At 48.9% G+C, this 69,805-nt stretch overlaps 4 protein-coding genes across 5 annotated transcripts in view; 1 reads left to right on the top strand and 3 right to left on the bottom strand.

Moving 5' to 3' along the window:
• TRIM41 (tripartite motif containing 41) overlaps positions 1–7,431 on the top strand; it is a gene marked incomplete at both ends in the record, with an annotated part of 8,508 nt that extends 1,077 nt beyond the window's left edge. The window contains 5 exons of the mRNA XM_079701834.1: positions 3,407–3,502; positions 5,257–5,487; positions 6,058–6,080; positions 6,278–6,405; positions 6,827–7,431. Coding sequence (XP_079557960.1) covers positions 3,407–3,502; positions 5,257–5,487; positions 6,058–6,080; positions 6,278–6,405; positions 6,827–7,431 — 1,083 coding nt within the window. The remainder of the gene's footprint in view (positions 1–3,406; positions 3,503–5,256; positions 5,488–6,057; positions 6,081–6,277; positions 6,406–6,826) is intronic.
• Positions 7,432–9,283: 1,852 nt separating this feature from the next.
• Positions 9,284–14,043, bottom strand: RACK1 (receptor for activated C kinase 1). 2 transcript variants are annotated; one of them, XM_079702276.1, is made up of 8 exons: positions 13,848–14,043; positions 12,667–12,838; positions 11,985–12,132; positions 11,653–11,748; positions 11,129–11,239; positions 10,359–10,499; positions 9,738–9,848; positions 9,284–9,394 (listed from the first exon to the last, which is right to left on the bottom strand). In XM_079702276.1, the coding sequence occupies exons 1-8, from the start codon at positions 13,954–13,956 to the stop codon at positions 9,329–9,331; spliced, it is 954 nt and encodes a 317-aa protein (XP_079558402.1). In that variant the 5' UTR covers positions 13,957–14,043; the 3' UTR covers positions 9,284–9,328. The 2 variants fall into 2 exon arrangements, with proteins under 2 accessions (XP_079558402.1, XP_079558403.1); XM_079702277.1 differs by lacking the exon at positions 10,359–10,499.
• Positions 14,044–23,599: 9,556 nt separating this feature from the next.
• On the bottom strand, positions 23,600–27,401 carry TRIM52 (tripartite motif containing 52; the record flags this gene model as incomplete). Its single annotated transcript, XM_079702434.1, has 2 exons — positions 26,572–27,401; positions 23,600–23,650 (listed from the first exon to the last, which is right to left on the bottom strand). The coding sequence occupies exons 1-2, from the start codon at positions 27,355–27,357 to the stop codon at positions 23,600–23,602; spliced, it is 837 nt and encodes a 278-aa protein (XP_079558560.1). The 5' UTR covers positions 27,358–27,401.
• Positions 27,402–36,564: 9,163 nt separating this feature from the next.
• Positions 36,565–48,147, bottom strand: LOC307052455 (H-2 class I histocompatibility antigen, Q10 alpha chain-like; the record flags this gene model as incomplete). Its single annotated transcript, XM_079703380.1, has 7 exons — positions 48,084–48,147; positions 41,605–41,865; positions 40,108–40,383; positions 37,691–37,960; positions 37,238–37,333; positions 36,877–36,912; positions 36,565–36,629 (listed from the first exon to the last, which is right to left on the bottom strand). Exons 1-7 carry the CDS (start codon positions 48,130–48,132, stop codon positions 36,565–36,567), a joined length of 1,053 nt encoding a protein of 350 aa, XP_079559506.1. The 5' UTR covers positions 48,133–48,147.
• Between the last annotated feature and the right edge of the window lie 21,658 nt (positions 48,148–69,805).

Raw genomic sequence — 69,805 nt, forward strand, 5'->3', positions numbered from 1 at the left:
TTCTGGGGAAAAGCCACTGCTCTTTTACACTTCCACTGTCCCTAAGTAATAGGAATGCAAGTGACAAGCCCCTAGGGCTTTACTACCAGTCTCATTTAACTCTGGGTGACTCTTAAATGTATCCTTGACTAAAACCCCTAGCAATGGAAAGAACTTGGGGCTCAAATAAGAAGGGGCTCTGAGGGGCAGGAATGTAGTATTGACTACTCGTATCAGACCCACACGCTCCTCACTGGCTTTCTAAGGCGTTCCCCACCCACTCCAAGGTACGGCTTGGTTCTCTACGTGGATCTGCATCACTCTGGTGTCGCGGCCAGGGCTTCTTACCTTTCCTGGGAATTCAGAAAAAAGGGAGAGGTTTTTAAGTCAGAAGACCTGGCTTTTAGTCTCTGAATGTCTTTGAACTTTAATTTCTTAGTATGTACCCCAGCACTGTACTAAGCACTTTTCATGGACTGTCTCATTTAAAACTGAAAACAATCCTGTGAGTTTGATATGGTTTGTATTCCTGTTTCACAGATTGGGAAACAGAGATTTAAGTAATATACACAGGGCCCCACAGCTACTAGTAACTGATGGACTTGGTTATGACCACCCCCAGCCCTGGCCTATACCGTTAACAGCGTCGGCGCCGTTTGGATGTCTGCTGTTTGTTTGACTTTTCTGACATGTGACTTTTCTTCTTGGAGTCTGATTCTAGTTTAGTTAATATCTTGCCTCCTACTTCTGATCTTGATTCTTTGGACACAGATAAAGGAGATTTGTGTGTGAGACAGCCAGTAGAAATAACATTATTTAGCAAAGGCCCAGATGGGTTTGTAGCAGTGCAACCAGGAGGAGAGGGTAGCTGCTTCTACGTAGTCTGCACAGAGCTTTTTTGTTTTATGACTTGCGTTTTCACACCTTCCCCTGATTCCTACAGTAACGTTATTTAGGTATTATTATCATTACCCCAGTTTTACAGTGAGATGTCTAGAGCTTCTCAGCTGTGAGTGATACATACAGCTAACACAAACCTACACCCCTCATGACAAGTAACTACTCCTTGCACACAGTGATTGTCAAACGTGGCTGATTGTTCCAATTATTAGTGGAGGTTTTCAGAAGTACAGTGCGCCCTACCATTAGAGATTCTGAATCAGTGACAGGGAGAATATCTTTAGAAAGCCCAAGCTAGTATGGGAATCACTGAACTGGTAATACCACCTGCCTTTTAGGCCCTACATTATTAGGGGAGATTGTGAGCTCCTTTTGTCCTTCCATTTTGTATCCCCTCAGTTTCTAGTTAATTGTACTCATCATACAATGTGCAGTCACTTTGTTAACTGGATCCCAGGGCGGAATATCCATGAGCATTCCACCCCTTCTCCACCCTCCCCTTGCAGAACTCTTCTGAAGAGCTTCTGAAACTGGATTTTAATTTGTGTTAGCCATAGCTGTTGAATGCCAGGCCAGTAGAGCTGTGCAATTTGGAGAGGCCACATAGACACAAATAATCTGATCAGCAAATGCAAATACATAAGTTTCATTATGTCAAACTAATTTGAGTGACTCCCTTTCTAACTTACAGGGTATTTTACAGGCAGGTAGTTACTTTTCAGATATGTACACTAACTAGCATTAGTTTGGCACACTGTTGTTTTGTAGAGAGATCTCCTTATTGAATAGGTAATAATGCACAAATGATGTATAAATAAAGCTTCAAAAAAGTTAAACGTTCTTGAAACTTTCTCTTAAATGGTACTCGATTTGAATTTGTGTGTATGAATTTTTTGTCAACAATTTAGGAAAAATATTAAATGAGAAATTTATGCATCATGAATTCTGACTTAATAGAGTTGAAATTATTGTGGAGAAAAGTAGATAGTAATAGCAAAAGGCAAAATTTTGTGTAGTTTATGTTATGTTTATGTTATGGATTGATTGTAATTTTATTATGATTTTTTTCTTCGACCAGTTAACCTGTGCAACGACTACCTTTTGTGCTCTGGGACACTCACCTCTTTAGATCAAGGGTCATTATCAGGCTGTCATTGGCAGCTTAGGCTTGGGTAGGGAATTCTAGATAACATTTAGTACTGATCTTTTGCTCCATGCCAGACACTGTGCTAAGCATAGTGTCTGTGAGGTAGATTCTGTTATTCCCAGTTCCCTTTTTGAGATGCGGAAACTGGAAGCATGGCTTGTCTCGGGCTGCATTCAGGTTCAGATCAGAGTCTAGGCTTGAGCTCTTCTATGCTGTATTACCCCTCAAGGAAAAGGAGAAGGCATAGAAGGCAGAAGGAGTAGATGGCATAAAAAAGGAAAGAGCACAAGAGTCGGGCTTATCTCATCCATTCTAGTCTAACAGCCCTTTAAAGCAAAAGATTCTGCTACAGATGATTAGAACACAGAGCTCAAGAGCATATTTGCTGAGAGAGTTAAAACTTTAGGAGGAGAGGGTATTTGTTTTCCATTTAGCAAGTAACTGAGTAGGAGAGAAAGCCAGTGGACAGAGAGAAGCGCAGAAATTACAATAAGTAAAGCGGGGTTCCTGCTGCCATGAGCCTGTGTGTCCTGGGGGCAGCACACTTGTAAATGATTGCAGTGCAGGGGAGTATTGTAAAGGCGTATTCATGTTCCTTGGGATCACAGAGGAAGTTGGGGACCATCAGGGGCATGGTCAGGTAGCTGGGTTTTAAAGGAAGAATGCCTTGGGCTAAGTGTAGAAGGGCAGCCCCAGGCAGAGGGAACAGCATGGATAAAGGTATGGAATTATGCTCAGGAAAAGACAAGTTTTATGTGACTAAAAATAAGAGTCTATGTTGAGGGGGTGTAGGAGGGGAGGCTAGAAATGAAGGAGCAATGAGAGCCTCATATTTTGCAAGTCATGGAGAACTGTTGAAAGATTTTTAGCACAGGCGTAAAATCATCAGAAGAGTATTTAGAGATGAAAATTATGAGGAAGATTGCTTATTAGGGTCAAGCCAGGTTTACTCCAACTCTGAGTGTGGGGCTATGTAGTCATCAGGATCCTATCTTTATTTTTAATTTTTGTTTTATTTTTTTTACTTTTTGGCTGCGCTGCATGGTATGCAGGATCTTAGTTCCCTGACCAGGGATCGAACCTTCGCTCCCTGCAGTGGAAGCGTGGAATCTTAACTGCTGGACCGCCTGGGAAGTCCCAGGATCCTACCTTCAGAGCACACCCAGGGCTTTGTACATGAGAGCAGGTGGAGGGTTGGAGGCCTTTGTCATCATCTGAAGAGAAGAAAGGGGAGGAAGGGAGTGTGATGCTCCTTTGATACCTGTGATGGTGATCAGGCATTGAGCCCCAACCCCAAATGGGAGAATGGGGTATGTGGGCTCTGAGAACAGGTGCCTCTCGCATCCCAGGCCTCTAATCTTCCTTTCCCCGTTTCCTTAGGCCAAACTGCAGGGGCATGTGGAACCACTGAGGAAGCACTTGGAGGCTGTGCAGAAGATGAAGGCCAAGGAGGAGAGGCGGGTGACAGAGTTGAAGGTGAGTAAATGTCCTTGACAGGGCTCTGTGGTCAGAGCAGGGAAGATGGGCTCTCACAAGGGGTGACTAGACCTGCTGAAGAGGGGCAGCCGAGGCCTGGGAGAGAGGTAGACACCTTCCCAGGGTTGTGAGGAGAGAGGGGCCTTAGTGGATCAAGAGGCATGTTTGTTCCTAGGTTCCAAAATGGAGTGAAACAGGTTTAGCTTGGAGAGGGTTGGTGCCTGGCCCAAGGCTGCAGAGCAGGTTTACCACCCCAGACACCCAACCCAAGAGCTGCTGCTCCATACTGCTGTGCCCACCACACCAGATAACACAGAGGGCAGAAGAGGGCAAGGCAAAATTCAGATATCAGCTATCAGAGAAGCTCCAGGTTCCAGGATAGGTGGCAAATGGTGGGCAAAGCAGCCCTGAGCATGAGGGGAGGAATGTTCGCACTGCAGAGACCTAATATCTTCTAGTCCGGTGTTTCTCAGCCTTTTTTTTTATTATTGCTCACCCCTCCCCAAGGAGTATTTTTAGATATTTTCCCCCTAATTCCCACCCCTTACCTCTGCCTCTTTTTGTAAGGCCAGGAGGCACTGGAATAGCCTGGCACTGAGCTTTGGAGACCAAGCCAGGGCATCCTTCCTGTCTGTCCTCTTCCCCCATCCCTCCAATGCCTGCCACCCTGAGAGGGTGGCTGAGCCTTGCCACTTCCAGGGCCCGTGCTCATTCATTGCCACCTACACATTAGGGACTCTGTTGCTGGCAATTGGTAGGCACTGAGTGGTGAAATCTGAGTCTGGGAGTTGGGGAGTTATCTTGCTTCTAGCCAGCTGCCCAAGTTGAGACTTTTGGGCTCCTGGAGTGCAGAGGTGTCAGGATCTGAGTTTCACTGGGACAGAGAGTGAAACTGACTATTTCCTTCACCCACTTGGCCAGCCAGGACTTTCCTCCCCACTCTGGCCTGTTACTCTTTTTCCTAAGAATGTCTCCAGCTTATATCTGGGCGAAAAGTGCGCCCATCATCTGGGATTGTCCAGCCCAGGCAGATGGGGTGGGAATGGGCAGAGGTTTTCTCTCATTATATATCGAAGTTACCTACATAATAATATCCTTGATTTTGCCTCTTGGCCCATAAAGTGTAAAATATTATCTGACCCTTTACAGAAGAAGTTTGCTGACTCCTGATCTAGAAGGATTGGGTGACTTTCCCAAGGTCATTAGTGGTATAGCCAGGACCCTAATTTCATATCTTGATTCCTGAATTTTTTATTCATTTCAAAAACTTCTTACCAGCACCTACTCTGTGGTCGGCACTGTGCCAGGGTCCGAGGACCCTGTGGCAACAGCGCTTACAGAGAAGTGGGTGAAGACAATGTTAAAAGATACTCCACTGTAAATACAACATTTCAAATTGAGATATATGCCATGAGGAGATACAATGATATTTATGAGGGTGGTCCTGATTTAGATCTGGAAGAGAGATACTTCTCTTAGGACTGTTTAAGCTTAGACCTGAAGAACGAGTCAAGTTAGGTAGCCAGGGTGGAGATAAGTGTTGCAGGCATTGGTTGGTGAGTTTGGGACTAGTGTGCCAGGAGCATGTAAGTGGTGCCTGCTAAAGCCAGGAGATGGGGAAGGGGACAGGGCCCTTTTTCCATTCAGAATGTAGGGCTCCTTTGCCTTGGATTGAGGGGCAACAGTTGCAAAATTGGAGGTTTATGTTTCTGTGTGTTGAGGTGGTATCCACCATCCCCTTTGCATCATCCCAGAGCCAGATGAAGTCAGAGCTGGCAGCTGTGGCCTCAGAATTTGGGCGGCTGACACGGTTTCTGGCCGAAGAGCAGGCAGGGCTAGAGCGGCGCCTCCGAGAGATGCACGAAGCTCAGCTGGGGCGCGCGGGAGCAGCGGCCAGCCGCCTCTCGGAGCAGGCTGCCCAGCTGAGCCGCCTGCTGGCTGAGGCCCAGGAGCGGAGCCAGCAGGGGGGCCTGCGGCTGCTCCAGGTGAGCGATGGCCCCTTCCCTGTCCACCCTCCAGAACCCTGTGTCTGCTCTGTCAGGCGGTGCTTACCAAACACCTGTCCAGAGCTGCCTCTCTTCTCATTGGGAGGAACCCACAATGATTTAACCTGAAGACCAGAAAGTTTTGGAGGCTGCAGAGTAGTTGATGCCAAATGTGGTGTGTGTGTTGATTATACGCAATGAAAAGAACGAAGATTCCGTTCGTAGAAGGAGGGTTTTAAGAGTTGAGGAAAGAATTTTTGACAGTGACATCCTGAAAAATATGACCAAGTTGTATTGTGAAAATCCTTTTACTGGGGTTGACAATTCTATTTGGCCCACAGCAGGATGAGTTAAATTAGGCATACTGAGGCACAGGGGTGGTCGAGATGGATGCATGTTTACTGAGGGCCTTGTTTACTGAGGGCCTTGTGTCCTTTTTCTCACTCCCTTGTTCAAGTTCAGTTCTTTCTCTGGCTGGAATCAGATGGGGAGAAGGGAGCCATCCCTGTGCAGCTGACTCTCTCTTTGTCTCTTTCTCCCTCTCCCTCTTTTTGTTTCTGTTATTCCCAGGACATCAAGGAGACTTTCAATAGGTGTGTTCCCACCCTTTATCCTTTGTGACCCAGTGGCATCTGGTTCCCCATCCCTGCCTCTCTTGGATATCCTGCTCCTCTCCTTCCTTCCCCAGGACCCGAGTTTCTGCCTCCTGGACCCTCTCCTTCCCCTCAGCTTCTGCTCTTCCCTCTGGGAATATCATGGTCCCACCCCCTGCCCGGTCCCCTTCCTCCAGGTGTGAAGAGGTACAGCTGCAGCCCCCAGAGGTCTGGTCCCCTGACCCGTGTCAACCCCATAGCCATGACTTCCTGACAGACGCCATCGTGAGGAAAATGAGCCGGATGTTCTGTCAGGCTGCCCGAGGTAGGGAGGTCATCTGTTTGACCTTCCTTTGCCTTTTTCTTCACATACCTGAGATTGGGTTCTGAGGGAAGTTGGGCCCTGGGGGAATAGTGGGTGCTGAGATACAGGATACAGGGAGGCCAACTGGGGGGGCTTCAAGCCAAGAGTAGCTTTTGTCCTAGCCCAGGTAGGTGTTGGGGAATAAGAGCTGGGGCCAGCGGGAAAACCTGTCTGGTGTCCTGAAAACAGAGTGGGGAAAGAAGGGGAGCCCCTAGGAACTCGAGCCTGGACTCTAGGTTGGGGTGGGGAGCTGAGGACAGCTGGATGGTGGGGAGGGAGAGAGGTGAAGGGAAGGGCAGCAGGAAAGGCCAAACCTTGGAGTGAGCTGCCAATGGGGAACAGTCGTTCCAGCCTTGGCGTATTTGTCCTCCCTCCTCCCAAGTGGACCTGACGCTGGACCCTGACACGGCTCACCCGGCCCTGATGCTGTCCCCTGACCGCCGGGGGGTCCGCCTGGCAGAGCGGCGGCAGGAGGTTGCTGACCATTCCAAGCGCTTCTCGGCAGACTGCTGCGTGCTGGGGGCCCAGGGCTTCCGCTCTGGCCGGCACTACTGGGAGGTAGAGGTGGGTGGGCGGCGGGGTTGGGCAGTGGGTGCTGCCCGTGAATCAACCCATCATAAGGAGAAGGTGGGCTCTGGGGGGTCCTCTGTGGGCAGCAGTGATGCCAGCTCCTCCTCTCGCCATCACCACCGCCGCCGCCGGCTCCACCTGCCCCAGCAGCCCCTGCTCCAGCGGGAAGTGTGGTGTGTGGGCACCAATGGCAAACGCTACCAGGCACAGAGCTCAACGGAGCAGACACTGCTGAGCCCAAGTGAGAAACCAAGGCGCTTTGGTGTGTACCTGGACTATGAGGCCGGGCGCCTGGGCTTCTACAATGCAGAGACTCTGGCTCACGTGCACACCTTTTCGGCTGCCTTCCTGGGCGAGCGTGTCTTCCCTTTCTTCCGGGTGCTCTCCAAGGGTACCCGTATCAAGCTCTGCCCTTGATCAACCTGCCACCCGCAGGGGCCCCTCTGGTTAGCACTGGGGGGGCGGGTGGTGGTGGAAAGTAGCCCATAAGTTTGGGAGCTCAAAGGCTCCTCTATTTGTGACTGCGTTGCTTCCTGCTCCTCCTTGACCCCAGGCCCCTGCTTCTTCCTCTAGGAGCCTAATGAATGCCCCCAGCCTCCAGCTCAGTCTTCTCATCTACTAAGTCTGTCCAACAGGTCTGCATGGGTCCCTGATGAAAACAGTTGCCTGGTCTTCTCTCCCTCCCTCTGCCCAGGGATCTGAGTTTTTGAGTAGGGCATGAGGGGAGATTGTAATCTCATTAACTTCCCTTTCCCCGTCCCTGTTCAACTTTCATGTCAGTTCTGAGACTGGAGGATTTGGGCAAGACTCATGACAGCCCTCATTTCCAATTCCATGTTCCGATGTAAATTTTAGCTAAGGGATTTGGAAGCTTTTTGGGGGGAGGCAGGCTGAGAAAAGGGTAGACCTGGATAATAAACAGTCTACTCTCTGGGGGAAGTACGAAGGATTCTAATTTTTCTTCCATCCCCAATTTCTACCTCCATAGACTGGCCAGAATTTAGCTTCAGTGAGAGATCTGGAATGGCCGACATGATCGCAACTCCAAACGTCACATCACCCAATAAATTATTCCTCCCCCCCACCGCCTTCCTTTTTTTCAGCACTTAATCTAGGAGCAAAGCTCCTCCCCTCCCCAAACCCTCAGGTCTTTTCACTGCCAGGCTCCTTTCCCTTTTGTTCAGTGGAGTTCCTTTTGTCAGGTTTCCAGCCTCTCTTCTTGTGCTTAGTTCCATTTGGTGAGCCCTGGAGGGGAGCCTGGGGACAGGGATTTGAATCCCTGGGAGGAGAGCCTTGGGCAGAATCTATTTTTCTAGTAACCCTTTGCCTTCTGTCACTTATCAGCCTTTGTCCTCTGCTTTGATGGCTGGGGTCAGTTTATGCTCCTGGGGGAAAGGGAAGATGGGTTGTGTTGCGGAAATAAAAAGTTTATTTGCTGCTTTTGTGGAGTCCACTCCTTTAGAAAAGTACAAAGTAAGGAGATGCCACCAAATGGAGGACAGATTAATTGTACCTTCCCTATCAGGTGTGATTCTGTTTCAACAGACTGAGGTATAAATCTTACCCCCCCTCCATTTGAATACCCTGCCTAGCCTGTTACTGGCAGGCCCCTCAGAATACCTACTTGAAGATCATTTGCCACTTCTTTTCTACCACTGCTATGAGACTTTATACCATACCATGGCCCTCAAGCCCAAGACTCAGGCACACTACATCTCCAAAGTCTTTTTATATGTCATTGTATCTAGTTGAAGTCCCACTAAATTGAAGTCAAAGAAAAGATGCATTGCCATTATGAGTTGGAGGGTATATGTAAGAGACCTCAATATGCTGCACATTTGTCATTTAGGTGCCACTTGAGGAAAAGCCATCTCTGTGATTAACACCTCTAGACCATCCCACACTATTTTAAATCTTCAATTATGGAAGGAGTGCAAAGGAGTCATTACGCAGCAGCTCTTCTGGTGAGTTGCCCTGCCTTAAAGCAGGGGTCCCCAACCTCTGGCGAGTGGCGGGCGAGCAAGGAAGCTTTGGTCTGCTGCTCCCCATTGCTCACATTACCGCCCAAACCAACCTCTCCCCAAACCCCGGTCCATGGAAAAAGTGCCTTCCATGAAACAAGTCCCTACTGTCAAAAAGGTTGGGGAGCGCTGCCTTAAAGGATTAAAACAAGGAAAGCAAAAAACCTTTTTAACCAGAGCCCCACAATCTGATGCAGACTGCACAAACCTGATGAGTTTCAGGAAGTTTTCAGATAAGACACTCACTATAAAAGAAAACCAGTTTTTTTAATTTTTAAAGCTCTCCCATGTTTTTAGCGGGTGCCGATGGTCACCTGCCACACTCGCACCAGGTTGTCTGTGTAGCCAGCAAACAGAGTCTGCAAGGGAGAGATGACAGATTAAGTCAGAGCCATGGAATTCTACAGTCCTGCTACTGCAACAAAGATGGCCCTTCTTTTTAATCACCCACTACTATTCACGGGTAGTTCTGTATTCCTAGAGGAAGCAACAGCTGGCAGTAAGCACTCACAGGTTTGTAAACTGGTGAAGTTAACCAAGGTCTTAATTGAAGACAGATAACCACTGCCCCATAGACCACAATCTTCCTACGACAATAAGCAATCATTTTACTTATGTCAAAGACACTGGTTTTGTAAATGGCTGACGAGCAGAAAGTGAGAAAGGTTAAAAGCCGAATCACCTGAGGACAGACCCACTTACCTGGCCATCAGCCGACCAGGCCAGAGAGGTACACTGAGGCGGCTCTGCCTTGCTGCTGGTACTGATAACTTCTTGCTTCAGTTCATCTACAATGATTTTGCCCTCCAAGTCCTGGGGAAGGGGTAAACCCAGGGTGAGGATACTCAGCACTTCAATGCCACTCTCAAAAGCCTCTCTGATCTGTAATTCAGTAGTTCTCAAAAGAGAATGATGTTTTTGCCCCCTTGGGGACAGTTGGCAATGCCGACAGGCATTTTTGTTTGCCACTAGTTTGCTACAGGTATCTTGTAGGAAGCAGCGGCTTGGGAGGCTGTTACACGTCCTAAAGTGCACAAGGCTGCCTCTTCCAACAATGGATTACCCAAAGTGTCAATTGTGCTGAGGCTGAGTAAATTGCTACACTTGGTGGTCGTCCTTTTTCAGTAGGCAAAGATCTCCCACCACTGCAAATGCCAATCCCAAGAAGTTTTACTCATTCTTTTCAGGTATCCACTGGCAGTGTGATGGTTCAGTTGTTCAGGAAGTTCAAATCCCACCAGTGAGCCACATGACACGTTAGGAAATAACATTGCCGGGGCTTGCAGAGCCAGGTATCTGGCCTCAACTGCAGCCCACACTCACCCAGATCTTGATGCTAGGGCCTGTAGCAGCACAGAGCCAGTAGCGGTTGGGACTGAAGCACAGGGCATTGATGATGTCCCCACCATCTAGCGTGTAAAGGTGCTTGCCTTCATTGAGGTCCCACAACATGGCCTGGCCATCCTGGGTGGACAAAGCACGAGTCAGGGCAATGTGACTTCTTCCGGATGTTAATCCCACCCACCTTGTCTCAAGATTTTTTTTTTTTTTGCGGTACGCGGGCCTCTCACTGTTGTGGCCTCTCCCGTTGCGGAGCACAGGCTCCGGACGCGCAGGCTCAGTGGCCATGGCTCACGGGCCCAGCCGCTCCGCGGCATGTGGGATCTTCCTGGACCGGGGCACGAACCCGTGTCCCCTGCATCAGCAGGCGGACTCTCAACCACTGCGCCACCAGGGAAGCCCTCTGCCTTAATTCCTAACTGCTTATCACAGTACGCTGACCTCCTCTCAAGTATCAGCATTTATCTCTGTATGCTTTTCCTTTAATACATGACACCTCACTAACCCTATGAAGAGTCTCTGACAACTTCAAAATGCATCACTATAAGCTCCAAAAACACAGGATCCTAATCTCATCAGCAGCTTTAAGAAACCAGCTTCACAGAAAACGATCTCTTTTAAAGAGCATACCGTATCTACGTCATTCTCAGAATATTCTTCAGAAACATTTACTCTTAAACTGCTATCTCACTATCTTAGGTATTCTAAGACACTGTCCCCCACTGAGTAGGAGACTCCTGGCCTCTGAATACCTTGCCTCCAGAAGCACAGAGGGATCCATCTGGAGAGACGGTCACAGTGTTCAGGTAGCCTGTGTGGCCAATGTGATTGGTCTTCAGCTTACAGTTTGCCAAGTTCCATACCTGAAATTGTGGGTCACAGGTGAAGAACCTGGCCTGGGGATCCATCAGGGTCAAGAGGGCTCAGCTCAAATAAAAGGCATGGCACCGTGCTTAAAAGTATTCCTGGATAGGATAGCCAATTTCCATTCTATCAGTAACAAAAAAGGGTCAAAGAATCTGTCTTGACCACGTAAGGACAGTGAGGATTAAAACTGGGGGGAAAAAAAAAAGCTTTCTGTGTTGCCATCTTACAAGGGACTCTGGGTTCCCAATTAGCTACTTCAGACCAAATGTCAAAATTTAATGGCCTGTAATGAGAAAATATCAAGAAGAAAATGGTCAGTTGAGGAACAAAGCTTTCAGAGTGACCAACTGGGAGGCAGTGGGAATACATTCTGGTTGGTAAAGGCCTTACACCCTGGGTCCAAGCTCACCTTGACCAGCTTGTCCCAGCCACAGGAGACAATAATGGGATTGCTGCTGTTGGGCGAGAAGCGGACGCAAGACACCCACTCTGAGTGGCTCTCATCCTGCAAAGGATGGAAAGGAAATAAGGAGAAACTGTCTTGTCCCATGAAACTGTAGACCCCCACCCCTCCCCTCAGTTATGTGGGATGTTGACAGTCGTGTATTCATACCTTCAGAACCCAAACCTTTAAGATTGACAGAACCCCAGATGAGGCTTGAAATCACCATATAAAGGCACCATTAAGAAGGGTGGGAGAAAGTGTTCAACATGTGCTCCCTACACGTGCCTTCACTTTACCTGGACAGTATATTTGCATACACCCAGAGTATTCCATAGCTTGATGGTTTTATCTCGGGAGCCAGAGACAATTTGCCGGTTGTCAGAAGAGAAGGCCACACTCAGCACATCCTTGGTATGGCCTACAAATCGGCGCGTGGTGGTACCCCTGAGAGGAAGGACGTGGTTACTCTCTAGACCGACTTTGCAAACATTCTTACACAGTCAGACTGTTTCCCTGGCCTGGTTCCTCTCCCAATGGAGCGGCATCACTCACACAACCCTGGACATGGCTTTGATAACAGCAGGCCCTTGGCCAAGAATATGCCGGAGAATCCCTTCAGAATTGCAGGACATGTCCTCACTCCCATGTGGGGATTGGCTGACAATGTCACCTCTCATCACCAGGATCCTCCGTTATGCCTGACCATCCAAAGACCGAGCTCCCAGCACACAACACGGTCAAACTTTGCCTGCTCCCAAGTGCAATATCTGATAAAACTGCTCAGCCAGACCACTCCTCAGCAATTCTGTATAACATTAAAAACAAGGAGGGTGGCCAAACAACCACAACTATCTTCTCCAGGTATTCTCTCCTTATAATTCCCACAACGAACCCAATCACCCCTGGGAAACCACTTCCAGATATTATCTACCTCATTTCTACCCAGCTTTCCCCCAGTGCCCCAGAGCAGCTACTTGCGTTGTGAGATCCCAGAGGCGAAGGGTTCCATCCCAGGAGCCTGAGAGGGCAAACTGGCCATCTGAGGAGATGACCACGTCACTAACAAAGTGGGAGTGACCCCGAAGAGCACGCTGTGGGATACCGTAGTTGGTCTCATCTCTGGTCAGCTTCCACATGATGATGGTCTTGTCTAAGGGCAGGTAAAACAAAAGAAAACCCAGTGAGAAACCCCACAGGCCACCCTCTGACCTACTGGATAATGCCTCAAGGTGACTGGTGGGCTCACAAGATAAATTAAGGGCATTTAGGGGGTAGGGGAACTACAGGCTATGAGTGCAGTTACTAGCCAAATCCAAGTGACTCTCTATTCAAGAGTCAAGTAGAGCTAACTGGTACCCTGAGAATTTAACTCAGGTGTGTGGAACTTCACCAGGTTAGGGATGCCCCTTTTGGAGATTCAGACCAATTCAACGTCTATTTTAAGTATTTTCTGAGGTCTAATGCATGAACACAGCAGCCTGGGTGTGGGAAGACTAGCTGTGGGACTCCAGAGATACTGCTGAGGGCTGCAAGAAGTGCTGGAATCAGAAGTCACTTTAGGCGCTACAGGACTGCATGCTTTCCCTGCAACGTGTTCCACTCAACAAGCTTTCCTATTAAGTGCCAGACGTGATCCTAGCCTTAGATGATCCATTTTTAAATAGCGTGGGCGCAAACGCAAGGCACAAGAAGTCTCCAAAGGCAACCAGGTACACAGTGAATAAGAAAAACCCAGAGCAGAATGGGCAGACCCGGGTTAGCCGTGAGACTGGTGTCACGAGGTTCTCCGTGGAGTCCCCCCACTTCCCACCGAGTAGACGGCCGGACGGCAGCTCAGAAACAGCCTCTGGGTTTCAGCATGGGCACTCAGATGGCATGTTGGGTTCATCACCGCGCCGCCCGACCCGTAGGCTCCTGGGCACACAGCCACACACGCGGGTTAGGGGGCCAGAGATTTTTTAAAAGCCCCCAACCGTGCAACCCTCCCGGCAGCCATCCGTGTTTCGGAGTCTGCAAAGTGGGGACGCCTCATGGGTTTAGCCGTGCTGACACCTAGGCAGGGGTCAACTCACACTCCACCTCGCGGCCCACGGGTCCAGTCATGCGACGCGCGCAACGCCCCCTACCCCTCAATCCTCTACCTGGCACCTCAGCCGTACCTCGAGAGGCGGACAGTATCATGTCCGGGAACTGGGGAGTGGTAGCGATCTGGGTCACCCAGCCGTTGTGGCCCTTGAGGGTGCCACGAAGGGTCATCTGTTCAGTCATGACGGCGACGGGTGCGGGTGTCGCCGCAGCGACAAGGATGGAACTGGATTGCTCAGAGAGACGACCCACAAACACACGTCCCCTCCGCGGCCCTGCGGAGAAAAAGAGCGAGCAACTCCACGCCGGAACCGGAAATATCCGCCCTCTCGAGCAAAATGGCGCCCTCCTATAATTCACTTCTGCTCAAGATGGTGGAGCCGTGTAGTGCACGGTGGGATGTAAAATAAGAAGACCTCATGGTCTCCTCCGCCGCGCAACATAATTTGGCAACACCTTACAAATACATTCCGAAACCAACACGCCCGAATATTTAAAAAAGGCGCCTCACGGTTGGGGCATGAGGTCTAAAAAGCGGAAGAGAGAAAGTGCACGCCCCATTCCCGTAAGGATCGCCTAGCGTCTTCACTGTCCCTACGTGGCTCAGCGCGAACCCCGCCCTTTCCGCTTGGTGGCTTGGAGGGCAGCGGAGAGGGAGCGTAATTTCGTGGGCGCAACTGTGAGTAACGGTGGGCAATGTGAAAAATACGGTATTAAATTTTAAAAATAAACTGTGCTCAGGTGAACTATTAAACCCTAACAGATTTCCTTGCGCGCGGGGGGCAACTCTTCCCTCAAGAGATTGATGTTCTGATGGTTTTGGTTGAGGAACTCCATGCCCGGAAAGATTGAGTCCACCCAGGGCTAAGGCAGGAATGGGTTACGGAGCGGAAAACCGGGGATGGAGGAAAAAATCAGTCTGTGGGCTGCTGGACAGTAGCCCGCTCCCGCCTAGGCAAGAGCGCGGAGAGCTCTCGCAGAAACTGAAAAGCCCCAAGAGGAAGGACCTCCGGGTTCTGACTTCTCCGTACTCAGGCCAGACCACTCACAGAAAGGTGAGGGGTTTGCGGGTTCAGGCGTGCCCAAATATTTCATTCCTGTTTGTAACATATATTAACTTTATTTTCTCATCTGTGAAATAAGAGTGGGAATAATAGTACCTACCTCTCATGGTGTGGAGAGTAAATGGGTTAAGATAGGTAAAACGCCCAGAAAAATGCCTGGCAGAGTAAATGCACGCAACTTAGTGAGAACCTCTTGGGTACCAGACCCTATTTTAGGTCTTGGGAATACAGCTGTGAACAAGATAAAACGTACCTGTTTCTTTGTTGTTTTTTGAGTTTACATCCGATGGGATGGGGAGAAGAGAGCTCGAGGGGGAGATTTTAGCAAAGACAGGAAGATGTGGGAGAAAGCCCTGAGAATTTATGGGGGGGGATAATGTTCCAATCGGAGGGAAGAGTCAGTGCAAAAGTACAGAGCTGGAGCGTTGGAGGCTGTGGGGACCAAAACAATGAGATGGATGGAGGTGGAAGGCAATTGACTTGAGGGCCTCGCAGTCTGGGGGAAGGACCTTGGAAAGCCGTGCTAGAACGCCTGCCTTTGGGAAAAAAGGCGAGGGGCAATGGCAAAGCTGCTGTGGGTTATGGCCACTCAAGTGTGCGAAGAAGGCCAGAATCCGTCGCTTGAGGGCAGCTACTCTCCTGGTCCCTTGCGGACGCCTGCCTTCCTCCGCAGCCACGCTGGGCTCCTCCATCGCCTAACGACTGTCCTTTAAGGCTTCCAGGCTTGTACATCACCTGCCTCCATGGCGCCCCCACCTGGCTATCCTGTCGCTTTTCCAACACTGAACTCTACCCCCACCCACGTGTTCTGTTTCTCTTATGGTCGTGGTAGACCCTTGCGTTTACTCACTCCAGTATCCAGCTCGCTGCCCACGACTCCCGCCGTGCCTGCGCCCCACTGGGCGCTCAGCACAGTGGAGAGGTGAGCGATTCTTGGTCATCTCAGTGTGGAATGTGGAATGTTGCCCAGCATCTCCTCTCTGCCCTCGAGAACACTGGCTCCTCCACCTCCTACCTCCACTCTCCAAAGACGCCATCACTCAATCACATTATTACATTTTTTCCCCTCGAGAAACCTCATTCGGCTCTATGTTTCTTGAACTTCGCCCGGGGTGCCCCTGTGGAATCCGCATCCCTGAGGTAGGACACCAGGAGACTAGGTTTAAAAGGAGCCAGCCAGGTCCTTCACGTCGGCTCAAAGATGGGACCTTTCTGTAACACTAGGCTCTTTTCCAGAAGCCTCCCAGATAAGCCCTGCCCTCCCGGGTTCCCCAGCCCACCTCTGCCCAGGCCCTCCCAAGTCCTCCTTGCCCTGCCTCTGGGCTGAGACCCTTGAAGGTGCCTTTCCCGACCCGCAGGCCTCCCCCCACACTTGTCTCTACTCTTGAGACATTCTCGCAGTGCTGCCTCCTGTGGGGCCAAGGCGGGAATTCAGGTTTTGCCCTGGAGCCCACCAGGACTAAGCCAGTGGAGGAGAGAGAAATGGGATGTAGTGGAATTTCCTGTCGACCAGAGACCCTGCAGGATTCAGGCTTTCCACTTCAGAGTTTTCCTCCAACCACCACCTGGCCTATCCTTTCTTGGAGGGTAGGCCAGCAGGCCATAATGCCACTGAAAGACAACCTTTAGCGGAAGGAGGCCTTGCCCCAACCCTGGGGACGCTGGGAACCTCTGGCAGTAGCTCCGGCGGGGGGGTGGGGGGAGTGGAGCAGCCTTTCCTGCCCAACCCCTGCTGCAGTTGAGCCCCATCCATGCCCGCTTCCCTCAACGGCATCCGTGGCTCCCTTTGGGCATCCAGGTCCTCACCTGGCCCGGTTAGGGTCCACCTGGTCTCCTCACCCCTCTCAAGTAGGAATCTGTAGGTTCACTCTCGGTTAGCAAAGGGAGCCTGGCCCCTTCCAGCAGAGTGATGTCCCTCCGCTGCTGGATAGTTTGAGAATCAGCTGTGCCTTTCACAACGAAGTCTACTAACTACCCTAGCCAGGTTGGGCCGGGCCTCCAGGCCTCTTCCTTCTCACCCAGGGCCTCTTTTCTCCAACCTCAGGGAGGTGGAAGCCTGCTCTCACCTGCCCTTTGGGGAAGATTCAGCTCTCCTCCAAGCCATCTTCCCTCTTCTCCAGGCCGCCCACGCCCTATAGGCAGAACTGGTCCTGGCCCTGAGTTTAGTGTTGTCTCACCCACTTATCATCTGAGCCCCTGGGCTGCCCCATCCTTCCCGTCCCGACGGGCACCACCTCCATTCCACACAAGGTAAGAATCCCACGGAAGAAATTGGAGAGGCTCTTCTAAGGAAGTCTGTCTCACTATTCCTTTTCTGAAGGGAGCCCCCAGGACCCACACAGCTGGAAAGAGCCCCTTAGGCTTCTTGCCAGAGGCCCATGATCTCCAGGAGCAGAGGCCTCCATCCCCTCCTGCCAGCATTCAAGAGGTGAGAGAGGTCTTCCCTTGAATGCTGAGGTGAGGGCTTCTGTAGGTGCCGGGTAAGGGACTAAGGGAAAGGTGTGTGGCCAGGACCAGAGGGCCTGCTGACTGCCAGCCCTGGGCAGGCGGTTTCCCTTCATTTTACTGTCCTTCTGCGGATTCAGTGTGGTTGGCTCTGGCATGCCCCATACTCTGTTGCTGTGACTACCTTGGCCCCCCCTTGCTCCTCCAACTCATCAGTTCTCTCCCACACAGAACACATATTGTTCTGCCTGGAAGGCCCACCGTGTCTAACCCCCTTTTCTTAGTTAAATCTAAGCTTCCTTCAGGTCTCAGCTCCGGCTGCCACATCTGGGAGGCCCTCTGTGACCCTCAGATGTAGGTCAGGCTCCTCTATTTCATGCTGTCATAGTAGTGGTGCAGTGTTTGTTGGGTCTCATTTAAATTGTGCCACCGTCTCCTCTTGAGTGCCCTAAGGACAGGGACTAGGCTGTTTCTGCTCACATGTTGCATTCCCAGCACCTGGTAGAGGGTTTGGTATGAGGAAGATTCTAATCTTGGTGGCCAGCCTCACAGGCTGAGTAGTTAGGGGCAAGTAGTTAAAGGGAGGGCGCTCCAGGCAGAGGGATCAGCTTGGGGGACGAGGTGTGCAAGTGGTTTGCATGCTCAAGTTTGGGAGTGATGGTTTCAAGAAGGAAAGTAGAGTGAAATCCAAGGTGGGCAGGGAACCCTACTGCTTTTGTCCTGAAGCCCAGGACAGTCTCTTTAGGATTATCTCATCCCTCTCCTGCCTAGCCTTGACTTTACTGAAAGGCATCTGTAGTCAGAGTGAAGGCTAGGTTGGAGGAGTAAGACTAGAAACAAGTAGAGTTCAGAAGCTGGACAGGAGGGTCTCCTAGAGGATCATGAGAGTCTTACAAAGGAAAGGACAGAGGACTTAACCAAAGGCCTTATGAGTGAGGGGTTGACCATCTCTTCCAATCCATCTCTACCCTGCTTCCTTTACTCCAGGGTCTAGAGTCGGGTTCTGAATACAGAAGCTATTTAATGATTGAGGCCTAAAGAATTAAGTTCAAAAAGGCTGGAGACAAGGAAATGTGAGACTGTAATTATAGGTTCTGTCCCATTCTTCCTAGTAAGAGGTGGGGATGTGGCATTAACTTAACGCTGGGAACAGATCTTACAAAGAAGTCACATGCCATTTTTTAATGTCTCTTGAAAAAGATTCCTTGTCCATCTCAGGCAGTAATCTGAGGTCTAACAGTCGCCCAGAATGCTGCTAAGGCATTCTATTGGGTCTTCCCTGCGAGAGGGACTGTGGGATTCCCCAGGGCCTGGGTGCTTTAGCAGATGTGCAGAGTCAGAGGCTATGAAAGTGGGCATGATCTGGTCAGGTGGCTATATTCCAGGCAGAACTATAAGAAATGCCAGCAGAAGGCAAGCTTCTTGCCTTGTTAAAGGATTTAAAGCAGCATTAGGTGGTAGGGAGAGACAAAAGGTGACCCAAGGTGCCTGTTCTCAGCTTTTTACCAGGAAGAGGATTTCATATGAACCAGGGTCAGGAGATTATGTTGAAATGGAACGTTGAGGCTAGCTAGCTCACTACAAGATATGACCGCTGAGGAGACAGCCCTCAGCTCGCATAACCCTTCCCTGCTCACACCTGGGATAATAGCCAGAGCCTGCTGAGAAATTCCATCCTTTGCTACAGAGGGAGAGAAGGGATTTTATATGCCTAGGAAATGGTAGACAAAAAAGGGGGTGTGACTTCCAGGGGTCCTCTTGCAGGCCACCTGGATCCCCATTTATCTTTGCAGGGGCCCTGCTAGATGCCAAGTGGAATTTTCGACCAGAAGTCTCTGACCAACTTTGGATCTGAATCCTTTAGGATGGGAGAAAAAGCAAGGCAGGCCTAAGCATGAACCTCAGTTAGTGAGATATGGAGGAATGAACCTCCCTGTTCTTTAAGGCTGTATCTAATTCAAATCCTTGAGGTATCCATTTTCCCCCCTTTTTGGAAGGGGGATAGTTGGAGAGAAGAGTAACAGGTCCCCTAGTAACAGGAGCCTTGTGGCATCTCCTCCTATACTTCCCACATGCACAGATGAGCTGTTTCCCCAAGCCCCAGAGTCTCATACTATACCTCTGAGGACTCTGGTTTGTGGGCAAACACTATCATTAAAAGTTAGATTTATCATTACCTTTAGCTCTCACAGTCTCCTCTTCAGCCCTGTTATTCTTAGAACCTCTCACTTCATCTTCTCTCGTTAACGCTGCCAGCACAAACTGCTTTCCCTTCCAGGACTCCAAGACCTCCTCACCACCTTCTGTCAGGATCTAGTGTGAAAGGAGAAAGGGAAGAACCTCCTTACCTGCTTTAATACTAGGTTCTGCCCCTGATCCCATTTTCAAAAAGTCAGGCATGACATAAAACCTTATTTATACTTACACTCCTGTTTTGAGGTTCTAGCCCCGGCTCTTTTTGGGAAGGGGGTAATGGGGTTTTTTTTTTTTAGCTGCTTTTCACTAGAGTTCTCCCCTGTCACATCTCTTACATGTGATCCACATGGATCACAATTTAACTGGCTCAAGGCCATTTTGGTCAGATTAAAAAAAAAAAAAAAAGAGCTGCCTTTTCTCCTTTTATACCTAAAAATATCACCTTACAGCCGTCTCTCTCCTGACTGAGAAAAGAAAGTCGTCTTACTTCTCCTTTTTCTTCCCTTTGGATTTTACTACTCCTGAAGGTCCTAGGAAGGACCAGAATTCAACCTGCCTTTTTTGTATAGAACTGTACAGTTCAACATGATTTGACAGCCACTAGCCATATATGACTATTTAAATTAAAATTAAATACAATGAAAAATTCGGTTCCTGAGTTGCACTTAACACGTTTCAAGAGCTCAAGTCATATGCAGCCAGTGGTACCTCTACTATATTGCATAGCACAGATTTAGAACACTTCCATCATTGCAGAAAGTCCTTTTAGAGCTGGTATAGAGGGCTAGTGTCCCTGTCTCCCCCTTTTTGTAATCCTGTTTTATCAGTCAATAAATATTTGTGATAACTTCACTGTTATAGGACAGCTTTCAAAGGTGGTCAGGGATTAGGGGTGGGAAACAGCACAGAATCTCTTGGTCCTATAAAGGTTTCAGAACGGATGGCATAGGGACCAGAGGCTGATGGCCAATCTAAGGAGGAGCCTTAGATTTTAAGGAAGTGCTTTAAGGGCTGATGTTATATAATATGTATCAGCCCAGGGCTTCTCCCACTCTGACAGGAAGAGAGGCGCTGGTCTTATCTATAAGTTCTGAATAATACTTAAAAAAACAAAATAAACAATTGCCCTATGGCCCTGCTGAAACTAAGGAATAGCTGAAGCGATTGCCTTTTCTTACTAATTGTTTCTAGATCTCAATTTCATATACTGCTTTATCTGTTTTAGTCCTTGATGGCAGTGATATAGGCAGCTCTAACGTTTACAAAAGGCCTGTTGACCCTGCCACCTGTATGCCAAGAGCTGGGAGAAGTGGGGGGTCATTATCAATTAATCCACTGATGCTAAGGCTACATTTAATAAAATTCCAGATAGGTGAGGCTGTTCTTCCACTGAACACTTTTGAACACCTGTGCTAGGCACTGGCTATAGGGCCTAAGTGAGGCTAGTAATGGCATGTCTGTAGATATGATCACTTTTCCCTGGGACTAGACAAGTGGTTCTCAACCAGGGATGCTTTTTGCACCACCCCTCCCCAAGACATTTGGCAAGATCTGGAGACACTTCTGGTTGTCACAATGGTGGAGGAGTGCTACATACATCTAGTGGGTAGAGTCCACGGATGCTACTACGCATCCTTGAATGCACAGGACATCCCCCACGCCCCAAAGCAAAGAACTATCTCACTCAAAATGTCAAGAGTGCTGAGGTTGAGAAACCCTGGTCTAGACCACAGCATGGATCAGTTCTTCGTGCCAAGACTAATCATGCGGTCCAGGGTCAGAAGGATAGTAAGTGAGGCTAACAAGTGTCTGATAAATTGGGAAAGAAAAAAATTAGGAGTCAGTGCAACAGTGACCTCCATAAAGATGAAGGGCAGGTATAACTGGAGTGTGTTTAACTGCACTAGAATGCTAAGAGCTAAGGTCATGGTGCAATTGGAGTTCAGGATTTCAAATGTGTAGCAAGTCTGTGTGAAGATGAAGTCCAGGGTAGAGCCACAGGAGTAGAGAGGAGCAAGTTTAAACAGTCTGACTTGTGATACAGCAGCCAGCAGCTGAACCTAGTAGGGAAGACATTCAATAAACAGATGAGTGTCTGGTGCATATAGATATATATATCAGTTTTTCTCAATGTTTTTGTAACCCACACCTTTACTTTCCATATACCTTAACGTCTCACATTCTATCTCCTTCAGTGTTATTTAAAATTTCAAAATTAAGTTTCAAAGCAATGGTAATTTTGGAAGGCAAAAATTTATTCAGATGATGTAATAACCACATCACTGTTAAGCCTTAACTTTTCTTTCCTGGATGGTGTATAGAAGATGCAACAAAACACAAGCTGCTTTGACAACACTCTTGCAGTGTTTTCTCCCACAGTTAGTTATACCAAAAAAAAAAAAAAAGCTTTTAAGATATAAGGAGAAAATGGAATAATGAATGGATTAAAGTCTGAAAGTTTCTAGTCAAAACAATCAGACTTTGAGTTCCACAAACTCCTCCTGAAGTTCTTCCAGTGAAGATTGAACATCAGTGTGAAACATTCTTCCCAAAAGCTACCGCAGGTGGGTTTCAAGAACAAGGTCAAGAACACATCACCCAAAATAGTTTTAGATTCCCTTCCTTTTCCTTCCTTTTCCTTCCTTTTCTTTCCTTCCTTCCTTCTTTCTTCCTTTCCTGGAAATAACATTCATGTATCCCATTCTCTAAAGATTGGCCAGAAAATTAAGACATTTTTAGCATGAGTTTGCTATCTGTAGCTAGATTTTTGGCAAGTACTTAAAGTATTTCATAATGAGCAGTGATGTTGGTGTTTGCCCCCTGACATTTTGGGGTCAATGTATTTTAAGCTTCAATGTGTTAAATTATGCTTGAAGTTTTAATTTTTGAAGTTTTACAATACAGATTCTTTATCACAGGTGTCCCAAAATCAGTTCTGTCCATAAATTCAGCTGAACTAAGTTCTTTGACAACCAAAGAACCTCAGTATATGACAGAGAACACTCTTAGCAGCATTCAGATATTCGAAAACCAAGGCAAACTGGGATCAAATGTACTATTTTTCACAACAGTTATGTTGACAGCAAGGCTTAAGATTTCCAGTAGATTATGAGCAGACTGTTGGAAGTCGATGCTTGATGGTGACTGCTGCAGTACATCTTTCTTTCTTTTTTAAAAAATAAATTTATTTATTTACGGCTGTGTTGGGTCTTTGTTGCTGTGCATGGGCCTTCTCTAGTTGCGGCGAGCAGGGGCTACTCTTCTTCATTGCGGTGTGCAGGCTTCTCACTGCAGTGGCTTCTCTTGTTGCAGAGCACAGGCTCTAGGCGTGCGGGCTTCAGTAGTTGTGGCATGCGGGCTCAGCAGTTGTGGCATGCGGGCTCAGTAGTTGTGGCTCATAGGCTCTAGAGCACAGGCTCAGTAGTTGTGGCGCACGGGCTTAGTTGCTCTGCGGCATGTGGGATCTTCCTGGACCAGGGCTCGAACCTGTGTTCCCTGCATTGGCAGGCGGATTCTTAACCACTGCGCAACCAGGGAAGCCCTGCAGTACATCTTGAATGCCAGTTTTCTTGAATTTTTGACAAAGACCCATATCTAAAACATGTCATTGCTGTAGCACGACCAACATATACTCCTATAATTTTTTTCTTCCAACTAAGTTCATTTCATACAACTTCAAAAATATTGTCTTTAGTGCTCACTTAGTGAAAATAGCACATCCACAGTTTTTAAAGCCTTATTCTGAACATAAGCAAAGCACAATTTTCTTTATCAGTAGATTAATCTCAACTAATAGCAAAGAAGGATGAGCTGTTTTTTTTAAAACCTGACATTTGATATGCTCAGTCAGTGAATTCAGAGTTCAGACGCAGATCGATGAAGAAATTCTGGAATTCCTCAATTTCCTCTCAAAGTTGTGGCAGGATTCTGAATGCAAGGTTTCACAAGTTTCTCCATTTTTTTTCTTCTTTGCAATTAAAAGGGCTATTTAATAGTAGGCTTTCATTGCCTTTGAAGATTCCTGTTAATATTCCAATACTGTCCAATCGTAAAACTGCAGAGGATTGTGCTTTGCAGAATACTGTTTTTAGTGGCATAACTTTAACAGTGTTTGGCATGTGTCACTGCCCAACACTTTCAGGTAACTCAGCTGAAGAAGTTGACCCTATCTTCTGCATCATACATGAATCCATACTTGATAAAAGCCTCAAAAAATTTTTGGCTGCCATCTTTAGCTACCTCAAAGGAGAAAACAGAAAAACAAGGAGTACTGATGATGGAAGCATCTGGTCCCTCTTGCAAAGCGATGAATAATTTTATCAGCGGCAGCTGGGTGGCAGGGCAATACAGGCATCCAGTTATGCCTGAGCCTCAACAAGTGAAATCTTTGTTCATTTTCTTTTTATACACCTGTCTGCCTCCTAAAACCTGACACCATTTAATGGTGCCCTTGGTCAATCTAAATGATCTTATTTTCATAATCCTCTGATTCTAGCTTGAAGAGTCAAGATGAACTCTAACTCATGGTATGGACAAAATGGAAGATGTAAATAAGTAAACTTTTCAGAGCTAAAAAGCCTCTTCTTATACAAAATTAAACTTTAAGGAATAGCAGTATAAATGGCACCATATCCACAACAAACATCTCTGGGTATCCAACTAGTTATACACCTCATTGAAAATAGGCCTTACTCTGAATGATTCTTGCTCCATCTTTGTATTCCCACCAGCCAAGGAGTTCTTTCCAATTTATTTCTTATATTATGAAAAATTAAATCTTTTTTCTTTTTAACATTATAATACTAAATATGATTTTATAAATGATAACTCTCCCCATACCCTGCAATGCTGATATAATGTGTGAAGGGAGGGGGAAAGAATGCTTTTCTTTTCTGTTCCTGAAAATCACTGACCTATTCCTTGAGTCTATGAGTAACAACTTCCGACTCATAGCCCCTAAAGCTAAAAAAGCTTGATCATCTCCAAAGTAAGATTAAAATTTTGTTGAATTAGTAGCCGACAAGAGAGAATTTAATGTAACCACAACTGTGTGGTGGCTAATGTATAGCATATTAAATAAACTATTATATAAAAATAGTTCCATATGATGTTAACTATTATTGTGAGAGGTTTGTATGCTATGATTCTAAATCATGCTACTGTAAGGTGCATGTTTACCAATGAAAGGAAGTGACAAAACTATAAACTGTATAAAGAATGAAAGAATATGTCAGTTAATATCAGTTTACACATAGCCTACATAATTTTTACGTCTTCAGTGTAACTCCTATATTTGGTAACACCATCAACCTAAGTTCTGGTATATGTTTGAAAATAAAAGTTTTATTTCTTAAAAAAATATTACATATTTTGAAAGGGATTATCTTCTATTTGTTTAACTTGGTTTTGCTGTTTATACTTACTAAGGTGCTTTATAAATAACTTCTGAGGTTTCAAATGAGTGTTAGCTGGCCTCCCCAGATGAAAAGACCACCTCTTTTCTCTTGTCTAAATTGGCTTTCAATTAAAATTTTGGTTTCAAAATCCTTTCTAGAAAATCCTAGCAGAGGAATGAAAGGTTACCTCCTCTCCTCAGCTTCAATGTACCAAAACCCAAAAATATAGGACATAGTTTCTTCTGTAAGCAAACTTAATTATTACCCTGGGGGGAAAGCATGGTAGTAGGGTTTATCCTTAAATCATATTAATATGATGGAATTAGCAGTGGTTTGTAGTGAAGATTTGTGTCTTAACTGTGCACTTGCCAATAGTTACTGTGAAACGGGGGGTGATGATATTATCTAATATATAATTCCTGTAGGGCAGTGTTCTGTTTGTGTTTTGAAACCAAGTATACACCTGTGTACATATAATTTAAAAGTTTCATAAAACAATACTTACCCTTACTGTGCTCCCATGCACTCTGATATTTTCTGTTTCATTTAAAAATAATGCTGGGCATGATCCATTTATTTTAAGACCCACTAATTGGTCAAAATCTATGGTTTGAAAACCACTGCTGTAGAACATGAGGAAATACATTTTATAAACTGTAAAGCACTACTAAGATGTGAGCAGTTGCTATTGATTATAAGACTTTTATGGACTTGAAGACAACCTCCCCCTCCCTGGGTACTGCTAGGAGTCACATCCATCTAGGCTTTTTGACAGTATTCATGCTGTCATTGAGACAATTTTCTAATACTCAGATCAGGCCTAGAAAGCAAGGTATTAACCAAATCAGAACCCAAAGAAATGAAAGGAAACTAGAGGAAAGTCAAACTAAAGAAACATCTGTTCAGCACTTTATGGTTTATAAAATACTTTCACATATATGATCTCTTTTAATCTTAACAAGCCTAGGGGAAAAGTAAAGCTAAGAGGTTGAGACTTGCCCAAGATTAGACAGTAAATTGCAGAGCCAGGTCATCTGATCCTAAATCCTTAACTTCTTCCACTCTGATAAAATACCAGGTAAGGAAAGTGATCAGGCCAAGAGGTTTATTCTGATCCATCAAAGATGTTTATGCCCTCTGCCTTTCTCTGCAGGGAAAATGGGCCCTACTGAAGGTGGGAAAGTGACCCCAGACTTTGGGAGGGTGGGTGTGTCCAGTTGCTCTTATTAGTCCAGGAATCACACCTGGCTTTTTGGTCTAACCAGTATTAGTTCTCTGTTTTGATACTGCTTGTGCTGACGTCCTGAATGTCTGTTATCTACAAGTACTGTGGCTTTCCATTCCTGTATATGAAGGATCCCCGAGTCTTGGTCAGGTATAGACTCAGGACTCACATCAGAGGGAAATTAAGTACTGGGGGTGGGGTGGGGTCTGTCACTTATACCCCCTTATACTTCGGTAGATTGAAAGGGATTAACAACAGTGGTCAGCTCCCAGTTGCTGTCTTTTGTCTTTACTCAGTTTCCTCTGGGGAAGCCAGTCAGCCTCAGCCAATGTCTCCTTCGTCCGCATATGCCCATCTCTCTCCACCCTGTGCCCCATCCCTCACAAAAGAAGAGGCTCAACTACCAAGTCCCCAGCTCCCCTGGTTTCTCCTCCACTCCCTTCAAATCCCCACATTCCCTCATGCCGCTCACCTCGTACTCATGAACCACTTCCTCCACTGGCACCACACTGTGCTGTTTTTGGCTCCTGGATTCTGGACACACCACACGGGTAGCCTCTTTGTCCACCTCATAGGATAGTTTCAGAGCTTCTTGGTGTTTGGAGCAGATGCCCTGATCATTCCCCTGGCTCCCTCGATTAGGAGTGGGGCATATCTGGCGAATGATCTGGACCATGTTGGCCAGCTGCAAGTTGAGACGAAAGCTGCGACGCGTAAAGCTCTTTTGGCACTGGGGGCAGGTGAACTGCCGTGGAGGGGCCGGGGGAGGAGGCAGGTGAGTGTCAGGATACAGCTCTTGGTTGTCCTCATCGTATTCTTCCAATATCTCCTTTTCTTCTGGGTAGACGTCAGTTCTCAGGTCATGTCTCACGCCTCCCAGGTAATAGTCCGTATCCTCCTCTTCTTCCTCCTGGTCCCACACATAATCCCTTACGCCACCGTCACCGTCCCAGAGTTCATCATCCTCTTGGTCCTGGAACAACTCCTCGTCAGCATTCCCCTGGTATAAAACCTCTCGAATGGAGTTGCCCCATCCACCGATGGCCCCCACCGCCTCGCCGTCCTCCTCCCATTCATCTTTCTCTTCGTCCCTGACTTCCTCATCTTCCTTGCCCCACAGCTGCGTCACACACCCTCGGCAGAAGTTATGCCCGCAGCCGATGGTCACGGGATCCTTGAAGTAATCCAGGCAGATGGCACACACCACTTCCTCCTGAAGGGTCTGCAGGGTGTTGGGAGCAGCGGTATAGGCAGCCATCTTAACGCGCTGCCGGTTTGGTATGGACGCGTCAGCTCACAGCTGAGAAGCGGGGGACACACCGGCAGGCCTGCCTCCAAGCTACGCTGGTGATCCAAAGCTGTCCCCAACCCTGCTCTGCCTACTCGGGCCCTCAGAGAAGCCTTGCTCCCCTCTCTCAGACTCTCCTCAGCTTTAAGCGCGAAAGCCCTAGGCCCGAACTCACAGCTGCCCTCGGAAGGCAGTGGGGGCGGAACCAGGCTGCGGCCCCCACTTTCCCTTCGAGACTCAGCGTGCAAACTCGGATCCCTCCACGTTTCTCGCCTCCCTCCCGGTTTGCCTGACCCAGGGGCGTCCGCCTCACAAGCCGTCCGCCTCACAAGCCGTCCGCCTCACAAGCCGGCGCTCCTCAGCCCGCCAGAGGAGACCGAAAATGACGTAGGCACGTTAACCCACACTCGGGAGGGGGCGGACTGGGCGGACGGAGGGCCACCTCTCTATGGTTTCCCCCGGAGACGCGCACCCCGGAGACCCCTGCAGCCCACCCAGCCGCCCCAGACAGGAAAGACGGCCTGGTCAGAATGGGTGGAGGCGGCGAGAGAATCAGTTTAAGCCACTGAGCGCTCTAATCAGCCAGACGCAGAGGGTCCAACAGCCGCTCAGGAAAGCCCGTTCCCACATGGACCCAAAATGGTGGGGACTATGGCGGCCGACCTCTGGTACTCTCGTGCACTTCCGGCCCCTCTACCCAGAGGCCTTTGTGGTAGGGAGCATTCTGTCTGCACTGCTACAGCGCTCGAGGGCGTGGTCTGTAGCAACCTGGCGGGATCGAGCTCGCTGCGCGGTTGGGTGGCGGTGAGATCAAAGCATCTGGCGTGAAGACTTGGGTGCTTCCAACTTTCCTCAGACCAATTCACCCCTTTCTTGCTGCCTGCCCTCAGCAGGCACCAACTTGGCCTGTGGATCTTTTTACCTCCATCTATAATCCTTCCATTCACCATCCACTCACCATGCATGCACGCATCCACCCACCCAAATAACCATTTTTCATCCATCCCTCTATCTCTCCATCCATCCATCATATGCATGCATAACCCATCCATCCATTTATCCCTCCATTTTCATCTATCCACGTTATAGGAACAAAAAAAATGAGTAAGGCATGATTGTTCCTTCAAGGGGTATAGAGTTATAGGCGAGCGGTCGTCCTTCACCCAAGGTTCGCAAGGTTTATTTTTTTCTTTTTTTAACTTGACCCTCAGTAAGAAGTACATTGCACATATTGATCCAATACAGACTTGCACATATATGACAGAAACAAAATTGGGGGAAATTGTTCTTTTCCTTAGAGCGTTCAAGTCACTCTGATATGTTCTGTTTTACTTCAATAAGATGCTGTTCAACACCCATTGGAGTGATTGCACCTCTCAATAATTGGTCACTTTGGTTTGAGGAACTCCACCTGCCCTAATGGAAACTTCAGCGAGCCCTGGATCCCTTCCTTTCCCTCTCTGGGCCCAAGCTTGGACTCTAAGTCCCACAGAGCAAGAATGGTAAACGTGCTATTCAACATTGTACACATAGCTCTTCTGTCATAGTGCTGAATATATAGCGAGTACTCCCTACATATCTGCTGAGTAAATAAATGGAACCCAACAAATTGCTACCATCAAGTTTTGCTGGTTTTTATCTCCTGAAATCTAGGTCTTCTCTATCTCTGTTCCTTCCAGCCTACATCTGACCCCATCAGCTTCCAAATGGACAAGAAATTTCCTGAAGGGTCACTTGGCCTCATTTAAGTCCATCTTTCAGCCACCAGTACTGTTCACCTGAAATGAAAGTCTGACACACTCAAGCCAAGCTGTTGCCTCTGTGTCTTTGGGCATGTTGTTCACTCACCTAGAAGGCTCTCACCTCACTGCTTCACTTGGATATAATCCCTAATTAACCTTCAAGTCTCTGCCCAGGCATAATCTCCTGAAGGAGACTCTTCCCTGAGGCTGGCACCAGGCTGTGTTCACACCCCAACTCTGTCACTCTCTGTATGACCTTGGATTCGTTTCTTAACATCCCTGTGCTGCAGTTTCCCCATCTGCAACATAAAGATGATAGTCGCACACACGTCATGGGTTGTTGTGAAGTTGGATTAATTGTAAAATGGTTTGAACAGTGCCCACTGGAGTTATCTTTTTATCCTCATCACCTCTCACTATATTCCTTTCCTGTAGTAGATAAGCCTTAGAAGAAACTCTCCCTTATCTCCTATTCTCTCCCACTTTGAGTAGGGTCAAGTGATTTGAATGCTGAGGGGAAAAATAATATGCCATGTGTCATCCTAGGTTTTTTTTCTTTCTGGCCACAGTGCTCAGGATCTTAGTTCCCTGGACAGGGATCGAACCCGTGCCCCCTGTAGTAGAAGCTTGGAGTCCTAACCACTGGACTGCCAGGGAATTCCCTGTCATGCTAGTGGTTCTGAGAGCCTTTTGTCTGGAGAGGGAGGGAGTTGAAACCCAGGTCTGACCTGCCTAAGGTGGGACACCTATTGCTGGTGTTTGTTAGAAAACTAGCAAGTAAACTCCCATATACAATCTGGGAACCATCCTGGAGGTCACGACTGACCCTGAGAAGCCACGGAGAAAATATGAGCAATGAGAACTGGAACTGAGTTTCAAGGCTGGAATACTTCCCCATCTCTGAATTCAGGTTCTCCCCTGCACATGGAAGCGGGTGGGCAAAGAGCTGGGGAGCAGACCAAGGGAAGACGGGGCTGCTTATAAAAGCAAGTTCCTGCTTGCCCCAGGGAGCAGAGCCCAGGTGGGAAGGAGAGCTGGAGAAAGAGCGAGGGGGAATGGGCGGAAGAAGATGGTGAGAGAAGGCTTGGGGGATCATCCTGAAGGAACTGTTGAGACTTAAAAGGAACATAGAGTGGACACCCATTATCAAGAATACCTAGGTGAATAAAGACCTGTAAAGTTCAATACCTATTTTCTTTTTCCTCTGAATTACGTCTCCTCAAATCCAAGTGGCAGCTGGGAGAGGCGGCTTTGTTTAGATTCCCTCAGGTTGTGAGGCTTAGCTGTTATTTATCAGGGTATATGGGAGGCTTGGTTTTAAGCCCTCTTGCAAATTCCACATCCCCAGCAACCAGGCACACTCTTCTATTCATAGGAAGACTGCTAGCCTTCTCCTGAATTCAGCTGGGAGCTGTGGGTTGTTGGAGTAGACCATTTGGCACACACAGGGCCTCAGGTGCCATTGTCCCAGGGGCACTGGGAAAACAGCTGCAGCGGAGGGCACTCAGGAACAAGGGCTCAGCAATGGTGGTGGCTGCCAGTGCATTTTTCTCAGGACTCTGATTTCAGAAAATTTATCCATGCAAACTTACATCAGCCTTTTTAGGCTGAAGAACCCCACACAACTGCAGATGGTTAAATTCCAGTTTATGGTGAGGAGGCAGGTACTTGTCACACAGACACTGGGGACCACTTATCAGAGGTACCAGAGAGGCAGTCTAGCACGGGCTTGGTCACACAGGGATTGGCAAATCTGGCCCTCGGTTTCTTTTTGTGAGGCCCAAGAGCAAGGAACAATTTTTAAATTTTAAAGGGGTTGTAAAAAAAGAAAACAAAGGTGAATATTAGGACAGAGACTGTATGTGGCCACAAAAGTCCAAAATATCTACTATCTGACCCTTTACGGGAAAAGTTTACTGACCCCTGTGCTAGGAGGCTGGAATGGAGGACCTCCAGGATGCCTTCTGATGTTATAGTTCTGGCTTGTTTCTCCCCTCTGGGTTCAAGACTCGGGCTCGGCCCCAGCACCCTAGCACTCTCTCCTCCCAGTCAGATTCCAGAGGTCCTGGCTGGGCAGAGTGAGTATGACCAGTGGGTCAGCCTTGCTTTTCCTTAACTCAGGCCCAGCTTCTCCTCCGCCCCTGCTGCAGTGCAGGTAGCTCTGGCTTCCTGGGTCTCTTCCCTGTCCTGGCTCTGTCACTGTGGAGCAAAGGTGCCTGGCGGGGCTAGGAAATTAGAGGAGAAAAAAAAGACCAACCCAGGTCTGGGCCTTCCAGTTGGCCTTTGTCGTATGTTCCCATCTGGCCAGGCCCTGGCTGCCTGGATATGTCCTGCATTATTCATCATGGTACCCATGGCAAGGATGGCCAGGTCTCCAGGATTCTGGAAGGCCTTGGGGGAGGGCAGGCATGGCTGGAACCGTGAGGGTAACTGGGGGAGTGAGGCTGCATCGAAGATGGCTTGTAAGAAAGGCTTGCCATTCGGTGAGTTTGGATTCTAATGTCATTCACTGAATACCCATGATTCATTATTATTCATTAATGAATTCCTTCATTCATTTGACACATAATCACAAAGCACCAGGCCACACTGAGCAGCCAGAGATTCTGCTCTGAATGTAGTGGCCCCTGAAAAGCTGTGGTTTGGGACAGGACTCCTGAGTGAGTGGTCAGCATGTGAGATTTGTGCAAAGGGGGGTGCGGAGGATATCAGGGTGGCCTGAGGCCTTGAAGTCTGGACTCTACCCACAGGGTGAGCGAGGGGTGGGTCTTCGGGTGGAGATCCCACAATTCTGAGCCACAGCCAGCCCGGTCCAGCCACAGCCAGGAGAGGTCTGTGGCAGTACCCTCAGGACACAAAGTCAGTGCCCTGCTGGGTAGGAAGGCTGTTGCCTCAGGTCTCTGAGGGAAGAGCCCTTGCAAAGCTGCCATCCTACCCCTGCCAGATTCGCATGCCCCTTCTGTGCTTCCAAGGGCACTCAGAGCCCTCCTTCCTTGCCTTCCTGTCTCTGACCACTCCTGAGACTGTGGTAGCTGTTGGGGCCGCGGAGGGGAACACTCAGGGCTCAGATGAACTCCCGCTGTGGCTGCCTTCCGTCCCCTCACAAGTTTCTCACCTGGTAGGGGTGGCTGAGGAAGGAACCCAGGAGAGAGGCAGGCATCCGGGCTGGTCCAGTTGGGCCCAGAGCCCCGGACTTTGGTTGAAACCACTGACAAGCTGCTACTAAGCAGGGAAACAAAAATGACGGGGGAGTAAAGCCTGGGTTAGGGGAAACTGCCATGCTTTCTGGGCCTGTTCATCCCTCTGTGGAATCAGACTCAGGGCCCCTAGGTTCACCTCCTACCTGGTTGGCGGGTGCTAGTTGAATCATCTGCCTTTGCTTCAGTTTTTGCAGGTGCACCAGACTTAGACCAATCTGTGTTGGGGAGGGGGTGGGAGGTAAGAGAGAGACACACTTGAGAGAGCTCACAGCCTGGACAGGAAGGACTGTAATGTGAGAGGCCTCAAGACCTCAGCAGAGGGAAGTCGCATGATGGGGTGGGGTGGTTAGTGAGAGTGTCAAATTATCAGGGGCTCCTAGAGATGCTTTAGGATCCCTTTAGGTCTTAAATGTATTATTATTTTTTTGTTTTGTTTTGTTTTGCGGTACGCGGGCCTCTCACTGCTGTGGCCTCTCCCGTTGCGGAGCACAGGCTCCGGACGCGCAGGCTCAGCGGCCATGGCTCACAGGCCCAGCCACTCCACGGCATAGCGGGATCTTCCCGGACCGGGGCACGAACCCGTGTCCCCTGCATCGGCAGGCGGACTCTCAACCACTGTGCCACCAGGGAAGCCCTATTTTATTTTTTATTTTTATATACTTTTTGTTTTTTTCCCCTAAAATGTATTTTATGGTTCCATGGGCAAAACACTGAACTAGCTAGCCTCTAAGGGAAATATGATTAAAACAAAATAAAGTTGAAGTTGCCCAGTTGCCAAGGATCTCCTAATCCAGTTATGGAGCAGACACTTCCTGAACGCCAGGACGGTGGTGCCACTGGCAGCATAAAGGCTGGTAGGTTCTGCCTGGGGTGCGAAGTTGGGGTGAGGGCTGCTTCAGCAGGGAAGGGTTAGTAGGACTCAGGAAGGGGGAGGAAGGGCCCCCAGGCCAGGGTAGGCGTAGCGGCTGTCTCTTCACCTCAGGCACTTCTACCAGTCCCCTGGTCCCGGAGCTCCAGGTTTTCTTGCAGATGTGGTGTTCTGGTGAGAAGGCAGGAAGCCGAGTGGACAGAGGGTGAGGAAAGCCAGCAGGAAAAGGCCGTGAGGTGTAAAAACTAGGGTTTGCTGATGGATATCCAGGACAGATATTGACTGCTCGGCCTTTGCCCTCTGGCAGTTTCTAAACCAAGTAGCCAATGAGGCTAATGGAAGAGCGAAATGACTGTAGCCTTTGGGTGGCAGGTGCCTGGGGCCCTGCTACTGTCCTGTAGGGGCTGTTGTGGGACTGTTCCAGTCCACGGCCTCTCTGCCCCTTTTCCTCATCTGGAGGGATTGTGCTATAATCCCGCGGCCCCAGAGGTATTCAGGGTCCTAGTCACAGAGAAGCACAGAACTGGACAGGAACTTCCGGCCCATTCTGCCCAGGGCTTGGTATAGAAGCCGGACCCTCTATCTAAGGCTCCCTGAATATTCAGTGCCCTTGCATCAAAGAAGCCATGCAAATTGCCAGTCTAAGGTCTACACTTAGCTGGGCAGGACCAAAGCTGAGGAGGTGGGTATGGGAGGTGTGTAGAGGAGCCTGAAGCCTTGGCCATATGTGTAGGGTACAGAAAGGTGACACAGCTGGACCAATTCAAAGAGAGAATGACTGGCCAGAAGCCTCCTCCAATCTGCTTCTCCCCAAACACACTCTGCCTCTACCCGTTCCCCAGGGAAGAATGTTTTACTTCTGCTCAGGAGGACCTAAGTGCATCCAGGGCTGAGGGAACCTTGAGGGTCCACCTGGGCACTTGTGCCTATCTGCAGGGGCCAGACCTGCCCTGTTTCCTAACTTGTCTCACCATACAGACAACTGTAAAAATAAAACATGTTTATTGCTGCAAAACCTTATTAATACAGGTCCATAATCTCTTACCCGAAACCCTTAGGGCCAGATGTATTTCAGAATTTAGAATTCTTTGGGCTTTAGAAAGCTACCCAGGTATGGATGCTGAATATTACATAATACTACCAGAGGGGTCTGGGGTGACACCCCATAATCCCCCAGATCAATATTTCTGTGGAAAACTGTGAAAATGCACACTAGAGGAATAAATGAAGAGCATGAATAACACTTGTTTTTTTTTCTTTTTTTGGCCACACCGCACATGTGGGATCTTAGTTCCCCAACCAGGGATCCAACCCACGCCCCCTGCAGTGGAAGCACAGACCATCACTTCACTTTAAGGTTTTTTGTTTGTTTGTTTTTCCTACCACCTCTCTCCCAGGTCAGTTTGTTTTGTTTTTTTTTTAGTTTTAGTTTAATATTTATTTATTTATTTTGGGGTGTGTTGGGTCTTAGTTGCGGCACACGGGATCTTTCCTCGTGGCGCACAGGCTTCTCTCTAGTTGTGGTGCGCAGGTTCCAGAGCAAGCAGACTCAGTAGTTGGGGTGCACAGGCTCTCTAGTTGTGGCGCACAGTCTCAGTAGTTGCGGCTCATGGGCTTAGTTGCCCCGCGGCATGTGGGATCTTTGTTCCCTGACCAGGGATCGAGCCTATGTCCCCTGCATTGGAAGGCGGATTCTTAACCACCGGACCACCAGGGAAGTCCCCCAGGTCAGGTTATGATGACAAAGTTAGGAAGAAACTTCTGGCTTTTGGCGGTTTTTTTGGATTTCAGAATTGCAGATAAGGGATTGCAGACCTGTACTTGCTTGCCTATTTACAGAACAGCACAGTTGTCATTGAGACTTCTGGTGCAGTGGCCAGACTACCTGGCCTCACATCCCAGCTCTGGCATGAACCAGCTGTGGGACCCTGGGCCTCAGTTTCCTCACCTGTAGCACAGGAGTATTAATTCTCCCGCACAGGTGTGCTTTGAGGGTTAAACAGCTTAGTATACAATACAGTGCTTAGAACCCTGCTTAGTATGTGGTTTGCTCAGCATATATGGAACATGACAACATCACTGAGAAAGACAGACATTTAAGACACGTCTTCAGGACAATCTGATAATTACAAGCTCACTGCTGAGGTCCTGCAGGCCACCAGGGCAGGCTGAATCTTTTTTTTTCTAGTATTACAGTCATTCACATCCTCAGGCTCGGAGCCTCCCAGGGCTGCAGACATGGAGGTTTCAAAAGTCCCCACAGGAGGCTCTGTCACACCTTGGGGTCAGCTGAAGGGGAGGCAGAAGGTGCCCTGGGAGGGGTCTGGCCTCGTGTCCTTTATGACAGTGGAGCACTCCCTCTCTCTGCCGGGGCTCTGGAGTCCCAGCCCCTTAACACATCAAATGGCTGTGAGACTGGATTCTCGTTCACAGAGGAGACATGGGGTTTCTGCTCCACTGAAAATGCAAAGGTGAGGCTGGGCCTTCTCCAGACATATCTTTCACAAGCATTTCCACAGGACACAGTGAAAAGGGGTCTTTCCCTTATTGTAAAAGTAACACGTGCTTATTGCAAAAATTCAGATCATTCAAAAGGACAGGAAATAATGGAAAATATGGCCTGTGTTGTTCTCATCCTCTAACTGCCTGGGACCAACGAACAGGCCCCCAGGCACCTGTCTCTCTGAGCTTCTCCTCATATACACAAGGACACCCACACACCACACATACACTCACCCTCACACATACACACCCACACACCCTCACACACACGTGTTCCCACCCTTGCCGCCTCCCCTACACCCTCACAGCCCCAACACCCTAATCTTTACAAAAGGGGATCAGACATACATAAGAGAACACACTTATACATGAGGCAGGCATTCAGCCATTTCTTCCTGACGCTAGCAGGTGCATGAAGGATGCTGCCCCTGTAACTCTTTGACTATTGTTCTGGTTCTTCCCTGACTGCCCAGAGCCTTGGTTTTCACGTTCGGGAAGTGGGAATGAGAATAACATAGCCAAACTCTCACAGGGTGCCTGAGAAGCTCAAGTGGGGTTTACACTTAACATGAAATCATTTTGCAAATTGTCAAGTGTAAAACCATCTGAGGAATTACTACTGCCTTTCTCCCCATCCCCGAAACAGGAAGTAATGAGACTTTCAAAAGGACTTCAGGAAGATGGCAAAGCCATCCTAGTGGCACAGACCGCTTGTAACAAGACTGATAGGGGTGAGGACGCCTCAGTTTTGGAGTGGGGTGGGCCCTTCACAGTCAGATTTCATACCAGCCAGCCAGTGCAGGGGGCCTTCAGGTCCCCAGACACCCCACAAAACACCTCCTTGATCTGTGACGGTGACCTTCTGTCAGCAGATGAGTTGAGTAGCCCCTGCTCTTGCTGGGCTTTGGGAATTATGGGGGTCCTCTCCACCTGCAGGGAGAAAGGAGGGAGGTGACCCCAGCCGGCTCCCCAGCCCTCCCCCAAACCCAGGTGGTGATTCCCTGGAGCGCTCCCTACCCCCTCTGCCTGGCTCCAGGATGGTGGGATGCGGCAGGAGGCTGAGGCCAGGGAAAGCACCCACCCCATGCCCCGCCCCCATCCTGAGTTCCAAGGCAACCCGGCCATGCTTGAGAACACCTGGGGCTTCCTCTCCCCAACCGGTCCATCCCACAATCACCTGGGGCTTGCTCGTAATAAGATTCCTTATTCCTGGCTGTGGGGAAAGAAAACACAAGAGAGGAGGTGGGTGGTGTGTCCCCACCTTCTCCCTCCCGCTCCCGCTCTGGGCCCTTCCCAAAGTCAGGCCCAGTGGTCTCCCCTGACGGTGGGATCTGCAGGGTCCTCGGGGTGGTGTGCAGCTGTGGGGTGGGGACGTTTGGGCTTTTCCACAGGTGGGGGACAGTGGGTAGGACCTCAGCAGTAGTTGCTGCTCCCCAGGAGGGAACAGTTCTAGCTGCAGGGATGGGAGCACAGCATTCTTCCCCATAAGGCTGGACCAGCCAGAGGGCCTCCCACTCCTTTGTTTCTTCCCCACTTACCTTGAATGCACTTGGTCAAGATCACACCAACAACAACCACCAGCAAGACCAGGATGAGGGAGATAACCATGGCAGTAGGTCCAGGATGAGAGGACTCTAAGAAAAGACAGAGAGGGCTTCCCTGGTGGCTCAGTGGTCGAGAGTCCACCTGCCAATGCAGGGGACGTGGGTTCGTGCCCCGGTCCGGGAAGATCCCACATGCCGCGGAGTGGCTGGGCCCGTGAGCCATGGCCGCTGAGCCTGCGCGTCCGGAGCCTGTGCTCCGCAACGGGAGAGGCCACAACAGTGAGAGGCCCGCGTACTGCAAAAAAAAAAAAAAAAAAAAAAAAGAAAGAAAAGACAGAGAAAAGCCCCACCCTCCCTCCACCACCACCCAGTCCATGGGACTGTCTCCAGGTGCCCTGGGCCCTTCCCAGCCCCTCCTCACCCGCTCCGGGCCAAGCCCCATCTCACCCCAGGACACAGTGAATGTGTGGTTCAGGCTGGAGTGCTGCACGTGGCAGGTGTACTGGGCCTTCTCCCCAGCCGGCACCCGCACAGCCGCCCACGTCTGGTAGGTGCCGTCCCCACTGGGGCGTGTCTCCGCATTCTCGGAGTCCAGTTCCTTCTCCCCCAGCCACCAGCTCAGCAAGATGTTGTGTGGATAGAAGCCCAGGGCCCAGCACCTCAGGGTGGTGCCCCCATCCTTGGCCGAGTGCTCCGTTATCCGCACCGTGGGTGGATCTGCAGGGAGAGGGAGCGAGGGAGGCTGGTGAGTGCCCGTGCTCTGCCCATCCCTCCTGCTTAATCCTGGGCTCCTCCCGCATCCTCCAGGGCGGAGGACAAGGAAGTAGGGACAGGGTCTCTCTCCAGGGGAGGCACCCAATTACTGCTGCAAGCAGGGACAACCCATTGCCCACCATTCCAGAGGGGCACTGTCCCGGGAACTTCCATGAGGGGGATATGACTTCCTGCCCCCAACCTCCAAGGAGGGTCCTGGGTGGGGCTGTTGGGCCCTAGACTGACCCTCCCCCTTCTCCCTACAGAGACCCTAGGGTTTTCTCGGAGACTTGACATACTTCCCCCTGTGACTTCCTGCATACAGGAGGTGCCTAATAAGACTTTGTTAAATGAGGGCAAGAAGAATGATACTTCTCTGACCCTATAATGAGAATGGTTATGACTGTGGGCTCCAGAGCTGGACATCCTGGCTATGAAGCCCAGTCTGACTCTGGTCCACAGCCCTCTGCCAGCGCTCAGGGCCTTCCTTCATCATTCCTTCCACTCAGAGTTCGAGTTCCAAAGGACGTAATTCAGGGGTGATAGTTCATTTTCTGTATCAACTTCCCTGGGCCACGGGATGCCCAAGCATTTGGTCAAACATCTTTCTGGGTGTGTGATGGTGTTTCTGGGTGGTATTAACATTTGAATCAGTGGACTCAGTAAAGCAGATTGCCTTCTGCAATGTGCGTGAGCCCATTCACTGAGCTGAAGATCTGAACAGGACAAGGAGGCTGAGTGATACGGAGCTCCTCTAGCCTGGCTACTGAGCTGGAATACTGGCCTTTCCTGCCTTGAGACTCAAAAAATGAAACACTGACTCTTCTTGGGTCTTGAACTTTCCAGCATTCGGACTGGAACTACACCATTGGTTCTTCCGGTCTCAGGCCTTTGGTCTCAGACTGGAACTGCAACATCAGCTCTTCCTGGGTCTCCAGCTTCCTGACTGCAGATCTTGGACTTCTCTACCTCCATAGTCATGTGACCCAACTCCTTAGAACACATCTCTTTTTTTCTCTCTCTATGCATCCTGTGGCTTCTGTTTCTGTGGAGAATCCTGACTAATCTACCAGGTGAAGGACACAGGACAACACCTGATGCTGAATGAGTTCCACACTACTTATTTAACACATACCAATATGTTTGCTTTGGGGAGGCAGCAGGTATTATTACCATCCTCATTATACTGATGAGGAAACTGAGGCACAGAGAGGGCAAGTAACTTGCCCAAGGTCACACAGCCAGCAAATCCCAGAGCTGAGATGTGTATCTAGAGGCTAGGCTCCAGTGCCTGAGCCCTGAACCACCATGCTCTGCTCTCATAATCACATCTTCTGCTCCTGATGTTATCTGTCCTGTCCTCCCTTTGAGGAATATCCTCCCCATTACCTCAACTGATTCACATCCCACTACTCAATCACCAGACGTCACGGTGTGCTGGGTGCTCTGCTCAGCCCCACCCCCAGCAGCCTCCCTGACCACCACAGCCGCGAGGCTTTCACCCTCGGCACCCCAAAGCACCCACCTTCCCTAGTGTCCATCCCAGCCCTTGTGTCTCCAGCCCTGCTGACTGGGTTCAGGAGAAGTTTGCGATGCACCTGGAGTCTGGGGAGCATGTTCAGCGTGAGGGGTATGAGGGGGGACAGGGGCAAAGGGCTTCAGTTCCCCTGGCAGTCCCCAGTGGTCCAGGGAGTGGTGAGGGATGCTATCCCCTGGGGCATGGGGTCTGTTTCCCAAGGAGCAGAACCAAAGGATGTTAAACCCCAAAAGGACTTTATGAGCACCTAGTTTAACCCACTCGCTCTGTAGATGAACAAAATGAGGCCCAGAATAAGGGGGTTTCTTCTCCAAGACCACACTGGGACGGGGAGACTCCAGAACTCCCCACTCCACCTCACTTGGAGTGAAGGCCTGGGGTCTGGACTTTCTTCCTCCTCTGCAGGAAAAAGCTGTTGGCTAGCTGGCCATCTTTCTGGGTCCTAGTGGGCTTGTCTGAGCCAGGAGGACACTGCCTGCTTCCTCACTCCCCCCAAAGGCTTCTCTGTCAAATGGGATGGCTCTCAAGGATGGGAGCATGGGGCCATTCTGCACTGCCACAGGGTGGGCCTTACCTCTCCGGCTGAATCTCTGGCCTCCCAGCTCCAGGTATCTGTGCAGGGAGGCCAGGCAGGGGCCTTCCAGGTAGGCCTTGTCGTACTCTGCGTAGCAGCGCTCTGTCTCCCACCAGTGCTTGGTCCGCATGGCCACGGGCTCAGCTGACACCCAGCTCAGGGTTTCCAGGTCCAGCGACAGGTGGTCCTGCCCATCGTAGCCAAACTGCCAGAAGCCCCTGTAGTGGCCGTCTTCCTGGATCTCACAGCCGAACATGCGCTGAGTGCTGTGCATGCCTGTGTGTGCAGTTAAGAAGGCTTTGGTTAGTGGTGGCCGGGGGTGTCAAGTCCCTGAGAGGCGCGGAGAAGCCCACCACCCAGAGGGGCCTCCAGAGGGTGGAGGGACAGGGTGTCAGCATTTAAAAAACAAAAACAAAAACTGGGGCTTCCCTGTGGCGCAGTGGTTAAAAATCCATCTGCCAATGCAGGGGACATGGGTTCTACCCCTCGTCTAGGAAGATCCAGTTGCCATGGAGCAACTAAGCCCGTGCGCCACAACTATGGAGCCTGCGCTCTAGAGCCCATGAGCCACAACTACTGAAGCCCGTGCACCTAGAGCCCGTGCTCTGCAAAAAGAGAAGCCACCGCAGTGAGAAGCCCGCGCATCACAGCGAAGAGTAGCCCCCGCTCGCCGCAACTAGAGAAAGCCCACGCGCAGAACCGAAGACCCAATGCAGCCAAAAATAAATAAATAAAATAAATAAGTTTATAAAAAAAAATCTCCCAAGTAATTTTGATAAGCAGCCTGGGCTGAGAAACCTGCTGGGCCTCTCATGTGGGATGAACCCTCAAGTTCATAATTAGACACATCCTTATTTCATATCCCACACTACTTATGGGTGTATAATGTCCTCAGTGCTAAGACTATGTCATGCCATGCTTATCCCAGGGGCCCTGGGCTGATGCACAGCCCTTCCCAGGCTCAGTCCTTTATATCTACTCTTTCTGAGGCCTCTGGGGACCCGAGGCTTTTAGTCTGGTCATTTGGGTGTATCTGGGCACAGAGCAGGAGGGTGTTGTGTGAATGAGCTGTGCTCCGTAAGCACTTTATTGAGAATTAGCAGCAGCCTTGGTGGTAGCTGTAAGCTCGCTGTGGCTGAGATGGGGAAACTGAGATGGCATCTTGAGGACCTGGGGTGGGCAGGCGTGATTTGAGGGTGGTGCGTGAGGCAGGGAGAAGCCTCTCCCAGTCTGCTGAGGTCCAGAACCCTGGGTAGCCAAGGGGAGAGGGGGAGCTATCATGGGCCCTCTGCTCCTGTGGATGCTTGCTGCACTGGCCTGCGGGCTGGCTGCTGAAGCCCCGACTGATTCTGAGGACCTGAGGCCCCTGCTGGGCTGTGGGGGAAGGAGACTGAGAAGAGCCAAGTATCAGAAGCTTGCCCCACACCCTATGATAGGCATGGCTGCCTCGAGGGTCAGTGTGCAGAGTGTGAAGCATGGGAATTCTGCCCAACGCACCGCTGCTGTGGTTGTGGTAGCCCATCACCGTCCACATCTCCACCTGCTGCACCTCCGCCCATTTCTCCTGCTTCCTGGTCTCCGTCTCCCAGTACTGGGCATCCATTGACGTCATCCATGGGGCCTGGGGCTCAGCCTTGCCCACACGACTGTCAAACCGGATGAAGGGCTGGTCGTCCACGTAGCCTACAGCCAGAAACTTAGGGAGGCTTGGGCCTGGCTTTGATAGGGTCAGGTAGTAGTAGTGGAGCGAGTGTGTCCCTGTGGAAACACAGACTGGTCTCAGGCTCACATGGACTGCCTGGGTCTGCACTGGGTGGGGGTCGGGGGGAGGTGGTCAGTGTGCTGGGTAGGGTTGTCAGTGGAAACTTATCCAGAGAATTCGTTATCAGCAAGAGCAAGAACTGGGAATTTCAGTGGAAAAAATAAGGGCATGCAAAGAGTTTAAATATAGACAGAATCAGTCAAACACTGAGAACGAAGTTCATGCATTAAGGCTTATGGATTTTATTCCCAGAAAGTTTCTCAGCTCTTCACTCAGGGCCTACGTATTCATACTTTATACTCATCTCTAATAAGTATGATTGTCTGGTTTCCCATTTCACAATTAAAAAGATTTCTTTTTAAGAGTTGGTTGTTTGGGGAACTTCCTTTGTGGCTCAGTGGTTAAAAATCCGCCTGCCAATGCAGGGGACACGGGTTTGAGCCCTGGTCCGGGAAGATCCCACATGAACTAAGCCTGTGCACCACAACTACTGAGTCTGCGCTCTAGAGCCCTCAAGCCACAGTTACTGAAGCCCGTGCACCTAGAGCCTGCGCTCTGCAACAAGAGAAGCTACCGCAATGAGAAGCCCATGCACCGCAACAAAGAGTAGCCCCCGCTTGCTGCAACTAGAGAAAGCCCGGGTGCAGCAATGAAAACCCAACGCAGTCAAAAATAAATAAATAAATTTAATTAATTAATTAAAAAAAAAAAGAGTTGGTTGTTTGGAAGCTTAATTTACATGGAATTATTCATTGCCCAGACATGCCTGGGAAAGGCTGGCCATCATTCTTAGCTTGAATCACTGCTGCCAAGCTGGTGGCACCTTGACTCCATTCCCCACTCCCTCCTGCTCCCACAGCAGACGTTACAAGTCAATCTCTTTTCTCTTTGAGTCCAAATGCTGCCTCTCTACTATGTCTCCAAAAGCGCCAACTCATCAATTAAACTTGGTGCTGGAGATGAAATCTACTTAGCAGCCAGTCCTGACTCAAGCTATTAAAACAAATACTGTATCTTAAGAAACTCAGGCCACATTTCTCAGAGATATCCCTGGCTTACTCTCTTACCTAATTTTTAAAAACTTTTTGCTCAGAAGTTTTTATCCCTCAACACTCCTGTCTCTGTGTTATTTTTCTCCATAGCACTACTACACTTGCTAGAGAATATGCACTTTGTTTGTCTTGCTGATGGTCTGTCTCTCCTCTGCAGTGTCAGCTCCCTAAGGGCAGTGATTCCTGTATGGATTGTTCTGTTTCCCCAGCACCTAGATTAGCTTCTGGCACACAGTAGGTGCTCGATGGTTGAACATTCAAGTGAGAAAGGAGAGGTCAAACACATCTCCACACTCACAGCTCTTTTTTATACTGCCTTCTTGTTACTTCAGGCCACACCAAACTCCGCCCAGGCCCTCTGCACCTGCTGTTTCTTCTGCCCTGGGCACTCCCCTCTCTGTTTTCTCTCAGCCAGTTTCCTCATCCCTCAGGTTGCAGTAAGGTGTCCCCTCCTCCAGGAAGTCCTCCTGATTTCAGCCTGATGTCCCTCAGAGGGGTCTCAATAGTGTCCTGTGCTCCCTATGAAACTGTGGACTCCATGAGGGTGGGCAAAACATCTGACTCTGTCATCGCTGTTTCCCCAGGGCCTAGCAGCACAGCTGGCACACAGTGAGCACTTACTTCTGGCCTTTGTTGAACTGGACAAGAAATAAGAACATGAATGGCAGTGACAATAACCACAGCTGCCATTTTTGGAATGACCACTGTGTGCACTGGTTTAACTGCTCCTCACTCACTATCTCAGTAGATCTTTACAATAAACCTAAGAGGTCAGTGTGGTTGGCCCCATTTTACAGATGAAGGAACCAAGGTCCAGGGGAAGCCACGTATAGCACTCAAAGGCATGCACTAGAAAGAAGGCAGCCCAGATTCTCTCCCGAGGGTTCACTGCCTTTTTCTAAGCTGAGGAAAGAGGTGTTCTCTTCTCACAGCTGGAGAAACCTCCTCATGGGAGGCAAGAGGGGTCAATGTTAAGAGTGTTTGAGTGAAGGGTTAACTTCGGGTCTGGGCTGGTGTGGGCCTCCTGGGAAATGCCTGGAGTCTCACGGGGCTGTTTGCTTGCACACCACTGAGTTAAGATCAGTGTGGGGTGCTCCTGTGCTGGCAGCTGTGAACAGGCACAAAGGCGTTGGGGAGAACAGAGGCTACGGTTTCTCTGTGTCAAGGTGACCCCCACCCACTCTTTGGCTCTGATCTGCAGCAGCTCCACCTGCCCTGGAAGTGAGGGAGGGCAAAGATCCTGTGTCTTTGGGTAGCTGCTGGCCTCCTGGGTGGTGAGGAAGCCATGCAAGCTGGGCTTCCTGTCCTGCCTCTGTCTCCACAGCTCAGGAAGCATAGTGTGGTAGGCTGAATAACGGCCCCCCAAGATATCCCTGGAACCTTTGAATGTTACCTTATATGGTAACAGGCGTTTTGCAGATGAAATTAAGGACCTTGAGATGGAGAGATTATCCTGGATTGTCTAGGCAGGCCCTAATGTGTCCTTAGAAGAGGAAGGCAGAGGGTGAGTCCATGACGTCAGAGGAGAAGGTGGTGTGAAGATGGAGAAGAGAAAGATGCAGGAAGGCACCATGTGTCAAGAAATGTAGCTCTAGAAGCTGGAAAAGGCAAGGAAACAGATTCTCCGTTACAGCCTCTTTAGGGAGCTGGCCCTGCCAACACCTTGATTTCAGCCCAGTGAAACCCATTTTGGACTTCTGACCTCCAGAACTGAAATAGAATAAATGTGTAGCATTTTATATATATATATATATATATATTTTTTTTTTTTTTTTTTTTTTTTTTGCGGTACGCGGGCCTCTCACTGTTGTGGCCTCTCCCGTTGCGGAGCACAGGCGTTGGACACGCAGGCTCAGCGGCCATGGCTCACGGGCCCAGCCGCTCCGTGGCATGTGGGATCTTCCCGAACCGGGGCACGAACCCGTGTGCCCTGCATCGGCAGGCAGACTCTCAACGACTGCGCCACCAGGGAAGCCCTAAATGTGTAGCTTTTAGCCACCAAGTTGTGGTCATCTGTTACAGCAGCTACAGGAAACAAATAGTATTCGACTGAAGCCCATTAGGTCCTGAGAGTTTGGTGGCCAGTGAGTCCTGGGGCCGGGGGAGGGTAGTGGCGGGGGGAGGGAGAGAGAGAGAGAGAGGGGAATGCACCATCTGGGAGCAAGGACATCCTCTGAAAGCTGTGCCAAAGACTGAGGGACACAGAAGTAGAGGCCCAGGAACCCCGGTGCTCCCATCACCTAAGCAAAGAGGCCATGAAGGGGCTGATGTGCTCTTCCCCAGGTGTGGAAAATGCAGGAAAGAGCAAGTGATCCTGAGGTCAGGCCTGGTGGGAAAGGGAGCAACACACACCTGGTCGTTCTGTTAGGGCAGGTGCGTGACCTTGCTTACTATGTAATGTTACTATTTATTAATGTTAGCTGCTTTAGTGGCCAGTTATTTTTGGTTAAAATGAAGGGAAGTCGATCAATATATATATTTTTTAAATTTTACAAAACACTTTTAAAGCACTTAGGGTCTGGCCCTATCCTGAGCACTTTATAAGATGTTGGCCAGGTCACCCTCATAACTTTATCAGGAGGGTACTATTGTACCTATCTATGACATATGGGGAAACTGAGCCACAGGGAGGCAAAGCCACCTGCAAAGCTCACACCAGTAGTGAAAGGCAGGAACAGATTGCACACCCAGATTCTCAAGGTGATCCTTGGCTTGCACCCGCCCTTTAGTGAACACACTCCTGGGTGACACTGAGTGGCTGGGGACACATAAGAAGGCCCCTCCCCATGGCATCTCTCCACTCTCTGCCCTCCCAAGACACCATCCTGGCTGCAATTTAAGATGGCTCAGCTCTGCTCACCCTGGCAGGCTAGATCATATGGCCCAGCAGGGCCCACCCTGCCGCCCCACTCAGTAAGTACTGTCTGAGCACCTACTGTTTGGCTATTTCCGAGGCCTTGGGGATGCTGGGATAACCCAAAGAGCCCCAAGTGCCTGCTCTCAGGAAGCTTACATGAATGTAAGATAAGTAAGATAAATGAGTAAAGCGTATGGTAGGCTGGATAGTGATAAGTGCTGAGGGAAAAAAATAAAGCAGAGATATACAAAATGTTAGGGGAGGAGTTGAAAATTTTAGATAGAATGGGCAGGGAAGGCCTTCCCAGAAAGGAAACTATTAAAGAACTCAAGGAACCAGCATGTAAAGATCTGGGAGACAGAATTCCAGGTCTGCAGAGGGGAAAGTCAGTGCAAAGGTCGAGGCAGAAGCATGCTTGGGGTGTTCTGAGGCTGCTGAAAGAATGCAGGTGGGGGGCTTCCCTGGTGGCGCAGTGGTTGAGAGTCCGCCTGCCGATGCAGGGGACACAGGTTCGTGCCCCGGTCTGGGAAGATCCCACATGCCGCAGAGCGGCTGGGCCCGTGAGCCATGGCCGCTGAGCATGCACGTCCGGAGCCTGTGCTCTGCAGCGGGAGAGGCCACAACAGTCAGAGGCCCGCGTACCGCAAAAAAAACAAAACAAAACAAAACAAAAAAAACAAAACAGGAATGCAGGGGAAAAATGAAATGGTGGTGTGATTCAGTGTAGTAGGTATAGGGGTGAAAGAAGGGGCTGAATTCTGAATTCTTCCCAGGCTTGTCCAGATGGTGTCTGGAATGGCCTGGATATAGCCCTCTGGCCTAGCCCTCCCTGCCATGAGGGCTCTGGTTCCTGGCATCTGCTCTGCCCTGGACTGCTTCACCATGGCCTACATCCTGGCATCTGGTACCCATCCTGAGAGTCAAGGACCTGCTTTTAGGGCAAGTTCATGATTGTGACCCCCTCAGCTGACTTCCAGGTACCACCTCCCATGTATCCAGGGAGGGGCCTGCCATCCCTTCCTCTCTGAAAATCCCACTGCTCTCTGCTCTGCCTGCCAGATGGTCTTGAGAGCCCAGCCGGCTCTCTGCAGGGGCTCACACCCTGCCCATTCCCATATTTTCCCCAGGAGGACAGTCTAAGCTGGGACTAGACTCCCACTTGCTAACTGGGCCCAGGAGGGATCATCATGCCTTGGGCTGCAGCCCAGAGTGTGGCAAAAGAAGCCGAAGGAGGCCATCTCCTGGCTTTGGAGGTGATACCATCTGCCAGGCTGGGGGGTCAGTGCTAGGTACTGTGGGACCATGGCAGGAGGAAGTGGGGGACACACAGCAGGCGTCCAGGGGGATCTGCTCCTGCTGTGACATGGCCTAAGGAAGTGGCTACATGCCCATCGTTGCTTCAGGGCCTGTTTGTATCATCAGCTTCCCACCCCTGACCCCCTCCACTGCCACTTCCTGGTCACTGAGCCATGTGGCCAGCCCCCAACAAGGAGCAGTCCTGCACCCGCTTTGGCCCAGCCTTTTACCTCCTCTGACTGTGGTGGAGGAGAGAGGAGGCCAGCCCCTTTCCCACTCTGCCCAGGAGACTTTTTTGCACCTGCCTCACTTCCCCCACAATCCATGTAGCACTGCCAGTTCCTAGCTGCGTGGCCTTGAGGAAGTTATTTCACAGCTCCAAGCCTTGGTGTCCTCATCTGTAAGTGGGTGCAATTAACTGACCTGCTCCAGAGTGCTAGAGCATTCAGTGAGATAATGAAAATAAGGAAGAAGTACAGGCATGGAGACCTCATCTTCTTAGTCTTAGTCCTTTCCTATTCTGAAGGGAGAGGTGGCCATGGGAAGGAGACAGCTGGAGTCGGGGGTGGGGAAAGATGACTGAGTGAGGGGCAGCTCACTGGAGGTCAGGTCTCATCCCCTGGGACACCCTCCAAAGGCTCTGGCCTCTGTGTCCTCTACCCTGGCAGAGTTCCCCCACCCCAAGACAGTCCACCAGATTCCCAGACTGCGTACACGGCCTCCTGCAGACTGGGGGCTCCTGGCCTCCACCATCCTACCCCTTGTGCAGCAGGTAGGCACGATCTTTTTTTTTTTTTTTGCGGTGCGCGGGCCTCTCACTGCTGTGGCTTCTCCCGCCGCGGAGCACAGGCTCCGGACGCGCAGGCTCAGCGGCCATGGCTCACGGGCCCAGCCACTCCGCGGCATGTGGGATCTTCCCGGACTGGGGCACGAACCCGTGTCCCCTGCATCGGCAGGAGGACTCTCAACCACTGTGCCACCAGGTAAGCCCCGGTAGGCAGGATCTTACTTGTAGGCCATGGCTTCTTTTCCAACTTCAGGTGTGCCAGTTCTGCCATCACCGCCTTTGCCCTGGCCGCCGGGCTATCGGCCACCAAGGGCAGCCCCCAGGGACTCTCTGCAAGGGAGAAATGGAAAAGGGAAGTATGAATCTCAAGGTATAAACATCCTACGCATCCTTCTGTTTGCTGGGAGAGATAGTATGGAATGACAATGAGAGGCACGTTGAAACGGAAGAGGGACGTGGGGCCTTTGCCACAGGAGTGGCTGGAAACTCCCCCCAGCATCCAGGCACAAAGCCAGCAGGGCTGATTTCTGGGCCTTGGTGCCAGGCATGGTTCCTGAGCTTTACAAGTATTGATTCGTGGTGTTATCCCTGCATTCCTGTGAGGCAGGTCTTGATTGTTCCCACTTAGAGAGGAGGGAAACCAGGACTGGGCTTTGCTAGAGGTTCTCCGTCTGGCTGCCCAACACTGCTTTGACAACCCTGCCATTGATATGGATTTAGTGGATTTGGGGGTAAGGGAGGGCTGGACGCTGGCGGGTGTTGAAAACTCCCAGGTGATTCTCATGTGCTGCCCAGGTACTCCTGGCTCTACCTGGCTCTGCCCTGCCCTCCTGCTCAGCTGTGCCAGCCCTGACCTCTCCCCTTGCAATATTACTCATTTGACAAACATCTATTGAGCACCTACTACGAGCCAGGCACTGAGCCAGGTGGGGGTGTGTGTGGGGACAGAGAGACAGACATAGCCCCCAGAGAGCTCAGCTCTGGCAGGGAAGGGGACAACTGAGCAATTAAACAAGCAGATCCAGTAAGGCCAGTGGGGGCTGACAAGTGTCAGGGAGCAGAAGTACCAGGTGCCGGGGGCATCCTGGGGCAGGAGGGGTCTTGTAGGCTGAAACCTGGAGGAGATCTCACCAGTGTGAGTTACCAGGCAGTAGGGTGGGTGAGGAGCGAAGAAAATTCTGGGCTCGTGTGAGTCTAGTGTAGTTTCAGAACTTGCTGCATCAGCCTCACCTGGGGAAATGCAAATTCTTGGGCCCGAACCCTACTGAGTCAGAAGCTCTGGGGGTGGGTCCTAGCTTTCTGTAGTTCACCAAGCCCTCTGGGTGATTCTAAGGTTTGAGAACTGCTCTAGGCAAAAGCACTAGCACATGGGAATGCCTGGAATGAAAAAGAGTGTGGTGTGTTCAGGAAAACCAAGGTCAAGGGATGACTACAAATGCAAGAGATGAGTCTGGGGAGGAAAAAAAGGGCTAGATTGCCTTTTCATGCCTCAGTTTCTCCTTGAGGCCAAATTGGGTCAGGCCCTATGGGCTGGAGTTCAAGGGCAAGGTCTGGGCCAGAGAAAGGGTGTGGCTGTGGACAGCATGGAGGGGACCCTGAATCCCTGGCTTAGATGAACCTGAGATGGAGTGCAGGAAGGGGGAGGCAGGGTAACGAGGGCACGCAGAGTCACATGAGGAGGAGGGTGGAAAGAGGAAGAGGGAGACCAGAAGTAGTCTCAGTGGTCATGGCCCTTGAAGTTCTATAGGACTGGCCTCTGCAGTCCCTCCCCTAGCCTGCCCTTGATGCTGCTCCTGTCTCGGTGCCAGCTCGTTGCCCAGGCCAGATACCCAAGAGTACGGCCCTTACCCTGCTCTCACCCCCACTCCCCGGGCCCTAATTCCAGCTTTGCTGTAGTAACCAGCTTTGTAATCATTTATCTCTACTTAATCTGTCTCTCACAGTTTTGATCCCAAGGGCCACGGATTAGTTCTGCCATCTCCTCTCACCCGGCCAGGACTCCCTGCCTCAGCTTTTACCTGAGGCAGCATGGGCTCCAGAGCCAGCCTGGATTCCAAATCCTAACAAGCCATGAGACTCTGTGAGACCCTGGGTAGCCAGTTAACCTCTCTGAGCCTCAGTTTCCCTATCTTTACCATGGGGATAATAATTGAATCCTTGTCATAGGGTGCTGCTATGAGGCTTAGAACTCCCTGCTGCATGACTCATGATCATATCTGCCCCTTGAAATCCATTTCCTCATTCCCCACCTCCTGCAGGGAAAGCCCTGGCATCCAGGAGTGTTTGAGGGGGCTTGCTGGAGATGCCTAGCTACCTCCCTGCCATGTGCCATCTCTTTCCTACAGTTTGGCACACACCAGGGTCACCTTTCATTCCTTCCCTCCTCCTTGGCTTGGGGAACTGTCCCCCTGGGCCAGCCTTGACCATTCCCCTCACAAGGCTACAGGGTCTATGCACACACACCCATGACCATCCCTGCCATGCAGAACTGGAATCGCCTATGCACCCCTGTATCAGCCCTGGGGGGAGCTGTAAGAAGGATCCTCAGGGGCTGTGTGAACCTGAGAACCAGGACTGGTTACAGTCTTGGCCCAGAGACACAGTGTAACCAGTCCTGGTTTTCAGGTTCACAGCCCCACTCCCCTGGGGTCCCTGTTCCAGGGACACTGGCCAAACTCGTCCCCATCCCTGGCTCCATTCTCTCCACTGATCTCCTGCCCAGACATCCAGGGTGATTCTCCTTCAAGTGTTTCCCATGGGGAGCTGAGGGCTGAATCCTCCTGGAGGTGCATCCTATTGCGTTCAGGAGCCTCAACTTGGAGGGAAAAAATAACCTCTTTATTTTCACTAACCTCTAGCTGAAGTTTGGCCTTTCTCTCATGCTGAATGGAGGCAACAAAGCTCAGCAGGATTTGCAGAACCTGTGCTTTGGTCCCTGATAGAAGCCACAGATGTTTTCGAATCACATGACAGTTGTTGCAGACACCTGGAAATATGCTTTACCCTCACTACTTCCAAATTCTGCGAATTGTTGCTATTTAATGCATTCTTTAATGTGCTAACTTAGAAGCACATATATTACATATCACAAACTTATACTTCTAGTTAAATTTTTTAGTAGCTTTATAAAAACATAATTGGGTTCCTTTGGAATCCTATGTATTTCATTTTATGTGTTAAAAACATTCTGAGACAGGGTCCAAGCACAAAAAAGCTAAGAACTCCGACTCTGGATCCCAGTGCTGCCACCTAGCGCCCACTCTGGGCCCTATTTTAAATCTGTAAACTGTAAATTTTGTATGTTCTAAGAGCCGAAATGGCTTCTTGGACGTGAAGCCCTTAGAACAGAGCCTGGAATAAAGGACATCAGCTATTATTACTGCCATGATGGTGGACACTCCCCCCGCCTGTGCTAATAAACTTTCAGGCCTCTGTGCGGTCAGGGTGGGCGGTGCTCGGTGGGAGCGGTGGGGAATCCAAGGGAAGGTCCGGCCCTGCAGTTCTGCGTGCAGAACGGAAATGGCTAAAGGATGGAAATTCCCCGCTAGGTCAGAAAAATCTTTGTTGCTCCGCATCACCCGCCACCTCAACAAGGGGCTGCCCGGGCAACCCGAGAGAACCTCGCCAAGGAGCCAGGGAGACCTATAGCGATGGGCAGGTGCCTCGCCGAGCTAGCAGGCAGAGGCTGTGCAGGCGGCGCTCAGGTTCCTGCCTCCACGGAGCTTCCCCAGGGCCTTCCTGGAGGACCCAGCCCCGGGAGCCGAGCGCGAACGGCGTCCTCCAGAGAGGCCAAGGGACCCCCAGGAAGCTGTGGCGTCGGCTGGGTCCCGGGCGGGGGAGGGGGGTTACTGCCAGCCCCCGCGCCCCGCCAGCCCCCCGGGGTCCCCACCCTCCTGACTGCTCAGTCCGATCAGGGTTCTGAAATGGGAGGCGGCAAAACAGGGGCCCTGCCTAGCCCGGGGCTCAGAGACCCCTGAGATCTTGGATCAGCTCTCCAATTCACCATCCGGCCCCCTGCCCCAAACCCGGAATAGCTTCCGCGTTCTTGGCTGATCTCTCCCTAGCGCCGCCACAGGCGCGAGGCTGGGGGACGATTGGGGGTCCGCCCCGGCTCCCACACCTCTCCGCCCGGTTACCTGCTGCGCCCTCCCGCACAAGTTCCAACAGCAGCAGCAGCAGCAGCGGTGGTGGCGGCGGCGACCGCCGGTCCCGCGCACTCCCGGGACTCTGCGGCCACCTGATCGGCAGCCTCACGCGCTGCCCCAGGGTGCCGGTCCCGGTGGAGTCCGTCTTCATCTGTGGGGCAGGGGCCTCGTGCCAACGCCGGCCGCCGTCCGACCGTAGGACGCGTCCCTCGCGGGGGTCCGGGCGGGAGAGCGCTCAGTGCCCCCAGGGCCGCGGCAGCTGCGACCCCGCCCTGGCTCAGGTTCAGGCTCCGGCCGGGCTCTGGCTGCGGCTCCACCGCACGCCCCCTGGGGCCCGCCCGCAGGTCCTTGATGGCGCCCTCTGGTGGGTTCGGGAAAAGAAAACATGAAAAAAAACCAATCGTTTGTGATAATTATGAAATACAGCACATATGCTTCTTTACTGCCTTACGAAACGAGACCACGAGACCAGGCAGTGAAGCTCAAGTTACAGCCATTTGGAAAGTCGGGCGGTGTCTGAGACAACTGCCATGTGATTCGAAAATACCTGTGGTTTCTGTTGGGACCGAGGCAACGGTCCTGCTAACACCACTGAGCTTTGCTACCTCTACTCATCACGGGATGAATGGCTAAATTTCAGCTAGAAGTTAGTGAAAATAGAGGTTATTTTCCCCATCTGGGTTCACAGACCCCCTGAATTCTGACCAGGGATTCCCATGTTCAGGATAATAGTTTTCAGCTGGGCCTTTTCTGATATTTGAAAATTCATAGGAAGAGCTTTGGTGAGCCTGATTGGGGCAAGTGAGGGGAGCAATTTACACAACAGAGGGAAAGGCCAGAAGTACAGCTTTGCGCTGTCTCGGGGCCACCACACACATGGTGTCCTGCCAGGCCAACAAGAGAGGAGAAGCCGGATTGTAACGATCTGAGTCTAAAACACAACGTTTGTTGAGTTTTAATATTGTCAAAAGAACACAAGGAGGGCAAAGAATAGAGGAAGATGGGCATCAGAAAAATCTAGTTAACCGAGGGACTTCCCTGGTGGCACAGTGGTGAAGAATTCGCCTGCCAATGCCGGGAACACGGGTTCGAGCCCTGGTCCAGGAAGATCCCTATATGCTGTGGAGTAAGTAACTAAGCCCGTGTGCCACAACTACTGAGCCTGTGAGCCACAACTACTGAGCCCACGTGCCACTACTGAAGCCCGGGCACCTAGAGCCCGTGCTCTGCAACAAGACACCACAATAAGCCCACGCACAGCAATGAAGAGTAGCCCCCGCTTGCCACAACTAGAGAAAGCCCGCACACAGCAACGAAGACCCAATGCAGCCAAAAATAAATAAATAAAAATAAATAAATTTATAAGAAAACAATTCTCACCCTTCACAACCTTTGGGTAAGCTTCATCTACCAATAAGGTCTTCACTGCTCTGGCCTGAGAGCTTTGAGGGGAGGAAGGAGAAAGGAAGGTGGTAAACAGGCCTCCTTCTGTGGGGGAGGGCTGGCTACCATCACCTAAGAGGAGGAAGGAACCACAAAGTTCTCTGAGCTGGAGCGCTTGCCCTCTCTCACACTTCCCCCACCTTCCAAGGTCTGCTTAGCTCACCTTCAGAGAAAGACATGGCAAGAGAAGAAATACTAAAAGTTGTCCAGGTCCACAGTCAGGAGGGACACTGGGGCGTGTGTGGTGTGAAAGGAGAGAGGAGTTGAAGTGGATGAGGGCTCCTGGCCAGTGAGGATGTGAAGCTAAAGTGACCATGGTCCTGGCAACCTTATCCTGAGAAACCTGCCTTATGGCAGCAAACCCATGAAGAGGGTGTTAATGGAGGGGAAGAGAGAGCTGCAGGGGGGGATGTGGGGTGCTGGAGCTTCCTGCCAGGGAGTCTTCCCATCCACACCTTGGACAAGGAGGAGACACACGGGGTACCTACCTTTTTTTTTTTTTTTTTTTTTTTTTTTTGCGGTATGCGGGCCTCTCACTGTTGTGGTCTCTCCCGTTGTGGAGCACAGGCTCCAGATGCACAGGCACAGCGGCCATGGCTCACGGGCCTAGCTGCTCCGCGGCATGTGGGATCTTCCCGGACCGGGGCACGAACCCGTGTCCCCTGCATCGGCAGGTGGACTCTCAACCACTGCGCCACCAGGGAAGTCCGGGTACCCAGCTTTGATCAAAGGTACCCAGCCTTTGATCCCTTCCAGGATGAGAGGGTGCATTCCCTGTCCCTGTCCCCCTCCTGGTTTCTGGGGACAAACCCCGAGCAGCGAATACTTGCACCCCAGGACTTCTGCTCTGGGAACCCAGAGCACCTGGGTTTTCACACTCACCAGCACCCTCCCCTTGGAGACCCAGATTTCTGAGAGTTGAGGACCCCCTTTACACCTGCTTGAAACGCCTCACCCGGGTAGCCTCTACTGCTGGTAAAATGACTCTTCTATACATCAGATCTTTGAAGTTCTGGAAATTCACTAACCACAGAGGTAAACTGTAATCTACCGAGAGTATAGCAAAGAGTTTTGCTTAGAAGATGTTAAAAAAAGACAAGGAAATGAAGGAAGGCTGATTAGCTGAGATGACACACATTTGAGAGTGCAGGGTGCAGAGCAGGTGTTCCATCATGTTTGGAGCTGTTTTTTGTTTTGTTTGTTTTTAATTGGGGTATAGTTGCTTTACAATGTTGTGTTAGCTTCTGTTGTACAACAAAGTGAATCAGCTATATGTATACATATATCCCCTCCCTGTTGGACCTCCCTCCCACCCCCCCTTACAAGTCCCAGGACAAGACCTGAGTTAAGGCTGCTCTATGCCACCTGCCTCCAGCAACAGGACGGGAAATGGAGGAGGGTCTGGGACTCACATCGGAGGAGGCAGGTTGAGAGAGGCAGCATGGAGCCCAGCTGGGTTAGCAAAATGCACCATGTTTCTGTTCTTCCAGTCAAGACGGCATTTTGTAAACAGAAACATCTAGTCCATAAGTGAGACAAGGGGGTGCGTTTGCACCTCCGGGGCAGGTCCTGGCAGCACCTCTCAGCTTGCTCTCCAATCCATTGAGTTCTGGTCACCCAGAGCCACAGCCTCATTTTGAAAGGAGACACAAGAGAAAGACAGTTCCTCACAGCCTCTCTTGTACACTCACACTGGCACTCAGGTAAACTCAGGTGAGTCCCTGTACACTCGAGGGGGAGGAAGATGCCCCCAGAGAGCCCCTGTGTCCTGCTACATCCATTGACAATAATGACGTCACTTTACCTGTGAATGGTGTTTCGCACCTACTGAACACTTTCAAAATTTCATGTGGTCCTTGTACCAGTGTGGAGGTGCATGCAATTTACCCGCGTTTTCCAAATGAAGAGATAAAGATGTAGACAGGTGCTGCTAGATGTGGAATCAGGACTCATGTGCCATGGGCTCTTGCTCAACGTTAATTTCAAAATTAATTAATTTTCAGCCCTTCCTGTAGGAGGACAGCCTCTGTCCAGGAGATGGTAAAGCCCTAGGGTGGGCACTGGGATGTTCTCAGCCTAGTATCCAGAAGACAGGCACGGGGTAGTGCTTCCACCTTTGCTGAATGAGGTGTTGATATTGTGGATGCATAGTCTCTAATCACGGGAGAAGCAGTGGGCAGCACAGCTTGGCCATCAGCTCTACTGGGCACCGCTTAAACACTGATGGTCCCAAACCCTGCTGTTATACCCGGTGGGACCGTGGACATGGTGAGCTGCTGGGATGAGAGGCTGGAGGGACAGGTACCTGTCTGACCCACGGGCTTGCTCTGGTCCTTTAGGAACCTCTTCAGGAGGTAGGCACACTCATGCCCCAGACCAGACTTCCTTTAATTTTCAATGGCCACATTGCCTCCCAGTTGTACTTGGTGTTGAGGGTGACATGATGGCAGCCATCAGTCTCTAAGTGATGTAGTCCTGCACATCAGAGCAAACTGACAAAACCCTTGGACGCTGCCATCAGCCGGGACCTTGAATCTGGCCATGAGCTGGAGAACGTGAACCCTAGAAGGCCCCAGCCTCATCAAGGGTGCTCTGGGGTGGGAGGTGGGGGGCAGGTGAGAACCCAGGGGTCACGCAGGCTGCCTCACACACTGGTTTTCTGCTCAAAGCCTGAGGACCCTTTCAGGTACGAACGAACTTATTTACAACTCAGAAGTAGAAGCATGATGTAGAAAGCAAACTTATGGTTACCAGGGGATAAGGGGTGGGGGAGGGATAAATTGGGAGATTGGGACTGACATATATACACTACTATATATAAAATAGATAACTAGGGCTTCCCTGGTGACGCAGTGGTTGAGAGTCCGCCTGCTGATGCAGGGGACACGGGTTCGTGCCCGGGTCCGGGAAGATCCCACATGCCGCGGAGTGGCTGGGCCCGTGAGCCATAGCCGCTGAGCCTGCGCGTCCGGAGCCTGTGCTCCGCAGTGGGAGAGGTGACAACAGTGAAGCCCGCGTACCGCAAAAAAAAAAAAAAAAGATAACTAATAAAACCCTGCTATATAGCACAGGGAATTCCACTCAATACTCTGTAATGGCCTATATGGGAAAAGAATCTGGAAAAAAAAAATAAAGAGTGGATATATGTATATGTATAACTGATTCACTTTGCTGTACACTGGAAACTAACACAACATTGTAAATCAACTATACTCCAATAAATATTAAAAAAACAAAAATGATGCATATTCAAACATATTGTCACTATTAAAATTTTATTATTGAGAATATTTACTATTTGAAAAGGTTTTATGTATACTTAATATGCAAAATAAATGTTAAAATGTAAAAAAAAAAGCCTGAGGACCCTTTCAAAACGTGCAGTTTGTATTTGTGCTTTTCGGGGACATTGAGAGTGGCTGACTGGAAGCCCTCTGAGTCTGTTTTATGATCCTCCCCTCTACACAGTGCTTTTAGGTGAATTGCCCATTTTTCAGGGTTGCTTCCCCCACCCCAACCTTGACAGCCTATCCCTCCCCAGGTTACTGGAACTGGCCAGCCAAGCAGGGGCTGCACTGCTGCCCCCTGACCTGCTGGGTGAGGTGAGAGGCCCTGGACCTCAGGCCTGGGGTCTCTGCAGCGGGATGCTGTGCTGCCTCCTGAATTACTCACCTTGGTTGTCACTGAAGTAGCCCATCATGGCATGCAGGTAGTCCTGGAACAAGCACTGCCGGCCCAGCACCCAGGTCAATTCTACTCCCAGGAGGCTCCCTCCTGTCTCAGAACCATGGCATCAAGGACTCCACGTTCCGATGCTCAGTATCAGACTAAGTGACCCTCTGGTCCTCCAGGCACATGAAGGCAATGTACCCATGTGCTGGGCTGAGCCTCTGATGCCACATGTGGAAGAACAACAGAGAGTGGAACACTGGGAAGGGCAGAGGGTCCCATCTCTAGGTCACAAGTGACCTGAGTTGTTCTGACATCAGTGGTTCAAGCCCTCTGCATGATCCCCACTCTAGAGATGAGGACACAGAGGTAAAGAGAGGCCCCTGCTCATGATCACAGAGCTGGGAAGCAGTAGTGCTGGCTTAGAAGCCAGACCATGAGGTTTCAGAGCACACAGAGGATCCCTGCAAATCTGGAGGGAAACCGCAGTGATTTTGCCACCGCACTCCCACCCCTCAAGGACTCAGAAGCCCTGGGGTCCAGCCCCGGGTTGGTCCTTGCTAACTGTGTAACTTGGAGAACAGTCTCTGAAATACTAAATCTCTTTTCTTTTTGAGGCAGGTGGGTGGGCAGTGACTTGGGTGAAGGGCTGGCTGGGGACCGGAAGAGGTGGGTATACACAGAGCTGCACAATGGGAGTTGTGTCACTAGCAGCAGAGCTGGGCTCTGGGGCTTCCCCAGGAACTAGGAATCCTGGGGAATCACACGGGACTCCATATCCCTCTACATCTTGCTGCACCTAAAATCTGGTAAGAAGGAAAGGAGACAGGGAGGGGAACAAAAGCCACACTAGGAGGGTTTGGACAAGGGGAAGCAGAGGACAGGGGCCTATCCAGGTTCCTTCCTCTAGAGATGGCCCCTTCTCGGAGGTCACCATCGAGTCTTGAACTGATTTCAGCTGCTCAATCCTCCACCTCCCAGTGTGGGCAGTGCTGTCAACCCTCAGGACGTGATGAAATAGAGGTAGCCCGGGAAACCTAACTGAGGTGAGTTATACTTGGGAGAAGAAGGAGGGTCAGGGAATAGCCAGGCTCCTTTAGAAATGCATTCTAGGGGGCCCCCTTCCAGGGCCCAAGAGTGGGCTGTTGTCTAACACTCGGAAATGAATTGCCTGAGGAGATACACGTACTGACAAAGCAAAAGACTTTATTAGGAAGTGGCACCTGGGTTGAGAGCAGCAGGGTAGGGGAACCCAGGAGAACTGCTCTGCCACGTGGCTTACAGTCTTGGGTTGTGTGGTAATGGGGTTAGTTTTTGGATTGTCTCTGGACAATCATCTTGCTTGCCCATATTTAGTTTGACTCAGGGTCCTTCCTGGTTGGCACACATCTCTCAGCCAAGATGGATTCCAGTGAGGAGGATTCTGGGAGGTTGGTAGGACACAGGGACTGGTGTCTCCTCCCTCCTTACACCCATCACCCAGGTTGCATAACTACCACATTTACTTCATCCTGATGCCGAAAACTTGGCCTCTGTGCACCAGTGATGAATCGAATCTCAGAGACAGAGTTTTGGGTGAAGCAGAAAAGAATAGCTTTATTGCTTTGCCAGGCAAAGGGGGACACAGGCTCATGTCCCTCAAAACTGTGTGTCTTAACCTGGGAGGATCTGGTGAGGAGTTTTTATAGCAATGGTTCAAAGGTGGGGTTGCTGATAAGATTAAGGTGTATGCAGGGCCTGCACTCCTTTAATCTGGTCTCAGGTAATCTCTTGACAAGCTTCTGTGCTTCTTGAGGTTATCAAACTGTGACCTCTCTGGAGTGAAGAATGCTTCATCAAGTAGTTAACATCTTCCATTTGGTGGGGGTTTTAGTTTGGCAGAACAGGTTAAAGATATTGTTATGTATAGCCCTTGATGGGGAATGAGGACCCTGCCCCAAGGCTGCACTGTTGTTTCTTGACTGCTCCTCCCTTGTCTCAGCATCCCCTGTGTTCTCTGATTAACAACTGTTTGAACCTGCCCTTTGAAACTCAGGTAAGGTCATGGAGGCTGCATGGAGCCTATTTCCTACAAACAAGAAATGGGGAACACAGAATGGCTTTTAAGCCCAGGAGCCCCTCAGGGTCCTGCTTGGTTACAGGACCTTGTCACATTAAACAAAATTAACAGTTATCCTTCGTATTGCTTAATGCCAGATGCATAATTTAATTTTCATAATGGATGTAAATATGTCTTTTTTATAAAAGCATTTATTTATTTATAAATTTATACAATTTTTAAAGGTCACACACCATTTACACTTATTACAAAATATTGGCTATATTCCGTGTTGTACAATACATCCTTGCAGCCCATCTTACACCCAGTATTTTGTACCTCCCATAAATATGTCTTTTAGAGCAAGGTTTTGGAATCAGGATGTAAATAAGGCCCATTCAGACTGCTTCTGTATGTACCCCCATGCTGAAACTGAGCAGGGTCCTGTGGGGCCCTCCTGGGCACAAAAGCCTTTCCAGGTCCCCCATTTCTTATTTTTGGGAAAGGACTTAAGCATCCTAGACCTTTCCTGAGTTCCAAAGGGCAGATTCAAACAGCTACTGATCAGGGAAACAGGGAATGCTGAAACAAAGGCATTTGCAGAACAGTCAAGAAATTGTAGTGTAGTGATTAAAGCAGGATCCTGGTTCCTCCTCACGGAACATACATAACAGGGCTTCCCTGCTAGCACAGTGGTTAAGAATATGCCTGCCAATGCAGGGGACACAGTTTTGAGCCCTGGTCTGGGAAGATACCACATGTCACGGAGCAACTAAGCCTGTGCGCCACAACTACAGAGCCTGCACTCTAGAGCCCGCGAGCCACAACTACTGAGTCCATGCACCACAACTACTGAAGCCTGCACGCCTAGGGCCCGTGCTCCGCAACAAGAGAAGCCACCACAATGAGAATTCCGCTCACCGCAACGAAGGGTAACCCCCGCTTGCCACAACTAGAGAAAGCCCATGTGCAGCAATGAAGACCCAGTGCAGCCAAAAAAAAAAAAAAAAAAAAAAGGAATATACATAACAGTATCACAGTATCTTTGAGTTCTTCTTCAGGAACTAAAGCCCCCACCCAGTTGGAGGATGGTAACTTCAGGCTGAGCACAAGATTCCTGGAGCACCACCCTCTTACCTCACCACCAACCAATCAGAAGAAACAACCCTGCAGCCCTCACCCCGAATTTTACCTATAAAACCTTCTCCCCCCAAACCATCAGGGAGTTCAGGGTTTTTTAGAGCATGAGCCACCCATTCTCCTTGCATGGTCCTGCAATAAACCTTTCTCTGCTCCAAACTCCGATGTTTCAGTTTGTTTAGCCTCACTGTGCATCGGGCACATGAACTTGTGTTCAGTAACAATACTAGGCATTCCTTTTCTTGGTATTTTCTTCTCATGGAAATGAGCTCTAGAGTCTACTTTTGCTTTCTGTTTCCTAATAATCATTGTAACTGAAAGAGACCGAATTTGCTTGCTATTTATCAGATGCTGTTTACAACTTACATGGGACAACATTCTTGTCCCTGGAAATGCTGAGGATAGAACTTGGGATGTTTCCCTTGTTGACTGTGTAGACTGAAAAAATATGTGCAACCTAAAAGTTGAGAGTTATGTTTTATTCGGTGGAAATTTTTAGGACTTAAGCCTATAAGGCAGCATTTCATATAACCCTGAGAGGACTGCTCTGAGGAAGTAGTCTGAACATCAAAAGATGATTGTAAATTAGAGAAAACCAGATATCCCAAGTTAAGGAATTTAGTGCTTTTCTATGTATGGGAAGATGCAAGAGTCTGGGCTCACTGAAATCATTCCTTTGATATGCACCTGAGCTATCTGGGGCCAATATCCTGTGTTTTCACATCCTGAGTTTCCTCAGGGCTCAGAAGTGGGGAGTGGCTGCAGTCTGATGGCTGCTAGATGGCAGGTATTCTTCCCTTCCTGAGTTCTCATAGGGCTCACCAGCTCACCATCTGTGGTGGCTGCATTTGCTGATGAATGCGACATCCTTTTTTTACTGATATGGCAGGAAATATTCTATTTCTCAGATCCTCCTCTTGGTCCAGAATTCGACCAGTATTTGGGAGATATTTCATGACCAATTTTTGTCATATGGCGCTGGGAGGCTCATCCCAGATCAGGTGAAAGTTCCTGTTGATATGTCAATCCAGGTACTAATTTTTGGATTAGACCCTATTGATAATTAAAGATTATCTGGATCCTCTGTCTCACTAACCTATTATGATCCAGGAGATATTTCCCTTGTTGTTTCTTCCCATACCTAGAATCACACTATTAAAATTATTCTATGTTATAAATGTGATCTATTTCTTCAAGATGTTTAGCCATCATTAATTTGGCCAGGGGCCTGGTTACACATTGTGTAATGTAAGAGACAACAATCCTGTAAAATAGAGAAGTCACAAGTAATACAGCTAGTAACGTTAATGAAGTTACAAGTAGGGATTTAAGCCATAGCTTCCAGAGCCAAACCATCTTCCCAAAAGATCACCAAGGCTAGGAAGTGGATCATCTAAGGCAGCGATCTTATTTTTCATGTGAGTCATTAAATGTGTTACGCTGGAGGATTCATCTGGTATGTAAACACAACATTTAGTTTGAATTATAGTACAGGTGCCTCCTTGAGATGCTGTAAGGATATCAAGGGCCATGTGATTTTGTAACACAGCTTTCCTCATCATAGAGACCTCAGAATTTAGTAGGCTAATAGCCTGGTTACTATCATTTAAGGGCTTTTGAGTGAATTCTGTTAAGGCTTCAGTGTGGGATATTACATCTTCCAGTCTTACTGAAGGCACAAAAATAGCTGCCAAATGATCATACCAGTGAAATACACTCTTGGTCCATCAGGCTTGTATTGATGGTAAATTTGCCGGAGTTGCATCTAGATTTGTACGTAAGTGGTCTTGAGCCCAAGGGAATCCTAATGTACACCTTCCTATCCATCCTGGCGGAAGCCAGGGCCATAGATTGGACCCACAAAGCCATTGAGTCCCATTAGGTGCCACCAGTATATCTCTGGTCACTTGACCCAATTTTACCAATCACTATCTTTAAGGGAAATGATATATTGGCATTTTTCATAAGGTACCCAGCCTAATTTTCTAGTGTTATTAGGCTGATTATCTTTAGTATGATTTAATTGTTCCCAGCGTAGGGGGTTCTTTAAACTTAGACGACCATAGCCTGATGTTAGCCATATATATCCATCCCATAACTGAGGAAGGGTCCTTCCTAATGGTCGAGAGTTTACATTTTTTGATTGAAATTTAGCTTGTTCTGATTGAGCTTGAGTAACCTTAAGGTAAATTCATATTTATGGCCAGGGTCAGAATAAGTATGCTTGATTGGCCACGTGAAGGGGGCTCATCTAGTAATATCAGTAGTGGCCCAGACAGAACTATAACTTCTTTTTTCTAAAATAAACTTTCTAAGGGCCATCCAATCAGAGCCTTGGAGGGGAGAAACCCAAAAAGGTAAACCAGAAGTACTAGATGCAGGTAATTGACCGCAAGCCCAACAATTGGATTGATTTCTAAAATTTGCATAGGATCGTGCCCATGATAGAAAAACATTTGATTCGTGTGCAAGAGTCCAAGAAACCAAGAAGAAAACGTTATGAATAATCATACAGGTCAGGTCCAGAATCTTGGGATAGCTGTCTACTTCTGATGTTGTTGTCTTCTCCTCCTGGCGCTGGAGTTTTTTTCTTATTAGAGCATCGCTGGAAGGTGAGTTTGAGGTCAGCAGTTCTCTCTATAGACCAGTCCGGTGCAGGAGCCCTTTTTAGGTGGGAAATATGAATCCAAGAGTCAATTCCCTTCAGTTTTGCTGGGCATGAGCTAGTTAAAAAAACCTGGTAAGGGCCCTTCCATCTAGGTTGGAGGGAGTCTTTTAAATGATGTCTCTTCCAGTACATAATCTCCTGGTTGTAAGTCATGGGGCATCTGATCGTCATTTGAGGATAGATTACTGTGATGAGCTTCAGAAACAAGCTTAGAATGTCCTGCTAACAATTTAATTAAACCTTTCCAGTAATGTAATATATTTCCCTTTAGTAATATAGGTCGATATAATCCTTTATCCAATCTCATTGGTCTCCCTGTAATAATCTTGAGGGGAGACAAATGATGTTTGCCAAAAGGAGTGGATCTGAGGTTGAGGAGAACCAAAGGAAGAGCCTTAGGCCAGGGTAAGGAATAAGCATCCATAACTTTAGCCAACTGAGTTTTTTTTTTTTTTTTTTTTTTGCGGTATGCGGGCCTCTCGCTGTTGTGGCCTCTCCCGTTGCGGAGCACAGGCTCCGGACGCGCAGGCTCAGCGGCCATGGCTCACGGGCCCAGCCGCTCCGCGGCATGTGGGATCTTCCCAGACCGGGGCACGAACCCGTGTCCCCTGCATCCGCAGGCGGACTCTCAACCACTGCGCCACCAGGGAAGCCCCAGCCAACTGAGTTTTAATTGTTCCATTTTTCCTTTCCACTAACCCAGAAGACTGGGGATGATAGGCACAGTGGAAATGTTGCATAATTGGCCAAATTTTACAAATTTCCTTAAACAACTTGTCCAGTAAAATGAATTCCTCTGTCACTAGGTAGTTCTGAGGGGATTCCCCTGATGGGAATCACTCTTTCTAAAAGCAACTTCCCTACTGATTGTGCTGTGGCCCTTCTGCATGGGAATGCCTCAACCCAGTGTGAAAACATACAAATCATAACAAGAACATATTGATAACCTCGAAAGGGAGGCATCAATCTGCCATATCTTAAAAGGACCTGCAGGTAATGGAAAACGTCCCTGAGAACTATGTAATGGCCTTCCTGGGTTATATCTTGGACACGTTTTGCATCCTGAATAGACCTTCTGAGCTATAGTAAAGGAAGGTTTCCAAAAATATTGTTTACCCTATAACACCATCTTATCTGGGTTCCAATGAGTTAAGTCATGAATATATTGTAAAACAGGATATTGTGCTCCAAACAGAAGGATAGGCTTCCCGTTTGGGCCTATCCACAGCTCTCGGTTGGAGTTGAATCCTTCTCCCTTCTGTGTCCAGGTGTCTTTTTCTTTGTCTGGTGCTATTCTCTAAAACCTTAACATCATGTTAATTAAGGTTACTGGGAGGCTGAAAGGGAAAGGCAGTAGTTAGTTGGTCGCTGATAATTTGCGAGACTGCTGCTTTGTCGATGTGATCAGCTAAAGAGTTTTCTTTTTTTTTTTTTTTTTTTTTGCCACAGACTCAATGGATTTTATTTTCCAGAAATCACTGGAGAAAGTATCATGATATTCTCATAGACAAAACAAATAAATGTAAGTTGTAAGATAGCTATGGTTATATTAACAGTAGATCTGCCCATCTAATGGAAGGTCTTTCTTTAGTGTCATGCCAGAGGATTTTGTATCTGGTCCTATTTCTGTTCAACACTTTTCGTCAATAACTTGGATGAAGTCACAAAAGGTATGCCTTCAAATAGTGAATACTTTCCAGTGGAAGATAATGTCTTCTGAATCTCTTACACTTTTCAAACACACAGTGTTGTACCGCTTCCTAGCTTCTCATGGTTGCCAGCAGTCCTTGGCACTTTGTCTCTGTAGTGTCAGCCTTTGAACGACCTGATACCTTAATAATAGCAACTGCACTTGGTAGCAGAATTGTATCTAATAACTCTACTACTTTTTTCCTGTTTTTGATAGCCTGTCCTGAGGAGGTTAGAAATCCTTTTAGTTTCCAAAGCATACCAAAATCATGTGCCACTCCAAAAGCCTAGGGCTGTCTGTGTAAATATTAGCAGATTTTCCTTTTGCCAACTGACAGGCTCTTGTGAGTGCTATTAATTCAGCCTGTTGGGTGGAAGAGACATTAGGCAAGGGACCATTTTCAAGGGTAGACCTTGGTGAAACAATAGCATAGCCAGCCTGATACTTTCCATGAGGTCCTTGTAAATATGAACCATCAGTGAATAATATAAAATCAGTAAAGAAAGCCATTGGGCTTTCTTGAAGGTCAGTCTTAGGAGATAAAAGATTGTCAGTTAAAACAATACAATCATGGGACTTCCCTGGTGGCACAGTGGTTAAGAATCCACCCACCAACGCAGGGGACATAGGTTCAAGCCCTGGTCCGGGAAGATTCCATATGCCACAGAGTAACTAAGCCTGTACACCAAAACTACTGAGCCCGTGAGCCACAACTACTGAAGCCTGCATGTCTAGAGCCCATGCTCTGTAACATGAGACGCCACTGCAATGAGAAGCCCTCATACAGGCACAAAGAGTAGCCCCCGCTCACCGCAACTAGAGAAAGCCCGTGCACAGCAATGAAGACCCAACGCAGCCATAAATAAATAAATAAATAAATTTATTAAAAATCAACAAAAAAAGTGAACAAACAAAAAAACCCAATACAATCATGCTTTTCATTATCTGATTTTTCTGGGAGCAAGGTGGCTGGATTAAGTTCGTTACACCTGTGGAGAGTTATGTTTGGTGAGAGCAAGACAATCTCCTAAGAAGTTAATCGACTTGTAGAATAATGTGTGTGAAGAGAGTTTAGTAAGGCTTCCACAGAGTGAGGAACAAAGACAGAGGGTGACTCATGACTATCTCCTCTGTGGTCTGACATATCATAGCTGTTGCAGGGTCAACTTGGAGACAAGGAGGAAGGCCCTTGCCTACTGTATCTAGCTGCTGGTTGTAATATCCTACTGGTCGGTAGTAGCTGCCATGCTGTTGGGTTAATTCTCCTAGTGCAGCACCCTTGTTTTCGTGGACAAAGAGGAAAATGGGTAAATGATAATTTGGATGCCCTAAGTCTGGGGCCTTTGCCAGGAGGCCCTTTATGGTCTCCATGGCTTTAGAATGTTCTGTTTCCCTGCAAAGAGGTTGAGTTTGGTCTTGTTTAAATAAATCATATAATGGTTGAGCTACTAAAGAAAAATTCAGAATCCAGTTCCTGCAGTAGCCTGCAAGACCTAAAAATCCTCTCAGTTGTCTTTTTGTTCTCTGGGTAGGGAAGGCCAAAATGCCCTTTACTCTGTCTAGATCAACTAAAAGCCTGTCCTTGGATATCATATGTCCTAAATACTTTACATTAGCTTTACAAAATTGTATTTTCTCTTTGGACACTGTATGTCCTTTTGAAGTTAACTTCTGAAGCAAGTACAGGGTGTCTTGCTGCTTTTTTATTAAGGAATTTGAACACAATAGCAAGTTATCTACATATTGTATCAAGACTGATTTATGAGGAAAAACTAGATCATCTAAATCTGCTTTTAATATCTGAGAAGAGTAAGTGGGGCTTTCAGTGTAGCCCTGGGACATCACAGTCCATGTATATTGCCGTTCATTCCAAGTGAAGGCAAAAAGATACTGATCATCAGGGTGTACAGGGATACTAAAGAATGCACTGCAGAGATCTATCACAAAAAAGAAGTCACTATTTTTAGGGATATGGGACAGTAAGGTATGGGGGATAGGTACCACAGAATGATGAGGAATAATAATAGCGTCGATAGATCTCAAATCTTGTATGAATCTCCAACCTTTGCCATTAGGTTTTCTAACTGGCAAAATGGGAGTGTTACAAGGTCTGGTGCAAGGCATGATGAGCTCTTTTTTTTTTTTTGGCGGTACGCTGGCCTCTCAGTGTTGTGGCCTCTCTCGTTGTGGAGCACAGGCTCCGGACATGCAGGCTCAGTGACCATGGCTCACGGGCCCAGCCGCTCCGCGACACGTGGGATCTTCCCAGACCGGGGCACAAACCCGTGTCCCCTGCATCAGCAGGCGGACTCTCAACCACTGCGCCACCAGGGAAGCCCGAGCCCTTTCTTAATGTAGGCTGATAGTGATCTCGGAGAGACAGCAGTGAGCGGTCCTGAAGAGAGATCTTAGTTCCCTGCCCAGGAATTGGACCTGGGTAACCTGGGTGAAAACCAGGAATCCAGGCTGCTAGACCACCAGGGACCAGAGGCTAGAAGCAAAGTGGCCCTAGCTCTTTCCCCTGTTTGAAAGCAAGAGTGTTTTAAGGAAGCAAAAGCTGTAAAAACAGGTACAAAGTTTATTATTAGAGACACAGAACAATGTTTGGGAGAGAACACAGAGAAGCAATTTGTTTATTTAAGTTAGAAGCTAGGCAGAAATACACACCTCGAGAGGAGTGCAGGCGTCCTGAATGAGAAGCACAGTGAAGAGGTGATTTAAATCACTTATATAGGACAGTCCTTCCAGGTCTTTGTTTACTTTTGGCCAATTATCTTTTTCACAATTGGCTGGTCCCAGGACCCTCCCCAAGATGTCTGTGTAACTTTTTGCTAAGATGGATCCCACTGTAGAGGCCTGTGGGTGCATGTCCACACTTATTATGGGGTGGGGGCCCCTCCCTTTTTGACCCCCAAGGAGCCTTCCTGAGCATGTGCAGACAGGGAAGTTTTCCTTGACCTCAGGAGTGGGCATCTTATCTCTTTACTTCAACAGAGCTCAGCTTCTGCCACTAGCTTTGTCCTTGGAGCATCTGGGTGAGAACAAAGCTTCAATTTTACTCCACTTGACAAACACCAGCTGTCCAGCCCAGGGACCCATCTATCTCCTATCTCAATAGCTAGGGTTTTATTCCCTCTATACCTTCCTGCCTCAATGGATATTGACTAATATTGGGCGGGGTTTATTTGGGTGTATGGTAAATTAATGGGTGATGCAGAATGTATTCTCCCTATGTCAGTAGGATCAAGTCCCCATAAGCATTTAAATACTAAGCTTAGCAATTTTTCTTGTTCTGCATCACCTTTACCATGGGCCGCAAACATTTTATGATGAAAGAAATCTTTTAGGTCTAAAAACCTTTCTCCCTTAGGAGTAAAAGAAATCTGGGCTTCATAAGTTTTTAACAAATCTCTACCTATCAGGTGAATAAGGGCACTTTCTACTAGGAAAAAGAAGTGCCTTCCTTTAAGTTCTCCTAAGTAAAATTCTAAAAGTAATGGTTTAAAAGCCTTAGTAGACGCATTGTAAACCCCCGGCATTTATATTAGAGTATTACTCTGAGGGAGGGAGCCTTTATTTTGATAGGGTTTAAAATTGAAAAGATTGTTCCTGTATCTATTAAGGCTTTAATTGTTTCTCCTTGTATATTCATTTCCATTTCCCCAAGGGTGTTAGAAAGAAGGGGGAAGTCTCCCCATGTTCCTTTGGAGCAGCCCTATTCTTGTTTAACTTGAAATTCTGGTCTGAAATCTAGTTTGTTCTCTGAAAAATTTTTTTTTCAATCTTTGTAGTCCTTTTTTAGGTGACCTGGTTTATGACTGTAAAAGCAAACACTAGATTTCTTTGTCAGTCGTGGATCGAACCTGGGTTTGTTAACCACTGACTGACCTTGATTACTTAATTTGTGCAATTGAAGTTTCATAATTTTTATAGAGGTATCTTTTTCCTTCTTTTTAATGGTTTTGAAAAGTTGGTCAGCCAAAGTGACAAAGGGCGTTTGTATGTAATGCAGTCCGACCTAAATCATGTCTTTTAATTAGAGTAGCCAGTTCCTCATCCAAACCTTCTAAAAAGGCAGAGTTCAGTAAAGGATCATTTTGGTGGTTAGAAAATGATCCAGGTGTCATGCCTGAATATTGTTTAAAAGTTTTCTTGAATCTCTCATAGTAATCTGGAATTGATTCATCTGGTCTTTGTTTACATTTCTGAATCTTTGACCAATCTACTGCTTGTGGGAAAAGCTCTGGAATAAGCTTGAGTAATTTATGAGCTAATTCCTTGTAGTTATCTCCATCCTGCTGTAAATAGAAATCTGTTAAAGGGTCTTTCCCTCCTGCTTTCTCTATTCATTCCTTTGCTTTACTTTCAGAAACTAATAGCTGTATTAATTGATACAGATCTGAAAACTTGGGCTCTTATGTTCAAATGGTTAGCTCAAACTCCTGAGCAACTCCCAGTGGATCTTTATTAAGTTCAGGAAATGCCTTAGCTAGAGCTCTAAGTTCTGTTCGGGTCCAGGGTGTATATGTAAGCACCGAGGATGGTTCACCTTTTCCTGTAATAGGTTTCTCCTTGAAGGGAGCTATGATTACTTCTGATTTTTTGTCTTCCTTTACTCAGAGAGGGCAAGCAACAGGAAGTGGGATTGACGGAAGAGAGAGAGATAGCCTCTGGGTTAGGCAGTTCAGACAAAGGAGGATATAAAGGAGGAACAGAGGGAGAGACAGGGTTAATGCAAACGACTTTTTAAAATTCTGATATCATCTCAAGCAACCTTTTGTTAGTTTCCTGCAACAAGTTACTTTATCATTTCCTTTTTAGAAGCTTCTAAGTACCAATTGAAATAAGCATTCCATTCAGTCTGTTTGATCTTATGGCCGGCTTTTTCTAGCTTGTGTATGCAAAAAAATCAGTTTGGGAATGTCAGAAGAAACTCAATTTGGCCATTTTAGGTTGAGATCTCCTTTAGTATAATTTCCCCAATCAAGTAGGTATTTGCAAGTATCATCTCTATATGTATTGTACATGAACCTGGCTGGGGTATTAGGTGGAGGCTGGCAATCTGTCTTTCCTTTTTCTTTTGTTTTGAAAGCTTTGTTTCCCATTCTGAGATCAGTTTGTTGAGATAAAATTGTTAGTGATGATCGTGTG

The sequence above is a fragment of the Hyperoodon ampullatus genome (assembly GCF_949752795.1).
Source record: "Hyperoodon ampullatus genome assembly, chromosome: 4".
Lineage (NCBI taxonomy): Eukaryota > Metazoa > Chordata > Mammalia > Artiodactyla > Ziphiidae > Hyperoodon > Hyperoodon ampullatus.

What these genes read in the sequence shown, in the direction of transcription:
- RACK1 (XM_079702276.1), bottom strand. Translation starts at nt 13,956, where the DNA reads ATGACTGAACAGATGACCCTTCGTGGCACCCTCAAGGGCCACAACGGC. An exon ending in CGCCTCTGGGATCTCACAAC is followed by an intron (nt 12,133 to 12,666) that starts GCAAGTAGCTGC and finishes CCTTCCTCTCAG; the next exon opens with GGGTACCACCACGCGCCGAT. An exon ending in CCTGGTCGGCTGATGGCCAG is followed by an intron (nt 9,395 to 9,737) that starts GTAAGTGGGTCT and finishes TCTCCCTTGCAG; the next exon opens with ACTCTGTTTGCTGGCTACAC.